Source organism: Plectropomus leopardus, chromosome 15 (assembly GCF_008729295.1).
Source record: "Plectropomus leopardus isolate mb chromosome 15, YSFRI_Pleo_2.0, whole genome shotgun sequence".
Taxonomy (NCBI): Eukaryota; Metazoa; Chordata; class Actinopteri; order Perciformes; family Serranidae; genus Plectropomus; species Plectropomus leopardus.
The window spans coordinates 24,556,970-24,626,918 of NC_056477.1; the positions used below are offsets into that span (position 1 = coordinate 24,556,970).

At 40.1% G+C, this 69,949-nt stretch overlaps 2 protein-coding genes across 2 annotated transcripts in view; one reads left to right on the plus strand and one right to left on the minus strand.

Annotated features, from left to right (window-relative positions):
- LOC121954784 (regulator of microtubule dynamics protein 2) overlaps positions 1-23,175 on the minus strand; it is a 38,682-nt gene extending 15,507 nt beyond the window's left edge. The window contains exons 1-4 of the mRNA XM_042502483.1: positions 22,724-23,175; positions 10,811-10,988; positions 10,599-10,701; positions 7,689-7,749 (exon numbers count right to left, since the gene is read on the minus strand). Coding sequence (XP_042358417.1) covers positions 7,689-7,749; positions 10,599-10,701; positions 10,811-10,988; positions 22,724-23,169 — 788 coding nt within the window. The 5' untranslated portion in view covers positions 23,170-23,175. The remainder of the gene's footprint in view (positions 1-7,688; positions 7,750-10,598; positions 10,702-10,810; positions 10,989-22,723) is intronic.
- Positions 23,176-53,185: 30,010 nt separating this feature from the next.
- cdc42ep3 (CDC42 effector protein (Rho GTPase binding) 3) lies at positions 53,186-60,151 on the plus strand. The gene is made up of 2 exons (XM_042502233.1): positions 53,186-53,770; positions 58,319-60,151. Exon 2 carries the CDS (start codon positions 58,541-58,543, stop codon positions 59,612-59,614), a length of 1,074 nt encoding a protein of 357 aa, XP_042358167.1. The 5' UTR covers positions 53,186-53,770; positions 58,319-58,540; the 3' UTR covers positions 59,615-60,151.
- Positions 60,152-69,949: the final 9,798 nt, after the last annotated feature.

The following is a 69,949-nucleotide window of genomic DNA, read 5'->3' on the forward strand; positions in this document are numbered from 1 at the left end:
CAGCATACCAGAAGGGTATAGTAATCACAATTGAGACTGAGCATTACTCAGGTAAGGGGTGTGGGGTGAGATTGCTCAACATCCAGGCTACCACAAGATGGATTTATATTTCCCTCTGATCGGCTAGTTCAAGCATTATTCAGCAAATAACCATGCTGGCAGTGTTTACTGAGAAGTATGTGGAGCCCAGTGTGCCAGTGACAGAGCTGCTTATAATTGGCCCACCTGGACTTTCCCCTGCGGAGTCTTGCTGATAATGTCAAAGTTCACCCTCCGCCTGTGTTTCTGTCTTCCAACGAAAAAAACTTAAATCAAAGAGCATGAACTATGCCGGAGGTGGAGGTCGGAGTGTGTGTTGTTTTTGGTCTTACGCAACATATCCATTGTCATTATGTAAACTGCACCAGGCCCTCAGTGGAGGGGCGGGGAGAAGTAAGGGGAGTGAGCGTATAAGGAGACGGGATGTGAAGGTGTAGAGAGGTGTGTCGAGCCTCAGGGGCCAATCTGCTGTTGTTTATCCTTTCCTTTCTTCACTGAGTTGAAATACTATCTTTCCCCTGACTGTCTAAGGCAAGAAAAGGGAAATATCAAGCAGAGGAGGAAAGGTGGGCGGTGGCAAAACATGACAGGGATGAGAGGAGGACAGAACACTTAATTGCGCAAGGTTAGTGTGAGTTTTTTTACTGTGGCTCAGTGAAATCCCCCACTCTGCTGGTCAAAAACAAAAGGGCCTAAGTGTCAGCTGCTTGGTGGAAACAGCAGATTGATTTCAGCCTTCAAATCCAAACATAGAGACCTCATTCAAGGCAGGGAGGGCCAGGCAGGACTCCAGGCTAAAACTTGTACAGAAACAGGGGCAGGAACTCGAGGAATTCAAGGACAACCTGTGTGAGACAATGTGTGAAGTGTGCTGATAAACTTAGCCCATGACACAAGGAGCTGATAGTGTTTTCTTTGCATGGGAGGTGAGATTTGTGGCTGTGTGTCAAATGTTCTCGCAGCGATGAACCAGTGAAAGTTTACACACACACTGGGTCTCCACAGCTACTGGGAATGGAGCACAATGCTGCCACGGTGACACTAATGATGACCGTGGAAAACACAGGCACGTGTTTGAAATTAAAGTTTTCTTTGTAGAGGTCAAAGTGACCCCATCCCAACCCCTCACCCCCCCCCTCCTCTGGCTGGCACTGCCATAGGCTCCCTGCTTAATCCGCGGGCCTTTGTACCATCAGAGAGGCCCTTTAGCCAGGGATTTACATGGGCTGAATTCACACGGTCGGATCATTGAAAACGCACCTATAAACAAAGCCGGCGATACAAGAATGCAATCACATCTCACAGCCGTCAGCGCGCAGAGATTATACAAATAGGCTTCACACTTACTGTCACGAAAGCACCCTGTGTAACCCAATGCAAGCGCACGGTACATTCACTCACACACATTCAACTCATCTTACACTCAGGGTTCCCACACATTTTCATAGACAAATTTAATACATTTTCCATGACTTTTCAAGGACCTTAATTACATTTCAGGAAAGAATGTGCTTCACTGTGTCTTTGGCACTTGCTGGCCTGGATACAGTACTTTTCTACACACATAAACGCAGGAGAGTCTCGCCTCCCATAACAAACGCTGCCACACTATGTCACATATATTGCATATTTTGACTTTGTGTTTTTTGCTCTGTTTTCCATCTGTAATTTATGTGGCTGCTTGTCTTGGCCAGGACACTCTTTAAAAAGAGATTTTTCATCTCAGAGTTTTTTTCTGGTTAAATGAAGCCTTAATAAATATTATGATAAAGATAAACTTAACCTGTCTTAAAGGGGAAGGCTCCTTTCAATGATTCATTTTGTTTTCCATACAAAGTTTTAATGTTTGAACGAGCTCCATGGGACGTTTAGTGTTAAAAGTGGCATTAATGTGAGACAGTATACAAGCTAACGGCGCTAATGACCGGTTGTAAATGTGCAAGAACATTTTTGGCTGACACTAGATATCAAACAAAAGTCAGAGATTGCATTGTATTAAGTTGCTGTGAGCTGCCAATTCACTACTTTAAAGCAGCTTCTCTATTGTTGTCTATGCACTGCCTGCATGTTCGCAGCTCCAAAGAGTAGCGTCTAAGTCAAGAGCAATCACTCCGCAGCAAAATTTAAGGCCCAAAGCGCCTCAAGAAGTACACTACACAGCCCACTGACAGGCAAAAACAAACAAACAATAAAAATGACTGCTTGATTTGAAGCTAACTCAGCAAACTGAGGGACTGATGATATGACTCACCCACTTTCAGGGGGCAGCCCTATTAAATTCCATAACCTTCCAAGTATTTTCCATGACTGTGGGATTTCTGTACACTGTATCTTTTTTGTGGTCCACACATCAGCTCTCTTTTATGAAGTATATTACTAGAAAGCTCTATGGCAGTCACAACGGCTACATTGCTGGAGTGCTTTTGAAGAATGAAACCTGAGAGGAGAGAGGTGGAGGTGTGTAGAGGTGTGATATGCACAGAGAATTACTTTAAAAAATTTTGAGGTGACACTGTGGAGACGTATGCAGATGCTGATAGTATCTCAATGGTGCTCTTTGACTGCCTCAAAAAAAACTTCAAAAGACTCCTCATCCACCTCTCCTGGGAAAAGTACAGAGATTTGGTGCATGACAGAGTGGGAAAGTATGTGTAATCTCTTGTGAAGTGATGACTGTTATACGGACATCACATTCATTCATCACTTGAGCTCTACAAACGGCTGATGTGCAGGCTCAGAAAGGATGCTGCATGTTTCTGACTGCGTGAGGTTCACAAATGTCTTGTACTTGTAGCTGCACATCAACGCTTTTTCAGAGGTAAAAGCTTTGGGTTATTCAGCATAATCCCTGATTCTATGATCGCAGTCTGAGGTCTTTCGCTGTCGGCATTGACTTGGTGCTATACAAATAAAAAAACTCACAGTGTGAGCTTCATGGTTTTTTCAGTTAACCCTTTAAAACCTGAGCAAATTGGCTCGATTAAAAAAATGAAGGCAATGAGCAACCAAAAAAAAATTACCTATAAATTAGTAAGAAACCCAAAACAAAACATAAAATAGAAACAAACAAGAGAATGAAAAAAGAATTTTAAACACATAATTATAATATTTATAGCTAATGTTTTTGGATTTTTTATAAAAAATAATTTTATAAATTCAATAATTTCTTGCAATTTACAGGACATTTCTTGTGAAGTTGCCAACTGCCTTTTCCCACATGTCCAGAAAATTTGCTCAGGGTTCAAAGGTTAAATATTTATGAACGCTGTCTGTATTCAGCACATGAAAACTGTTGATCCTGGTTTCAAAGGGTTAAATTATATGCTGTCAACTAACAAATTAATGGCCAACTAATTTAATAATCGATTAATCAGTTTCAGTAATTTTTTAAGAAGGTCAAAGTCAAAATGATCTGATTCCCGTTTCTAAAACGTGATTATTGTTTGGTTTCTTTTCTCTGTTACAGTAAACTGAATATATTTGGATTGTGAACAAAACAAGACATTTGAGGACATAATCTTGGGCTTTGGATAACACTTTGTGACATTTTATAAACCAAACAGCGAATCAATACCACAAAACAGAACAAAAAAACCCCACCGATTAATTAATGACCAAAATAATAATTTGTTGCACACCTATCAACGTATACAGCAGGTCATGAAGAAAGTATGTCAAAGGACCAGAAGGCCAAGCTGCACGTGCTCCTCACCAAACAGGATGGTCAACTTCAAAGCTTATTTCACTGGCTCACAATGAATTAGGCGATACTAATGAGCCAAAGTATGCACCGCTTATTTTCCATACGATTTTCTAAAAGAGAGGCTGCCTTACTCTACCCTTTTACGCAGAGTAAGTGAAGGAAGGACGAGCAATGTTAGTCCCCCTAAGACATATTTGCTCAAAATTCAAACATATTTGGGAGATACAAAGCCCTTAGACGGTACACAGCTAGAGTTATACCTTTCTCACAGAGACACAGTGTACTAGCATCTGTTCTGTTCTCAGATACAACAGAGCAGGTTTGTTGAGACTGTCCTCCTCACTCTACCTGTTAGCTGTCACTCACACATCCAACTTTGCATGAAGTGGCTATGATTTAAACTGTATCTCCTCAAATAAAAATGCCTTACATGAATATCCACAAATTAAATACAGATAAAATCATTTTAATATTAATTTGGAGGGAGTTTGATTTGTTCCAAACTTGCAGGCAGTAAACAGTAATTAAACGCTAATTGGAGATGTGTAAAACAGGTTTAACACAACAAGGTTTGTGTGTCGTCAAACTTAAAAACAGTTTCAGTTAAAATTTTGGTGAGCATCCAGTAACACCTGCCATGCCAGGATATTAGCCAGCTTTGTGGTAGCGTGCTTTGAAGACTAATAATGACTCAGCAGGTCTTGGTTTGGTCACAGTTACACAAAATAAGCTCAACAAAATTGGTCAATCGTGTAAAATTAACATATTAATACAGTTTTGTTACAGTGTACCCAACAACAGCCCCCTTCATGCAGGGACAAATGAGGACGCCATCTTTTATTTTCCCATCAAGCTGGTGGTTGGAGAAGATAGAAAGTCTTTTCTGTAACTTACAGTACACAGTGTACTGTAGTTCTACTGCTACTACTTTTTTTTTTTTTTTAATGTTCATTGACTTCAGCATTACATTAATGACATATTTTGTTTTGCCAATTATTTGTGCATGAATTTTCCACAGATTTTTTTTTAAAAAAGCTGTAAAAGTTAAAAATAATTTGTAGATCTTTCACATTAAAAAAAGCATTAATTTGACCCCATACCAACACTTAAATTGAATTGAATAAGGCTAGACAGCAATGGAAAGGTTCAAAAAGCCATTCATTCACTGAGGCTACTTAAATAAGTCTCTATAAGTAGTTTCAGTGGCAGAGCAGGAACTGACTGGCAGAGCTTCTAAACATTTGCCAAACTGTGACAAGCTGGGCTGCATTCAGGAAAACAGGTGACAACTTTTCTCACGGCATCGGTACACTAAGTAAACAGTTACCTCAGACATAAACTTTCTTGCAACACTGCCTGGCACCGTCCCCAGTCCCTGCCTCCTCCCTTCTCAAAGTGCGGCTTTACCTACTTTGCCCTGTCCATTCAATTTAGACAGCATTTCTGCTCGGTTTAAGAATCTTACAAATTCCATTAGTGGATATAGGATTAAGCATTAAGCTTTTTTAAAGCTGTTGCTCTTAATTAACTAAACAAACACGGCCTTCTATTTCACTTGACGTCTCGAGTGCTGCGGTATGTGCATGAGCTAATGCTAATTATTCCCTAACGAACAGAGCAAACAGGGCTGCTGGCTCCAGCAGGCGGCTTGGGTCTGTTTTCCATTAGAAAACTTCACACGCGTGTACACAGAAAGAAACCACATGATCTCAATTACACAGGACAGGGAATGTAATTAATGGTAACAAATACGTACACTGGGGAAACTATTAGTATCATATAAACAAGCAAACATAGCACAGCGTTTACTGTATGGACTTCATATATGCACCATATTGAACTCAAGGTAAACAAAGCTAAATAAAAAGGGCTTTGTAACATTTTATTTGCATCTAAGGCGCACTTTGCTGTTGTTTTCAAACCCCAGCAATTGCAAGCTGATCTCAGAGCTGCATCTGGTGCAATCTTCATCTCTCTATCCCAGCCATGGATTCCATGTATGATCGGCAGTCAAGTTTTGACATGAGCAGTGTTTCAGATGAGGAATGCACCACTTGGGCCTGCACAAATACACATGGGACTCATGCCATCAGGCCCACTCTGCACAACTAATTAAAAGCAAGGGGATTTTTCCTTGAGTCAGAGCAACCGGGGGGGTATACACGGTCCTCCTGATGTCCTTTGTGTGAGAATCACCTACAGCTGCGAAATTCCCCTTTACCTCATGTTATCCTGAGGACCACTCAGAGAGAAAATTATAAGCCACTTTTAAATGTCCACTAGCATCAGACTGATGCAACAAAAATTTATTTTAAAGCCTTCAGAGATAACTTTTTGTTTAAACATTTCATTCTGGAATTAATGTTAATTGCACAGCCTAATGGCTTTAAAACATTGAGAAATACTACTTTAAAATTGGTTTGCAATTAGCCTAGCTTTAACCATGCAATTCTAGCTGCCTCCGATCTCCTGGGCAAAATGAAGGATTGATTTACGGCACAAATGGAAGTGCTTCAGCCACTGCGCAACAAAAGCAGGGAGAGAACTGTGTGGTTTGTTTTCCCAGATCCAGCGCTAGCTATCTGCAGGAGGAGTAATTTTGCGGGGGAACAAGTGATTTTGCAGTCGTTATTACAGCAGGAGCAGAAAAGGCCGAGGGCAGAGCAAGTAAAGGAACTGCTGAAATTCTGCATAGCAAAAGAGAAAGAGCCCTGTTAATGGAGCCTACAAAAGAAGCAAAGACAAAGAGCTACTGAAACCGCAGTAAAATGAGGGTGAATCTTGAAAGGGTTTTTGTACAATGGAGGAAGCTACAGGATTTGAGAGGGTTCAGAACTGGTGTTGAGTTGGTTTTTTTTGTAACGTTACAGTGAACATGTTTTTCCTTCCGTCTTCAGTGTTGATGATGTTGTTTGGTCTCGATCGCTCGTCTGTGCATAGTTACTAAGCACTGAAGAAAATGGAGAGCGATCAACCCGGTCTTTGCGACAGTGGCCGCAACAGTAATACCACTTGGAGTTGATAGGTGGGGGTGGAATTGAAAAGCTGAAAACTTCTCGCTTTCCATTATTTTTAATTTTTTTTTTTTAAAGAAATGTCTGTGGGACAATCAACCACAGCAACAGAATACAGTACATGAAATGCAATGCCACAATGCCTTAGCGTCAATTGTATTACCAGCATTAGCCCAAGCACTGTTTATGGACAGCTGTATATATGTGCAGCTCATGCTGTGAGGCAACTGTCAACATACAGGGACAGCAATTGTAATAACACACTATCACATTATTTCAATGAAACTGCCTATCTGAGCACCATTAACCCCGGCAGTGTTTACATTCTTCAACTGGATGCGATGCTATTAGATGGATGAGGGGGTGCTCTGCAGGAAGGATATGTTTGGGGCTAAGCTACTATTAAAATGCATGTCTGCAAAGCACGCTGCTGGAAATCTAACTCTTGACAAAATATGCACTTTTCTTTGCATTTCTCAACCTGTTTTGGTCTGAAGAGTAAACTCACATAATTCATATGTAAGTCACTCCCCTGTGGGTTTTCTGGGATGTTCCTCTGGGTTCATTCAAGTTACATTTGCTAAACTGCCCCAAGAAATGCCTGAGCAAACATCCACTCAAATGCTGAGGAACAGCTGCTCCGGGCTGACATGTCACTCAAAACCACAGCCCCCCGACACCTCTCATCTGGGGAAAGTACCTGTGCTTTCATTCTGTCTCATAGAATTTACTGAAACAGTTAAACCGGATTAGTATCCAACCATAGATGATTCGCATGACAAAGCTCAATGACAGCAAGTCACATGCCATCAAACTGCAGCTTCCAAATATCTTTGATTGATTTGCTTTTGAAATGACAGCTTTGAAGATTTCAAGCCAAATGATGATGAATGTTGATGACATGTGGAAGGAAGGAAACAACTCAAACATACCACTGATGACTTTCAGCACATGTGGGGTTCAGGCTGACTGCCTCCTCACCAACTTTCTTCCCTAGGAGGAAAGAAAAGATGGATACTGATGCTTTACTTGAACACACAAGGACGTTCTCACAGCAAAAAAAAAAAAGAGAGAGAGCTTGGATTAGTAGAGTCAAGGGGTGTGTTGACTGAGAAAACACAACAGGATATAGATAAATCAGGAAACATTACCGGGCACCAGATTAAAGCAATAAAAACACAAGTGATATGTAATGCAATCCAAGAAGAGAGCTCAGTTTTAAATCCTTCATCACTCAGTGGAAAGTGTCTCATTCCAGTCACTCTATTAATATCTCAATGAATGTTAAATATGATGCTCTGTGACTTTGATTATCCACGTCTCTAATGTCAAACGCTTTGACATAGGTGTCTTTGCAGGAAGCACCTGGTTGCCTCTAATTAGAGGCACACTGATGAGGAAGGATTACGGAGAAACAGGTCAATCCAGTCTGAACTTCAGAAGAATCACAAAACAGGCTCTGTTTGAGATTTTAAAAAAAGCATCATGGTCTACCGGGCAAAGTCTTAGAGTGAGAACACAAGATGAGCATGGAAAGTCCTTGTGCCCTGCTTTCCAAGAGTCTGTGTGTGATCAGCGTGACAATTTTTTTGTCATCATGACGATGACTTTAAGACTATGATGTGTCCTCTTTGTTGCGTGTATAACCTTTTTATGTGGAATACACATTCTGCATAGCAACTTCATGCCTACAGGTCAGGGTGCAATGGATTAACAATGTATATTAGCTCATTGTATATTTCATGTTGTGAGATGGATCCTAAAAAATCTTGGTCAAGTTTGAGCCATGTCTGATTAACGTTTAAAAAACTGTAGGGCTACAATGTTAATTTAACAACTCAAGGCCTAGACCTAACAAGCTTACATAAGAGAACTTGTAGCGAAGGCCAGCTGTTGTGTCACCTCACATTGCCTGTGTCTCGTCCAAGAGGTAGCACTTGCACACAATGCAAAGACTACAGTGAACGGCGACCTTGCATGTACGTTCTGCACATGCATGACAGGAAATAACTCTGTGCCAGCAGGTAGCAGTATTCCGTATTCGTCATTCAAAAAGGGAAACTAGAAGACTTAGGGGACAGAACAACAGGATTTTCGACACTAGTTAGCCTGTTAGCACATTAACAACACAACCCTAAGGTAAAACAACAAATCATATTTACAGTGTGCCATAAAAAACCCAATTGGGAAACATTTCTGCTATTTTTTAAAAAATTTTATTTAATATGTAGGGTTGGGGCGATGCATTGAAGTAATCGATAACGTAAATACGTCTATTCACGTAACGTGCGTCGATGCGTCGCACCGTTTCACACAGCGTGCGCCATGAGAGCGTGAGCAGCGCTGATCATGTTGTTTTTTGTTTGGGCGCTCATATTATCAGTTAGAGCGTGCACCATGGATCTATTATAATTATTGCATACTGCTCGCCTGAGCAGCACTTGTCAGGCGCATCTCAGCTGCGTGTCAGCTGCAGCACATCTAAAGAAACGGCGCCTCAACTTCCTTGCTTCCCTTTCAAAACAAAAGCTATCTGTCTGTGTGTCTGTGGCCATAATGCCATCAGTTGCTGATACAATGCATTTTATTTTGAAACATTTGCAGGATGGGGTCAGCTGTGCAGGCGCTTGTATAACTTCATAAATGAGTGGAATATGTGCTTATAAATATGAAAATACAGCACTCATATCAGCAGGTAGCGATATGCCTTAAGGCCCAGTTAAGACTGGAGTATTTTGATGCAGAAAGAATGTACTAGTTATAATTATTTCTGTTAGAGAAAAGTTATAGTGTTATTCAAATTGCACTCATTTTACTGAAAGGTGTTTTGTTTGACTGTTAGATTTGATGTTTGTTACTGTAACAGAGACTGTTTTGTTACTGCTCCTGAAAGTGACTTCAATTTTACATTGTTTTATTTATTTTGCTTTTGGATTGCTAAATGTAATAATGCTCTTGCATTAATTTTATTTTGGAGAGACTTTATATCAGAATGTAAAACACAAATTACCAGTTAAGACTCGGCTATTTTTTGTTGGGGAAAAATGCTCTGCAGCGTTTTAAAATGCTATTTTCGGTAAATTTGTTGTCATATTAATCGGTTAATAAAAAAAAAAAAAAAGAAATAGTTAGATCAATAAAAAAAATTAGCGATAGATTAATCAATTAATTGAAAAAATAATCGACAGATCAATCAATAAAAAAATAATCATTAGGTGCAGCCCTACTTATATAACAAGTTTGTTTTGATCTCACACCCTCTTGACTTTAGTCATTTGGTTGCTTTCCTCAATTCAGTTTCTGCCGATTCAATGTGCTGAATCAGCTGAAAAAGGCCTTGAGGGAGGAAGGGGTGAAGCAAAACGGGTAAGGCATTTTAAAAAAATTAGCACTAGGGAGAGACTTGTCTTTGAAATTTTGGCTCAGGTGAGGGACACTTTAAATGTTAGTGTTTTGTATTTCTTCTTAATTAAAAAAAGTCACTCTCCAGCCCATGGCTCATAGCATCAGTCACGGGTGAGATTTTGGTCAAACACTTCTGAAAACAGAATTCTGATGATGCCCATGTTTTTTTTTGTTTTCTTTCGTTATTGAGGGTCTAATTCTGCTGTCAGTGGAATCTAGGAACTTTTCATAGTGTTTCTCTAATGACTGCCAATGTTCATCTTTGACTGCCGACCATGGCACAGTGAAGAGGAAGAAGCATTTAAAGGCCCAATCTTCAATTAGTAGTGCTCTTTCCACCACAACAGTCAAACATTTTGCTTAATTATATAGCCGTCTTAACCGGTGTGGTAATGATGTGCAAGCACCACAATGGAGTACAAGTTACAATAGATTACCTGTTTCTGCATGATTCTTCTTCTCCTCCATTGTGGCGCTGATGTCATGAACATCACAGTAAGCTCGGATTAGCCGCCAAAGAAATGTTGAGTTCTGGCCAAACTACAGAAGTACATCAAAGTGTTAAGACATACAGCTCTTTAATAAGCTACTGGAATACTAACAACTATCGATTTAATGTATGCAGGAGTCAACAACCAATTAAACACACCTCCTCTCTCTGCTGCAAAAGGAGGTTGAGACTTTCCCTTTTGTCAGATTCAGCACCCTGATGCAGACTGTCAATCCTCTGGAGGAGGACACACAGCTTATCTGCAGGAAGTTCTTCATCCCTCTGCTCTGCATCACTTAGATCTTCTTCATCTGAATCTGTCAGTGCGGTCATATACCTGAAAGCACAAGGAGCACAATGTGTCGGTTGATGAAAAAGTATACCTTCAGTTTGCTGTCAGTATGTGCAATTAATCTTTACTGATGTGGATTAAAAAGGTGAGCTGAATACCTAGGTGGCTCCAACCACCAGGCCAGACTGTCTGCATCCTGCCGTCAGCGGGATGTGCATAATGGCCTCAGGAAGCATCGATAAACAGCTGTAATTTTGCCAGTTTCCCTGAATCACAAGACGATGGCTTTTGTCCCAGTAACTGGATATAAAACCATCTTCAACTTGTGAGGTGGAATGAAAACACCTCAGTTTAGAAGTTTTTTCAGATCAATCAAAATCCTGTCTTAACGAGCATTTTTTTTTTTTTTTTACAAGCCGTTTTTTTTCTGCCAGGTGCTGATTAGAAAGGATCAATCTTCACTGCCTGTTTACACACAAAAACGGCACTGGGTTTGTTTACATAAGTGGGTCACTTAATTGTTTATAAATACTAGCTGTTAAGAAACTCTTGACGTCTTAACGTGGATACCCAAAGGCTTTTCCACGAACACAGGGAGACTTGTTTGTCGGGGTGAGGCACGCAACACTCGCATTAGATGTTTTATAGTGCCCTCTCAACTACTGTAAGTATGCACAAACACCCTGAGCTAACACTTCAGAAGCAGCAGTAAAAAATAGCTACATTAATAGTAAAGGTAAAAAATGAAAGACACAGACAAGGGTGAAAATATGAAAAGCCTCTATTAAGCGTTGGCAGCGGCTGCATGTGCGTCATTGGTGGTTAAGGGAATATTTTGGGATGTGAGCCATGGTTCATGAGGGATGTGTCAGAGCGGGCAACAGACAGAAACACCATGGACCCAACAGGTGCCTCGTGCCGGAGGCTGCTTCCTGACTCAACCCCACAACACACACCTTCAAACCTGAGTGCTGTGATTACAGGACTAACATCAGGGCATTTGAGCTAAAGAGATTTTCTTTAGTCAAGAAAGGAACTGTCAAGAATAACGCACCGTGGCTGACAAAGTTAACAACACCAAATGAAGCTGCAGTGGTGCGCTGACATGAAGCACTTCTGATCTATTTTACAAATCACAATGTTATGTTGTTTGTTGCAATTTACTGTCAAGCAGTTCTGCAGCTGTAGTCAATATTTCTATATAAACAATGAATCACACAAATACGTGTATATCTTGGTTTTGGAGCCAGCGTCAAGTGGCCATTAGAGGAACTGCAGGTTTTGGCACTTGCGCAATGGCTTCATTTTTTTAAGCCCCAGAGGTTGCCACTTGAATAGACCTACAGCCAATCAGAGCTGCTAATCACCTGTTGCTGCCAGCACCACTGAAGTAATGTCTACTTTCTGCCAGTTTAGCTCAAGCAAACACACCACAAAGTGATCTTATCTCAGTGTTTCCTCTAGGATTTTTTTCAGCAGCGGAGGTAGGCTCTCCGGGGAGCCGTGGCGGCATAAACAAATGACACTTGACTGCAGATTTTAGTTTTATGCCCAGCATAATGCCCCTTTTTATTGAATGGTTGGCATGAAAATCGCTTTTTAAAGGCTGAATGTAAAAATACATCATGGCGTGTATATCGCTTAATGCTATCAATTAGTTTACTCACGTTAGCAACACTGAGTTGAGTTGGCACCGGGCCCAATTAACTTAAGCTATGTAACCTTAGCTGGCCATCAATATTTTGCGAATGTTTATTTAACTAATAAAATCTATTATAAGTTTTCTTAAGCTAATAAGTCTACCTTTTCTCCGGTAAGTTGCACGCTATTTTCAAGCCGACACTCCTCTGACTCTCCGACCTGATGCCTGGATGCGAGTAGCTAATTAACGTCGGCACCAGTTAGTTCTGTTGGGGGGTGGGAGGGGGCGGTGGTATCTACCCCAAAGAGTAGATACGGAGCAAGATAGTTATCTGCCTCAGCACTCGCGACACCCAACGCAGTGCAGGACTGTGCTGTGATGCGGCGGTGGTGTATTTGCAATTTTAAAAAAAAAACCCAAACCAACCAAAAAAAAAACGACATTTGAAGGAGCGGCGGGTAGGATTTAGGAGTGGCGGCCCGCCACTCCTAAATGAGTGTAGAGGAAACACTGTATCTTATCCCTTCTCCTCATATTTTGCCGCTAAGGGAAGAAACCCCACAGCAGTAGCTAACATCCGACACAGAGCCTTTGACCTCACTCCATCACCGAAACAGCTCAACTATGTCGTTAAACCTGTTAATAATCGATGGGTAAAGTTAGCCATGTGATGCCAAAAATTAGCCCTGTCACTGTGGGTGTGGATGTGTGTGTGTGTGTGTGCATGAGAGTGAGAGAGACTTTGTCTGAGGTGCAGAGCTCCAGTCCCTCAGTAGTAGCCTTGTGATGAACAGAGAGAGAGGGATTGCAAAACAATATGCTTTCCTCAGCTCTACAAAGAAATTCAATTTTATGAGATTTCACGTGTTTTAAATAGACAAATTTGCAGTGAAGTTTGGGTGATTGATCAAAACTGCAAGATTAACTGGTTGGATCGCAACAATTCATTAGGGACTAATTAATGTCTGAATGAGACTGTAGCCTGCAGTTTAAATATTTTGAGACATCTAGTGATATAAAGTGAGAGCTCTGTGACCCATGATTGTACTTGTGTTATGTCTAGTAGCTTAATAGGAACTGGAGAATCACTGAGAAACTAGACTTTACAGTATCTTTTTTTTAATCTCAATCTGTGTTGATACTGTCATTTTGAAATAGTGTGCAAAAGCCATCCTACAATCCCTCTCTCTGTACCAAACCCTGAGTAAACCCTCAAACCTGCAGGCAAGGCTCAAACCATTTCTTGGCCAATACACCCCAGCTTAAAAAATCTGAATGGGTGTGCTTTTGTGTTTACTCTGACTGTTGTGGTCGTACTTTGTTGTCTGACCGCACCATATTATACAGCAATGCCTTGCATTGAAAAGACTAGCTTTAAACTACAGCAAGGTAGTGGCATTATTGAACTTGTGTCATTCATTCACTCCCTAATTCATTCATCCCTTTGTCCTTTTATTCATTCAGCAGTCCGTTTTCCCTCCCTCCCTGCAGTTATTTACTCAGTGGAGCTGGAGAGACAGGCAGCAGAGTAGTGAGTGATCAGCGCATTCCTGTCACGCCATTCCACGGCTCATGAATCACTTGAGTTAAAAGAAAAAGAAGCTAAGGATCTATTTGTATTACTGTGTGTGTTTATGTAATGTATATATGTTTGCGCAGGAACCATTATAGTCCTTGCAATATAACTAGCAGTGCATAGCTCTGAAAGAACAAGTCTAAATATTTCATTTGCATTTCAACACTGTCTAAGTACATAATATACCAGCAGGCCCTCACACATGACAAGAAATGCTATCGTTTTCTGCAGGCACATTCAGTCTATGAGTGCAGACAAAATTTGTTCTAATGTGCAAAACTGAAAAAAAATGAAAACTACAATTTAGCAACTTTTGGTTTGTGATACACACAGAGAGGATTATAGGAAAATGACAAACAGCATTGAAGCACATAAAAGAGAGAGAAAGGGCAACAACTTTTTGAGCTGATACTCATACTGCAGATATTGGTTGTTGTCTTTGACAACTGAAAGGCATACTATGCAGGACTTTTCTAAACTAGAATGACCACCTTGTGGTTGTATGCCTCCACAAACCAGTCAAGTTGGCGTTACAGTTTACATTCATGCCTGTCCACACTCATGTAGTCATGACAGCAGAGTCATATACGGATGTTGCTGCAAAAAAGCTACATATTCTAAAACACGGATGCTTCACATACATCTTCAATCGGTTGCACATAAGAACTATATGAGCAAACTCTCAAGATGGGCAGCAAAAATTTGTGTCAACAATTCAGTACCTGATCAAATGTTGCTCCTTCTGTCATCTGACATCTAGTCCCTTTCTAGCTAGAGGTCACAATGCAGTTGATCTTTGAACTTTTGGGTATAAAAAGTCATCACTTCATTATTTTAACCTGCTACATATTTGTGAGAGATTTTGTCATAAATGAATTCTCAATTATATGGTCAGAAATGCAGTTTGTGAGGTCACAGTGACCTTTGACTGCCACATTTTAATCAGTTCATCATAAAGTTTAGATCGAAGTTTGTGCCATATTTAAAGAAATTAGTATGTTGCGGTGTACATACAAGCAGCATAGGCAGGAGGTGTCAAGTTTGAATGTTGTATTTACAGTCACCAAATCCTGCATGGTAAACCATTAAGTTTGTAGTATTGAAGGGAGTAATCCAAATGTCCAATTTGTTATCTACAGTAATTTTCAATCTGACTTATTTACTTAATCATTAATATAATAGATGCGCCTATAGACACACATCCTAGAATAAGACAAACTAGAGGAATTGCAGCATTGATGATTAAAAGAAACATCTGAATAATGAGCAAAACTCATCAAACCAGGCCAGTAGCAGAATCAGCAAATCTGTTACTTGTATAAAACAGAGCCCAACTTTTTTTTCATATTCCACTTAGTATTCAGTGGCAAGAAACAGTATAATAGATTTACCCATGCTGTGTCCAACCTTGTAACACTCTGCACACTGTGTTAAGTTTAAGACCTTCATTTTCTACAGGCTGTGTTCTCACTAGAGGAGCTCAGCCATTCATTATACAGACCCCAAGGGGCATTGAAGGGATCTCTCAATAGAGCTTAGCAATGGTAGTCTCCGCGGTTACAAAGTTCAAAACAAACCCGAGTTACCATCCCAACATCAGCAGGCCTTGGAACATGCAGCTCAGCTTATTCAGTGTGTGTAGCTGTGGTGACAGGACCAATGAAAGCCTGCTCTACAACAGTGGCTGACTGACTGGAGACAGTCCAGTTACTTATTCTCTATCCCCCCCAAAGGCTGGGCAGGGACTGACTCCTTAGATGTTGACTCCCAATTCCCCATTGATCAGCCGCTGAACCACCCAGCAGACAACATCGCTGGGTTTCTATGTATTCCCTTCTCTGTTGTGGTAATACACGCAGAAAAGAAGTGGGCGAAAAATAACCTGTCATTCATTTACCATGACACATGATGACACAAGTCAATAATGAATGCAATAATTCACCTTGCAGGCTCATGCCATTACACTTGCTTTAATTCTATTGGGTGACCATAAATAGAACTTCTGTTACGATGTTGAAACACTTTGTTCCTAAAATAACACGAGGTAGAAACAAAGGGTTTGTACACAACTGCATACACGTGACATCTGGCTTGTAGTTTTGCCAAAAGGCAAACAGGCAAGAAAAACACCTGAGCAGGAGGTAGAATGACTCCTACTGGTACAGAGAAAGAATTTAAAGAAACAGAAAAGTTATATGAAATATGCTGGTGAGAGTAATGTAAAAGGAAAGTTTACTCCTCTAATAGCAATGATGGCCGTGTCACGATAGCCAAGCACCAAAGGATGCTCAATAGTTTACATTAATCATGCCTCAGTGAACTTGGGAGTGGACCAAAGCAAAGCAGTTGTGGACTGGCAGACCAAAACAATGAAAAAAATTACAATACCAGTCCCAGTACCAGTAACCTTTAAAGTGGTTTGATCTGGCAGGTGGTCTGGGATCAGACCCTGACAGAAGAAGGATCTAGGCCTAATGCAGGTTATCGCTTCACAGAGGACATTTGGATATCACTCAGTCCTGGGTAATTTTGGTCAACACCTGAAAGGTGTATTTCACAGATATAAAGAGGTTCCTCACATAAAACTAGGCTCACTCTGCAGTGGAAAGATCCAAATACGTTTGAAATTGGTGCTACATGACCAGAGATAACAGAGCAAATGGATGCTTTTGATCAAGAGGGAGAAAACCTACAACTACCAGAATGCATCACACTGTACCAGATGCTCCTGCTGACTTGTGCCATAATGTGGACTGGTTCCCAGTGAAACAATGGTGGCTGGCAATCTTGTATCACAGTTGAACGGTTCGCTAAAACAACAGTTTTACAATTCAGCAACAGAATCTTGGTTTATATTTCATCAATGCTGCTTAGTTGTAACATTTGATCTCGTTTTTTTTTTGTTTTGCCTCCATTTTCACTGAGCAAAAAGCACTATGGCGCTATGACACCCACTTCTTGTTCACAATCTCTCGCTACCACAGCTAAACAGGGCATTTTAATCTGTTTCTGGAAACATTTTAGGAGATGAAGAAGCAGTCCAGTAACATTATCTTTTATATTCGATCAGATTTCTGTCCGAGTTGAGAGAAAGAACAAGGGGAGCGGTCACTGTCTTGATCATCTGTGTGCTCTTTGTCCGCTTAGTTGGCGGCACAGGTGGCGGGTTAAAACGAAAATGTAGACATACAGCCTGTAGTTTGAGCAATTCCTCCATATTAGGTAAATCACGTCTTTTGGAGGAGTTTCACCACAGGGGAGAATATGTTATTATATTTATATATATAATACTGGTTGGATGGAGGGGGATTAACAACAGTTCATCTACACATTCTACCCACATTGATTTGATTCAAAGTTGGTTGGAAATCAGCAAAATATCCCTTTAAAGGTATCGAGTACAAATACCCGGTCCTTGCTGATAGATGCTAAAACCCTCCATAGATCTGAAAGAAACTGCAGGGTCAGATGATAATTCTCTGTGGGTTCATCACTTAGAGTGCCTAATTTCACAAACAGGTAGTCATGTGATTCATTGTCAATATAATTAAAGATTGATCAAGATCAGCATTTCATTTCAAGGGGCCTTATGCAATCAAGGTAGTCAAATCATAGAAAACTCAACAGATAAAGGTCAGAGACCAGCCAGGGTGACTGAAGACACTCAGACAGATGAATGAGTCTGCTCTGCTCTGTGCGCACAGTATACATTGTACACGCTTGTTTGTTTGACTAAAAGCTTTTTACTGAAGCATGAATCTGAGGATATACATGTGAATGTCTCGGATATGAACAGCTGCGGAGCAACATGAACAATGACGTCACAGGGAAGTCAGACTAAAGCTTTTAATCACAAAGCAGACAATGAGCTCCCTTTTCTCTTTCTAAACATTTCTGTGTGTGTTGATCAGGCTTGCCCGTCACTAAACAAAACTCCTGCTTCAAAAGTGCTTAAATCAACAACTATCCAATGTCATAAATGCTATTTTTTTGGAAAAGGAAAAAAGAAGTGGTAATGTCCTTGAGCTACAGCGACGTGATGTGAATAAACTGAGTGGGAACTGTTCAAGGAATTACAAGTTCCTACAAGACACTTTGAAATGAGGCCTCTGACAGCTTGGCACACAGACAGGGTGATTGATGGGTCTCCTTACCTGCAGAGAGGTAGCTCTGAGGAAGCTGTTGTGACACATGAGGAGTGAACGGAATAAACAGCTGGAACTTTCAACCTTTTGGTGGGTGGGTCTGCATGTTCCCCTTTTTTTGATCGACACCACAGTGCTCTGTAATTTTGACATTATGTCACACTAATAGTTCTGAGTATTTCTTTAGAGGAAATATGCAGCCTTATTCTGACTAAGGTCGGGACAACATTGTCTTATCAGACAGTTTGGCAACACTGGTCAAGCTTGAAATATCTCTGCAAACGTACATGACAAAGTTGATTTATAAAAATAATAATTTTTGTAATTTTGTAAATCAATCAACTTCAAATATGCAGGAAGAAAAAAACCCAAACAAATGTTAGAAAACCATTAAGATAATCAAAGTTATTAACTGCAGAAGTGTATAAACACAAGCCTTTGCCTATTCATGATGTTCATCTATCATGCTCTGCAGCAGAGCTTGCTATAAGCCCCGTTCATACTTGCACAATGCCCCCTGTTGGAAATCTGCTGCCCCACTAAAGCTGTTTTTTTTTTTCAGTTCAATAAATTCAGTTGATATACAATTCTAGACTTGTTTTTCTCTAATTTATTCAATATGTTGCTGATTGCTATTGGAGCACACAGTTTTTTAGGGGACAAAATGTGAAACTGAGATGTTTGCAAACTCACATTTAGCACCATGCAATAAAAGCACTAATCTTGCTAATCTTAAATGTATTCTCAAGGCTTTAGATTTCAACAAACATGCAACATCTGTTACCCAACTCTTAGCATCACGGCTCTTATGGGGATATTGTGTGGAACTGTTATGCTCCAAACACTTCCAAGCCAGTCAATCAGACATGAAGAGCCCTTTAAATGGATGTGAGGATTAGGGGTGTAACTGGCTCCTCTGGGGGGGAACGCTACACATTCCCTGAGGGGCTGGAATTTCTTCACTACACCATTCCCAGTTACCCTCACACCCTTTGCTCATACAAATAACAGAGCGGCAGGAAAGGCTCTTTAATTATGGGAGGTGTGTGCGTGATGTGATTTCGTTTTAAGCATAATAACCCAGGGTGTAATTAACAGCATTTGAAGCGGCCGACGACTGTCACTCAAAACCTGTGAACCACATCTGCTAGAGGGCAGTCTTACACTTGCAGCTGCTTCTCTAGCCAATGAGGAACACGATGGTAACATCAGTAGAAGGCTAGCCTGAAATGTTTATTCATCATGAAAGAAGACTCATATGATATGGTGTTATTACCTGTTTGAGGGCTGTCTGTCTATGATGCTGACAAACATGCATGACCCAGGCACTTTGTTACACATTTTGCCAAGAAAATAATGCTGAAAAAAGTTTATGTGCATCTGGTTGCGTGTGAATTATCTCAAGTATCTTAAAAATGTCATTAGCTTCTTTCCTGGTTAAAACATAAATAAGAACACACAAAAAAATAAAATAAATACAATACGTGACCCAACCTTCGCCTGGTATGTTATTCTTAGAGGACACAGACAGTAAAAGACAACACTGATTAATTATCCAGGGTGCACTGGATGTTCAGTTGGCCTACTTTATGTTGTTGTAGTTGTAAAAATTTGCTCCGAGGCAACTGATTAATCATTGCGAGGACAGTAACAGAGGTGGGGAGAAGCCGCGCAGCTCTGATCTAAGGCTCACTGCACACCTAAAAACTTGCCGGCTAGTAAAAGCAGCTGCACTCAGTGTTATTTTTTCTCATACTCTACTTCCTACACAGAGTAAGTCAAAGTCAATCCATGTTAAGTTAATGTCCATCATGTCCTGCAAAGATCACCCTGTGCTACAACATCTTAAGTCAGCATTCTCTGATCTGTTACAATTCCTGATTCGTGCATTTAAAATATATTTAGTCCATAAATGTCCAAAAAAAACTCAAGTCTGCATGACTGCTGAAAACATTAAAGCCTTGGCTTAATCGTCATAATTTAACTGCTGATGTTTGTTTTTATTAGATTTAAAATAATAGTCCATTCAAAAGAAACACATCTGTTGTTTATGTTATCTGAGGCTGGCAAAAGTTCAAGGCATTTGGCTGAGGTTGGAGGTGGATGACTGAGCATGCGGTGCTTGATTAGTCTGCCGTTCTCTGCAGCACCTGAGGCGAATGTACATACTGTCAGAACTATAATTGAGCGCACATAAAATGTGCAGCGTTAAATTGGCAAAATAGGAGGAGCATGAGATTACTGACGCACACACTGTTGTTAAAGTGGAAATAAACCTGAGATTTAATTAACAGCTTGCCACTTGTTCAGATATTTATCTGTTGCTTATCCATCTTCTGTCTACTGAAATTATTTACATGAAGAATTGACAAAAGCCTGGTGACATTTTGTGACTGCAACCGATAATAACAAGAAATTTTGCTTCCAATATATTGGCCAGTATAAACATAGGAAAATGCTTACAGCTATTCAGAGACCCTCTACGCCTACATCTGCTCATCTGTTATACTGTGCAATCTCATGAGCAGCAAAGTATTGTAAACAGTGAAGTCTGCTGGACAAACTATGTAATGATGACACTGATTCTATATCATTTCAAGCACTGTATCTGCATGATGACATGAAAAGTTTATTTATTTATTTAGAATCCAGATCTCTCTATGAAACTCAATATATGTGATGGGACTATGCAATTCAATCATATATGATGAGACTTGATTAAAGCAGAAATGTTAATCAGTTGCGTATTTCACACTTGATCAAACATCTCAATCACCCTCAGTAACGAACTTATTTCTCCCTGATCACAGCTGGGTATAAATTAAGTTTTAGTTAGAGAAAGTCTGACTCTAACATTCATTAAACTACCACAATCATTCAACTTCCTTTTGTTTAGAGGTTATGTAACTTTTTACACGTATTAATCTTTTTTTTTTTTTTTTTTTATCGCCAATGGGTGAACACACTGCACCTCACCTTAAAATTGAGACCTTCCCCGACTTTTTCAGTTACATATAACATTCTGTAAAATAATTTCTTTGCAAAGGACTCGGGAAATTTTCCATGAAAATCCAAGGTTATTCTCAAACCGATTATCAAATTAGCTGGCCATTCGTTTTATGTTGACAACTAATCGATAAATTGCTGCAGCGCTTCTAGACATTACTTTCTTTTCTGTATCCTACTTTATACATGTTAAATTGTTACTCATGATAACAACCAATTTAATTTCAAATTCTTGTGATGGACAGCCATCGCAGTTATATACGACCTGCTGATATTGTACAAGTGCAGCACAGTAGCACTAGATTAGGTATAATGGCAACAATCAAAGAGTCTCGTGAACCCTTGGGAACAACAGAAACTTTTTTGCCAAACATCTTTTCTGTATGAAACAGACTACAAGCACAGACATTCAAAAAGTTGTGTTTGAAGAGTCATAATTTGAACCAGTTGGAGATATGAAATCTTAATTAAATCTGTATCTGGCACATTAAAATAACAGTAACCTATTGACTCTGGCACGTTATTTTTCACAAACAACTTTCTCTAAATACTGGAGATCCTAATTCAGAAATACTAAGCTGATAACCTAAATTATTGACATGATTATGAAGTGAATGAAAGTTTGACACTGTCATCATGTGATCAGCTAGATTGATTATATTAAAGACCACAAATATTCTGCTTGTGTTGTAAAAACATTACAAAAACATTGGTCCACTCGTGATTGCACAGTGAGTGTTGTGGTTCAGACCAGTGGGCCCAAAAATATTATCAGACATAGAACGACCCTTATACAGATGCATTATGGATTCGAGCAATAGAGTGTGGTTGAAGATTGGAACAAAATGTATATTCATGCATTTAATAATGTGTGATTAATAAACAGATGAATGGCACATGTGATGAAGACACCGTACTTTGAGCACAGGGTGTTCTGGTAAATTAATAATTGTCATGAGAGCAACGCTCCAAACTACTGGCTGTGATCAAAGGTCCAAGTCGGCCACGTGAAATTAAAATTTGGTTTACAAGTGAGCCAGGGACAACGTGTGAGTTCAGTTTAAAAATTGTTGACATTTTCTGTATCCTTTTAACTTAAATGCAGCAGGTGGGTTCAAGTAAAGCATTTAAAATATAGGTGTGTGTGTGTGTGTGTGTGTGTGTGTGTGTGTGTATGTATGTTTGTCATTGTGAGGGGCTGAGGAAAAATGCATCTCAGTATTACTTCTGTGGCTTGCACATTACTGCCTTAGAATCGGTTTTAGCCAAAGTGAGGTTGGATAATTGGATAATTTTGAAGAACTGGATGTGAGCACAGTGAAGTAAATCCTATGTTAGGACGTGTTTTTGAGAAATGTACAATAATCGATTATAAAACTGGATTAGTGAATCCACCTTGTAGAGTACTCACCCTCCTTCACTTTCGGCTTCCTCTGAGCTCCGACCCCCGGCTCTGGCCGCAGCGATGGTGACCGCGGCCCTTTTCCTTCGTGTTGGTGTGGTCCTGTGAAGAGGGCTGGCTCTACGTGCCTCATCCCGTCCCCTCAGCTCCTCCCTGACCTGGTCCTGCAGTGTCGGCAGAGCATTCTTCAATGACTTCATCTCATCCTTGAGCTCGGACACACACTGGATCAGGGCCTCAAGACGCTCCAGCACCTCAGCCTGACCCCGAGGCAGACCTGGACCGTCCACCAACATGAGGCCGGGCCCTCGTTCATTACTGCGATCCAGGTAGTACCCCGGACACGAGGCTCTTCGTCTTGACCTAAAGCCCTGGTAACAAACCACAGCCAAACTGATGCCAGCGACGCCAGCCAAGGCTCCCAGAACCAGCACCTTACTGTCTGCCTGGGCCATCCTGCGGGCCTGCAGAGGATGGACAAATATAACAAGTTTAAAGCTACTAAATTCATACATATTTTGCTTAAACTGCATGATGTAAATATGAAAAATGTGGGGCTTTCAAATGTGATCAATTCATCCAAAGAGTAATTTGGCAAATTATTAAAAATCCTGTAGCTCTAAATCTCTTAAATCCTTAAAATGTCAGAAAAGAGTTAAAATTATCAACAGATTTTCCAGAGCATTCCTTCAACAGCGCTCAATTCAAAAATATATCAGTATACGACAACAAAACAATAAAAAGTAGCAGAGCCTCACATTCGAGAAGTCAAAACAAGCAAATATTTGGTGTAAACGACCAAAAATTGATTTATTACCAAAATTGTTGTCTAATAATCTATCAGTCAACTAAGTGACTAATTTTGTCTGTTAAAAAAATCAATTTCTCTTTCTTCAGTACATGAGTAGAGTCCACTGGTTTTTGATTCAGTTTGAAACCAAGTGACACTAATATTTAACTCTGTATTAACTGATCAGCAGTTCTCTGGAATTAAAATTTAGTTTGTACATAAGCCATTGTGTGCTCATGTTAACAACTGTTAATATTTTGTATTAGGTATTAAAGTTCTGTGGTCATGTTTCATTAAGAGCTTTAACTGTTAGTAGCGGCACGTGTTCATCAGATGATACTAGTATAATATTAACACTGACACAATTACAAAATGTAACTCATAGTTAGCAGACACCGAGGTGAATATAAATATTGGAGAACTAAACACTAGAGAAGTGTGCATGTGTTAGGGTTTAAACCAGGTTCATTTGTAGTGACAAAAACGGTTGTAAAAAGATGTTTGTCACATGGAGTGACCTTCTACTTTTAACACAACAGCACACTGAAAATCTCAATGGTTGACAGGAGCAGTGTCTACGGGTGAGAGCTAACTAACTAACTAACCAAAAAAAAAAAAAAGACTAACCAAATGTAAAGAACAAAAAAGGAAACATTAATCATTCAGTGAGTCAGTACAGTGGCCTTTTAACTGAACTCTACCTCTTTCCTGCTTCCGGTGTAATCCCTGTTCTTTAAGCAAACGCTATAATTGAGGAAGGCTAACGCTATAAATCACAGATAAGAGAGCGACTAACTGTCTGGGGACCAACACACAACAACAACAATCACGGCTGACCAACTAGCAGAGATAATTGGATCAACACACTAATCACACAGCGAGCGTGTTAGCCTAAACTCAGAGTAACAGCAGCTCTAAAGCCTGAACACACTGACAAACTCAATGTCTGACGGGGTCTCAAGCATACGTCATCCTTATTAACTTCATATTGTCGTTATTAGACTTAATTATATTAACCAGCTGTCAATGACAGAGTCTCACTGCTAGCTAAAAGTCCTCAACCGTGGTGCTAACAGTAAAAACACAGTTCCTAGCCAAGGTTAAACGGTAAGAACGCATTCAAATGTTCACTTTTAACAATATATTATAACAACAACCCGTTAAATAAACATGTTTTGTCTAAATAACAACTTAATAAATAAAAGTAGAGGTCTTACTGCACAGGTAAGGACAGGAGTCACTTCTGTTGATTTGACAGCTCGGCGGTGTAACTGCTAAAATATACCGTGTGCGCTAAGGCGGACAGCAAAACGTTCCGGGCTTCAGCTGCGACAGTGAAAATGACTTACGTCTTATTTGTGAATTTGACACAAAATAAATCCTCTGTAAAAATCAATTTGTCATTATTTTTTGCAAGAGCTGATCCGAGTAGACGTCCTATCTCTTTTTTTTTTTTTTATAAAGGTGCTTTCTGTGTGGAGTTTGTATTCTTCCTCTGGGTGCCTCCTCTCTGAATTCAATCTGATGCATTTCAAGTGAAAAGGAATCTAACTTACCATTAGCCTGCCTGTAGATCTTCATCAGATTTTTTATTTATCTATAATTCCTATTTTGACATTTCAAATTTTGTAACAGAATTATTACATTTATTAAGCAATATTTTCAGGTCCTTTCCTTGTTTTTTTGTTTGTTTTTTAATGTCTTTTTTTCCCCCCAATGTTTTTTTAACTGATTTTTTTCATATAATTTTTTCTTGTAGTTTTTAAAAATATATTTTATTTTTACAATTTTCTTGGTAATTTTGGGGTCATTTCTTCTTTCATTGCTAATTGCCTTCCTCCCATGTTTTTGAAAGAAATCAAGCCAATTTGCTCAGGTTTCACAGGGTTAAACTGGCCAGATGGAGGCTGTCAGTCTGCAGTCTTGACCTGCATTTGCTTTGAGGGAAGACACTCCACTTTCACTAAGTTATTGCAAAATGCAAAATATGTTTGATTTAGACATCATTTCTTCAAATATTTTTAAAAAAAATACCATAATTTACCTTGATGATGTTACAACATCAGTTTTCCTCCTCAATGCAAAAATAATATGCAGTAATAAAGCACATTACTGTAGATTTCAGGGTTTGTTTATCACTGGTTCTTAATAACATTATCTGATATTTATTGGCTTTATGTTTAATTTTTACATTTTAATCATAATATTGTGGCTCTATTGCTACACTTTACCCCCTCGACCTTTTGCCTTAGAAATGTATTCCATTTAAATAGTTTCCTCCATCAACCATATCACCACAGCATAAATAATAAGCAAAGTTCGATACAAGAGCTTCAACGGGGTTGTGTTATAAAATGCCAGCTTTATAGGTTATAATAGCCATGTTCAAAGGGACTCAACATTTATTAATGAATTATTTTAGGAGTTTGTTTTCAAGTAGATTGATCTAATTTTTCTGTGAATACTTTTTTCTATAATGATTATTAAAACGCCATGAAGTTTCATATTGTAAACCATAAATTAATGAAATGCTGCTCCAAATAATTATTCCGTAATAAGATGTTCAAATAAAAAGACCTACCTCTGTGATTTCCTCCTCTCACGAGTGTGTCTGTGCAGCGATCTTGGGCAGAGTGTGCACCAGGATTTAAAAAGTTACTAAACACACATATTATCTCATCAACCTTGGACCAGGTCAGCGAACATGAAGCTGTCCCTACTGGGTTTGATTCAAGTGTTACAAATGTCAATTCCTTTGGAAGTGAGTTAGAATGATTTACTATTAACAGACTTCCTGTATTTCAAGTTATACATCTGTGAAACACCATTTCAGATGCAACACCCTAACCTTTGTCTATATTTATAATTAAAAAAAAATATAGATATATTTTTTACAGATCTTTCCCAATTCTTTGCATATTTTTTTTGCCAGTTGCTTGTTTATTTTCTTTTTCTCATTTAACCCTTGAAAACCTGGATTGACATCAGTGTTCGTTTGCTCCATAAAGACACCTTTCACAAACATTAAACCCTGAGCAAACTGGTTTGATTTCTCTATCGAAACGTGGGTGAAAAAAGAATGAGCAACTTGGCAGGTAATATCCCAAATATGGTAAGAAATGTGTGGTTTTATGAAATTATTTTTATAAAAGGCAAAGGAAAAATGTCTAGAAAACTATTTAAAAAATCCTCTTTAAAAATCACCAAAATCTTTCCTTTTTTTGAGACATCTTTGCTGATTTTTTAAGAAAACAATCAGTGTTTTTTTTAGCGATTTGTTTTTTCTTAAAAAATTTTGGGTGATTTTTTTTTTTTAAAAAAAAAGTTTTTTTAACATCATTTTTAGTGACTTTTTTTGCTCATTTAAAGAATCTGGGTCACCATTTTTTTAAGGAAAACAAAAGTTTTTTTTCTGACAAATTTAAATTAAAAGAAGCTATTACATTTATCATAGTTTGGTATTTAAAATGATGTTGCAAAATTATCAGTTTTAAGAACTTTCTTTAGGTCATTTTTTTTTTTAAATTTTCAGATAATTTTCTTCAAGTTTATTAACTGTCATTCCATCAATATCTGCGAGAACACATACAGTGGAACAAAATAACGTACATCTGCACCAGTGTGCAAAATAAATTAAAATAAGTAAAAACAAATGAAATCTGAGATAATAAAAAGACAATGAGCAGCGGTAGAGACAAGGGAAATGGATAATAAAGTGCGATACAATCAAGTCCCTGATTTCAAAAGTTAAAATGCTTGGTAAAAACTCCTAAAAAAAAAGGGTAAAATATTAATGTTTGTGCAGGTTAAAAAGAGTTCAGCAGTCGTTTGGCCTGAGGGAAGAAGCTGTTGCACATTCTGCCTGTCTTAGAAATTAATTCTCGTATCTTGTTTGACAAATTTCCAAATGTTGCGGTCATTTCTTCTTACGTTGCTCATTGACTTTGTCCCATGTTTTTTTTTTTTTTTTTAAAGAAATCCACCAGTTTTGCTTAGGTTTGAAAGGGTTAATCTGGTTTATCTACACACAGGGACGAGTTCATGATGAACAGTACGAAAAAACAAACAAACAAACAATGCACTTGATGGCCGTATATTTACAGTACTTCATTAAGTTACATCAGTGGGATCATTATGCTTATTTGAGTTGGCAGTGGCATGTGAACTCTCTAAATAGATATTCCTTTCAGCCTATAGAGAGGTAGAGAGCCATACTTGCTTGGGTACAGAGATAACAGGGAGTTCCCTTGCATAACATGATGTAAGGATTGCTACGTGCAGTTTCTTCCCTGCTCTCTGAACACAGTATTGTTCCTTAGCCCACAGCCTGCATTCAGCCTGCACAGGGAACAAAAAGCCCACCTGAAACCTGGAGGCATGGCGGTGCAAAAAGAAAAAAAAAAAAAAAAAGCTTGCCTAGCGGATTGGGTTGGCCCCTGCAGACGTGGATATGTCGATAAGACAGGCGCATCCAGCCATGGCCTTGCTCCCATCGGGTCAAAGCCAGAAGATAAGCAGATATTGTCAACACTGTCATTTTATCCACCCACCACACATCTGCTCACACACATCTCCTACCACGGGGGGACAAACAAAAGCTGCCTCAGATTTGCCTTTGTGCACAGAAACAAGCCCATTACAGTTGTCAAACAATGCATAGAAGAATCAGGGTGAAATAAGGCATCACTATCAGGACTCTGCTGACAGATCACAGCGTGTGAAGCCCAATTGTTCCCTGTCAGTATTCTGCTCGTGTGCATGAGACATCTACCTCAGTGGGAGGAAAGCTAACTTCTGTAACAGTTGCATGCCGTGTTTACAGATACTTTAAAGACTCATTCAACCGTAGAGATGTGGCAGGCGTTGTGTAACAGAAGGCATAATAGCGCTCAGGTATATAGCGTTCATGGGGAATTGGGGAAGTCCAACTCATTGGCCTACACTTGCTTTACTGATGTCTATCTCAGCAGCGAGCATTCACTGTTTTTATCCTTAGGCCTACCAAGCGACTCAAGTAGCTACTGTATTAGGGAGTGTCTCCAAGGAAACGAAAACTGTAACAAAACATGAAATTATGAAAAGCCCTTGACAGGAACAGTTAGTACTGAAAGATCTTAACTGATGAGACTGCTGCATATGAACTCTGCCTTTAAGCAATTTCCATTCAAACTCTATGTCAACCTTCTGGCACTGCATTGATGATTCAGCGTCTTGTCCCTTTATTTTATGTTGAGAATGTTTTTTTTTTTTTTTAAATGTACAAGTCTGGGTACAGAGATGAATGTTCAGTCCACTGATGGTATAGCACAAAAGAGAACCCTTTGAAACCTGAGCAAATTGGCTGGATTTCTTTAAAAATTATGAGAGAAAGAAGGCAATGAGCAACTTGAGAAGACAGCCAAAAACTTAGGAAGAAATGTATTTTTAAAAAATTAAAAGAGAATTACCTGAAAATAAGCAACCAAAAAAAGTAAAAACAAAACAAAAAAAAACAAACAAACATGAAAATTACCTTGAGAAAATGCTTTTAAAAAAGCTAATTTTCAAATCATTTGCTTGTCAACTTTTAGGAAATTAAGTATTTAATGCTGAACATTTCCTGGGGGAGGACCCCCATCTTCCTGGCTTCACATGTTCCTGCCCCTATAATAATAATAATAATAATAATAATAACAAATGCATTTTCATAGGTGCTTTTCAAAGCACTCAAGGACACCGTACAAGAACAGTTAAAAATAAGCAGCGATGTTTTTATGGATCATAAATGAAAACTAATCAGTAATTAGTTAACAAAATAACTAAACAAAAATCATACTTATTAAAACTAGGTATAAAATCACTGTCACAAATGCTGAACCACAACCTATGGCCTTGCCTGTAGGGATCATACTGTAGCCTGTTTTGTCATTATACGGCAGCCATCTCTCTCAATACTGGACTGATTTCAAAAGTTGTTTTTCCCATAAATCACTTACTCACAAAAATGTTAGGAAAAGGGCCAAGGTAAAAAATTTCTTTAGTTTGAATAGCAGGAATAGTCAGGAAATTAAATGTACATCTTGTATGGCACACAGAAATCTCCTTCTTATATAAAAACTGGCTTTACTCAAAGTCTGGGTCTGTTGCTGGAAAGGCAACTGATATCCTGAAACGAGTCTGCTGGCAGGTCAACTTGGATCTTAACTCCTGATCGTAGGCTAAAATTTCTGGCTTCAAATCTCAACTGTGGAGCCAAATTGTTGTTACGCACATCTAGCACATCAGTGTATCATAATATTCCAGACAGAAGAAGATCTATATATTGCATTTCTTATACAATTTGTTTGTGAATGTAGCAACTCCAGATCACCAGTGTATTTTACCTATGTCTACAACCAGCACAGCATCAGTTTTTTTCCACACAAATTGTATAATTAGAAATGACATTTGTTTTATGTTGTTTCAACTGTGTTTGAAAGAGCCTTAACATTTTAGCTCCAAATCGGTTTAATGGATTGTAATAATGGCTTTCAACCCAGACAACCTGGCACTGCATGTACCTGCATTCACATATGCTCTCTCACTGTGCCTCTGCAGCTACTCAGGTAACAGAGGTGGTGTGTTACCATTGTTAATTCATTGTTAACTCAAGTTATCTTGAGACATGCCAGGTTTCCACAGTTTGCTTTCGGTGTTCCACTTCTGAATACTGTCCTTCCAGAAAAAGAGGCTAAGCAAGAAGTGGGTCGTGGGAATACAATTCGTTTGCACGTAGACAATGTGCTGTCTCTCTCTGTAACACACACAAACACACACACACACACACACCTCACCTCACCTACCTTATTAAAATCCAGTTTCCCCTGTCTGACAGTCAGTGCATCCTGCTGTGACAGACACAAAGAGTGATACTGAAAATCCTGGAACAAGAATTGTCACAATAAATCATTCATCAGTTAGATTATAACATTCAAATGTTTGCAGCTCAGACTTAAAACATTGTTTTCTTAAAGCTGGAACATGCACAGATGAGATGTTAGATTAGTTAAGGACAAGGCTGTGCACTGTAATATGTTTGTTGTACCTTTGCCATGGTCATGATCGACATCAAGTTTGTGTAAAGGTCAAGTGGCTCTGTGACACTGAGTTACAATAATATTGCAATGTTTTTTTTTTGCAAAAGAATGATTAATAATACTTGCTGTTTCATACCATAATTTGCTGAGTGTTCTTGGCTGGTTAGACCACTTCTGGGGTGCGGGGTCCACACCCATGTGTCCAACTCATTATGTTTGACAGGCTGTTGTTTTAAAGCCTCTACTGATTATATATCTGATATCACAAACATCTGGAAAAACCCAATAGTGGAATGTAACTAAGTACATTTACTCAGTTAGTGGTACTTGTACATAACTTGAGTGGGCTTTCTTCCGTTTGACATAGACTGTTTAAAAATACTGGATGTAGCCAATGTGATACAATCCATTGGTCGGTGGACTCCTGTTTTGAAGCCTTGAGTCTGGCATTTTGGCAGTCACCATTTTGGGATTTTTTCGCACAAGAGGTGACCATATTTAGACAAGAGGGTGCTGTGGTGGAGCAAGGGTTGGATCCGATTTACAGACTGCCTCACAGACAACTAGCCATTGTGGCCATGCCCTTAATTTTGCGTAACGTTAAGAATTAATACAATTTAAATTAATTTAAGTTATATAATAATTCAATCCCTGTATATTTTTAATGAATGCTGCAATTAGCTACAGAGACTAGGCTGTTTATTTCTGCTGTAAAGTTGGGCATCTTAACATGGAGGTCTATGAGGATGTCCTCACTTTTGGGGCCAGTCTCAAGTGGCCATCAGATGAACTGCAGTTTTTAGCACTTCCACATTGCCTTAATTTCTGAGCCTCGGAGGCAAATTTGTGTTTCCTTAAATAGTGAAAGCATGACTCACCCTACTCTTCCTCTGACTGGCTAGTATTCGTTGCCTTCATTGGTTGCGTTGGTTAGGCTTGGACAAGAGGAGTGAGACTGGTCAGGATTAGGCTGTCAGTCAGAAGCAGAGTAAGGCAGAGTAGGGCAGGTTATGCTTTCACTATATACTTTTTACTCCACTACGTTTATTTAAAATTTATTGACAATGTATGGTTATAGTAATATTTTTTACATGACAATAATTTGATGTGCTGATGACATGATGCACTACTAGCTCACTAATCTCCCCTGAAGTAAACAAATTATCTAAAACTGGTTCCACTTTGACAAACTACAACATTAAAATGCTACATGTAATTGTTGGTGATAAAGAGGGAATAATATGTTATTCTATGATAATAAAACACTTTGAAAGGAGACATTCTGCATAAAGAATTATTTTACTTTTGATACTTTAACTGCATTTTGCTCATTACAGTTTTCACTTTTACTTAAGTAGTATTCTGAATTCAGGACTTTTAGTTGTTATGGATTTATATATATATATATGTTACTTTTACATAAGTAACAGATCTGAGTACTTCTCCCACCACTGGAAAACCCACACAGATATATGTGTACGCAGCACATGTACTGTATATGTGCAAGTGCATAACTGGATTTTCCTGAAAGATTCTTGATATTAACTTTCAACATTATCGTAAATAACAAAATATTTTTTTTACATTTTGTAGTATTGACAATTTGTGCATTTTTGTGAGATTTTTACATAATATAATAATATACTGTATAATACTGTATATATAAATGTGAAGATTGAAATTAAAAAAGAGAACAAGCACGGGATTTGAGCAAACTCTAGGAAATAAAAACTAGGAATGTGGCGCACCAGTTTGTAGAGTACAGCATGTTATGTGCTCTGGCTTTACATAAACTGCAACCTACAGCAGCTAAAAAAGTGATTAAGGTTATGACAAAATGTTTTTCTTCCCTAAGATAAGATGAACGCTGGGAAAATCTAAGGCAGGCAGATTACATCAGAGACCTCTGCGTGACTCCTGACTTTGTGGTGTAATGATTTCTTCCTTCCTCTCTGTCCTCCTCTGCAGTGTCTCAGGGACACAATCAGTCATGCCATCAGACATTGTGCATTCCTCCGAGAGCAGATATACATCACTTACACAACAAATGTGGATGATTTTTTTGAGAGATACCTGTCTCCCACAGTAAAAATTAAAGTTTTTTTCCTTTTTTTAAAAAAAAAAAAAAAAGTGGGAGTCGATGGTAAGAGCATAGGGTTTACTAACAAAACATTCAAAAATAACACAAAACACATTCCAGCCCTTGAACTTTGCTCAGCCCTCCCTGTCCTCTCCCTCTAACAAGTAAACACAGCTTATTACACCGATCTCTTCTAAGAGACATACGAACTTTAGCAGCAACATTTAGTTTAACAATTAACTGTTGGTATTTACAAGTGTCCTGTAAAGGCATCAAAGTTGAAAGAATACATGTCAATGTAATAACTTCTCTTATTGAAACTCTTCAGCATAGTAACAAAGTCACAGTTGCAAAGCAGATTGTGGCCAGCAGGTGGCGCCCTAAGAATTAGTATTAAGATCCTCCTGATGAGATGAAGTGATGGTGAAGAGCACAGGTAAGACATCCAACAGAAAACAGGATACACTACAAGCAGATATGTTGCTCTCTGTCATCCTCAGGCATGTTCTGTGAATTTTTCCTATCCTGAGTTGCCTGACACACAACAGCTCTTTGTGGTTCAGGTTGGAATAAGCCCGAGATCAAGATAATCTGCTTTTAAACACAGTCTGTGCTCCAGACACATTACCCAGACTGCATCTATCTGTGCATGTGAAGATGAGGACAGCCCGAGTCATGTCTATCTGTGTAGTTACATTATGTCTACTCTCCTCAGGTAGACCATATCATCGTAATTAGACATTTTCAAACGCCAAACAAGACTCCACATAAGTCCAAAACATCAGTGCGTATATATTTAGAAACACGCGTAACCTGTAGATGTAACTGATATAACGACTTAAAATAAGTTACCACAAATCTAAAGGCGGAAACTTAGAGCTTTAACATTTTAAATAAAACTCCCTCAGACAATAACAAAACAAGTAACCTAAGAGTTTACTGCCATGCTGTATGAGAGTTCACCATAGACTGTATATAATAAAAATGGATGACATGTCTCCACTTTCTCTAACTGTACAGAAATTAAGCAAAGATATTGTGGATATCGGGCACTGCTATCTTGCTCTGGTGAGATCATTTTGAGCCAGAGTCTGTGTGATAGTGATGGAAGGCGGAGCTGTATCGTGCACGCTTAAGTGCAGGTGAATGGGCCTGACTCAATCATGAGCACACCTATGGACACACGGTTGTCAATCATGATGTCACACCCCCTTTTTGTGGCATTGAATAAGTAATTAAAACCAAACTTAGCTTACTTGTCTTTATTTATCTGATGTGCACTTCAATGCTTTAGTGTGTTCGATGTTGTGCTTTCAGCTAACTGCAGCTAACATCATCATGCTAACATGGTCACAATGACAGTGCTAGCAGGAAGGATGTTCCCCATAATATCCATCTCAGTTAAGCGTGTTAGCATACAGTGTATCCTCATATAAAAGTCTGCATGATATCTTACAAAAATGTATGTATGGTTTGTATTTGTACAAAAAAACAGAGCCCTTACTGGTTGGTTAGGTTTGGGAAAAGATTCAGAATTAGGCGTCGTTATGCACCTAGCGTAAAGTTATGTACTAAGTGTAAAGTAACATAGGTTAAGGAAAAGAAACGTGGTTGGTTATTTTCATGATATGTAGGCTACTTAATGTAAAGTTACATAAATAACATGACGTGATGATGTACCTTAACTCAGAGTTCATTTGGTTTCACATGGGACACAAACACTTGTCTCCTGGGGGAAATTCCTGTGTTTGTTTTAACTATCCACCACCCCAACCTGCTGAGTTTCATTCTTACTTACTTTTTTTTTTTTCCAGAAGATTGGTCATGTGATCGCAGCCTTCAAAAATAAGTGGGTTATATAAAAATAACTGGCTCACAATTTTGTGGATTGTATAGAAATTCTGGAGCAAGCCTCATCAGAGCAGCCTGTAGAATGCTAACATTTGCTAATTAGCTTTAAACATAAAGTCCAGCTGAGTGGGATCACATTGTTTTTAAAATTATAACATCATATTAGTGCTAGAGTAACAACATTTAATATTGTTTAATTATTGTTTGATATAGTATTCAATATTTGTTGAGGTATTTCAGTCTGAAACAAAGGTGAACCAACAGGCCAACACTGCCATCCATAGAGCCATGTGTTGCTGATAAAAGTCTTTGTCTAGGTGCTCTCAAAAAGTGTTGCTGTTACACCTTATAACCAGGATGCATGACATGAAACACAGTGAGACAGTAAGTAATTCAGTGTCTGACTCTGTAGCCTCAGGAGACACTATTGTAAGACATCCATCGGCTTCAAAGAGCGACTGAATTTTATGGTTCTTTCTTCATTTTCTTTTGATCAATGTTTAATGATTTCTCTAAGGAGGAACGGTGCGTGCCTGGCAAATAAAACTAAATTCACAAGTGAAAGGAAGAATACCACAAAGAGCGTGTATGGCCAACTCTTTTTGTGCCATAAGATGTTACAGAATTGATCCCCTTTAATGCTGTCTGTCATCAGTCAGGTGTAAGATAACCTCCATTCTAAAGGGAAGCTCAGTACTTAAGTTCAGATGGTGATTTATTGTTGAATTGGCTTTGAGCAGAGATAGTTTGCCTCTTCAGAGCAGACAAAAGTGAAGTTATTAAGAGGAGGAAAGCTGCTGAGGGGCTGTGACACCAAGTTACAGACAGTTCAGTGGGAGGTTGAGAAGATGGTTTATTATCCATGACACAATGAATAGCATCCAGCACAGGCCTGTATTGTCTGAGGCCAGTGAGGCCTTACAGGGGAGCTGAGGAAATCTTTATGTTATTTCTAAAACCTGACATTATAAAAGTTAGAAGAACACATGGGGGTGTTTTTGCAGTTATGGGAGTTACATTCTGATTCAAAAGAAAAAAATCCCCTTTTAGACATTACTGAACTTGACATCTTGAGATCAATCACATATTGCCACATCAGTAAGCAGTTTACCATCATGTTAAGCCATTGTGTGACGCTTTAAAACAAAGGATATAAACAAGATGAGAGAAAAGGCAGCGTTAAGGCCACCAAGAGTTGCAATAGCCCCACCGCAGCACCACCAATAAATTACCAGAAGTTTGACTTACAAAATCCCGTCTGATCTCTTTTATTTGGCTGCTGTGTCTCCCATTCTCCAGCTGATTCTTTCCACTGGAGTCATAGGCTGGGAAAGTTCATGTCGCTCACCAGATGTATCTATAAAATGTATTATTTCATCAACAATGACCTAGTTGAGAGGTACCAAAAACTAGTGAAAATGAGAACATAAACATTGGCAGAGAAAGATTTAGAACAGCCAAGAGAGACCACCTGTGACCTACAACAGCGATTTCTCTGGTGTTATTCACTTCTTGCATTGCTGATTGTGATATTAGCCAGAGGCAGGACTGAAGATACTACAACCAGCATAAAGAGCTTAATTCATAGCTGGTTTTGAAATTTTTGATCACTGTGTTGCTTACTTGTAGAGATGTGAGTTGTGTAATTGTGTAATCACTTGATGCCCACCAGTCCCTTTCCTAAAGAGACTGTTGTAAAATGATGCTCCACTTTTGATAACTCACTAATAATAACATCTGATTTTCTCATTGTTTTTGGAAAAGTGAGCACATCACAAACCAAAATGTCATTTTTGTTATCTGCCTGAAAGTTCAACATCTTCAACAACAGACGTAGTTAAAAAAGCATAAAGGTTCACTCAGGGTGTGTTGGAAATGGATGGGTCCAACAAACAACGGACTTTGACCCTGAAGTTCGAGACCAGACTGCTATAAGAAGAGGGATAGATAATCTGGCTAAACTACTGATCTGATTGCAACCTGTTTGATTCTATTCCTGCTCTTATTTTAATGCCCCATTTGACTTTGTTTTGGCAATGTCATCCTCTTCTCATATCTCAACACTTACTTTGATGAGTATAATGTTATCTGACAAACAAAAGCTGCAAAACGGGACCCAAGCTATAATCAACCAGATTTATCATTTAAGCATGCTGGTGATACTATGGCCAACGTATTGTAATCTGCAGTGGCATGTCTTTGTTTTGGTGATGCCGCAGCCCCATAAATCCACTCAAAAACCATATGATGGCAAGTGATAATAAAAACCGGGACAAGCAGTCAACAATGCGTCTCCTCCCCTCCTCGCCTGAAGCTTCAATTTCTCATGTTTTTCTCTCTCAGGCTTTATTTGTGTGGTTGCTGAGTGAAAGCCACCACAGTGGCAGAGAGGCCCAGAATAGCCGAGGGTGGGGAAGGCCAGCGGACTTGCATGTGGGCTGTTGAGCTGTGTGCTCTGTAGTACCTCTAAACCATCCGCTGGCCTGTGGAATGGAGGCTGCTTCCTCATGCATGCCAGTGGTCAAAGCCCGGCCTACACACCCTCAACTATTTCTGTCCTCTTCTCCTACTCTTTTTCATTTTCTCTCCCTCGTTCTCTCCTTCCTTCTCCCTTTTTTTCCTATACAGCTGTCCTTTAGAGTTATACAATATTTGGAAATGTGGAGGAGGCATACAGGGAGATGAAAGGTAGGAGGGAAATTGAGTTTACAGAAGTATTTCACTGCTCGAAATACTGCCTTTTAATAAATCTAGGATGTCTATGCAGCAGAAAGACAGAAATACTGTTAAAATTGGTGTAACATGATCAAAGAAAACAGAGAAAAAGGGATGCTTTTGCTCAGGAGGGAGAAAACCTACAGCTACCCGAATATACTACCCTGCACCAGACCAATAAATGCTCCTGCTGGTGGGTGATGTAACACATCCCCATCTATTTGAAACAATGGCGGCCAGCTGATAATAAATTTCATCTTACAGTTAAACAGCAAGCTAATCTGATTCTGAAAACATTTCAGGCAAGAAATATGCAACTCTATCACAGAATCTTGGTTTATATTTGATCAGCGCTGCTGCTTTTAATGTTTGATTTCTGAGTCATTTTCATTGTACAGGAAACAGTATGGTGCCCACTTTCTGTTTGCAAACTCTAGCTACAGGGCACTAAAATGTATTTCTAAAAACATTTGAGGTGATAAATACGCAACTCAGTCACAGGATTTTTGTTTTTTTTTAATCAGCGCTGCTTAGCTTTACTGTTTGATCTCAGGTTTTTCCATTTTTTTAAAGGCTTGTCTTCATTGTGCAGGAAACAGTATGACACCCACTTCCTGTTCAAAAACTTTCACTATTGCAGCTAAACAGGGCACTAAAATGTGTTTGTAAAAACATTTCAGGTACTATAAGAAATAGGCAGTTCAGTAACATGGTCTCTTTTTATATTCTATGTACCATTTTATCTAATTTTGGTCAGAATTGGGAAAGAGAGAAGGGTGGGTCAACTTGCATATTCAAATTTACAGTATATGCCTTTTTCCCCCCGTTAAAGGGTATTTTGGGGGGGAGTTTTTCATTAGACGATGTGATGGTCTAAGGGCTGAGAGATGTCGTATGCTGTAAAGCACTCTGAGGAAAACTGAGTTTTGTGATAATGGGCTTTATAAATAAAACTGAATTCAATTGAATTTATTTGAACTGGTAGTGGCATGGGTGGCAGGCAATATGAAAATTATGAAGTAAAGCCTATATGGTTTGAGCAACAGCCCCAAGAGCCAGTGATTCTCTGCCAGATGATGTGCTTTGCATCAATTTGCATCATTCTTTTTGTTCGTTAGATAGAGGGAATTTTACCACATTCGATTTACACGTACTATCCACATTGCTTTGATACAAAGTTGGTTGAAAATTGGCGAAGTATCCCTTTAAGAGGGGAAATACCTTGATTCACTTCACCCTCTCCACTAATTTCCATTTGATCATACAGCACCAAAAATATATAAATACATCATGATATATATATTTTGTTCTACTCCTCTATTCCAACTATTGCAATTCTATAGTTTAGTATGACATAAAAAACTTTTTGGTACATGTATTTGACTTATTTATTCCACATAGAGTGTTTTCAGCCATGCACATCTTATTTTTGGCTGGTTTTCTGTAATATAATACTGGTGACACGAGAATATTTATCTGTTTTTCCCCCTTGTCGTAAAAATTCTCTGTTGGAAGGAAATGCTAAAATGTAAAAGGAAGAAATAACATATGCGACGAGTTAAACGCGCAATGCTATTTCTGGATTTCAAAAAAATGTAAGCAGTTCGGGAGAAAGGATAAACACACCCAGTGGAGTTGTTAATCACAGCATCAGTCATCAGAGTGAAATGAAATGCACTTTTAACACCAACATTCCTCGGGCGTTACTGCTGCTGATCACACAATTATGTGGAGCTCATTGAGTCTAATTCAATGACTAATGGATGTTTAGCTACCTCCAGGCAGGGCTGTGTAATCGGAGAGAATGTGAAACATTCCTTTTGTTTGGTATCTGAATGTGTCGGTGAACTGCACCACTGGGAAATATAAATTCAAAACAATGTAATGACGGGCTGTTGGGGAATTCTACAGCCGTACAGAGAACGGTATTGTTTTAGGGAGGCCTTAAGTTAATGTTTGTTACTCTCCAGCCATCTTTGCTGACTTAAATATGTAGTATTCAGCTGCACAAAGGACCATACGAGTGAAATATCGTCTGTTTGTCCAGATGCATTCCCGGCACCTGGTGAAGCACAAACACACAGACACTCACTGTAGAAGAATGCATCTGCTGAACACAACTGCTGCTATAATATTTTCCACTCAAATAGTCACACTCCCTCTTTTTCTCTCACACTCACACTTACTGTACTTTAGTGGCCTGGAAATATGCCAGCTTGGCCTACTGTATTTCTCTACTTTATGGTTTAGTGACCTAAATTGTCCACATTGTCAAACCCACCACATTTCAGCTTAGATGTAAAGAGATCCCCTATCCAGACATCCCCCATAATGCATCCCAGTCTTGTCTTCACGTCTCAGCTCAGACACTTCTGTCTGTATCAGTGGCTGAAGGCTCTGATTGACGGCTAGCCTTGGCTCCACAGAGTAAGAGATAAGCAGGCCCAGATGGGGTAGGTCAGATGTGTCTGCCCACATGATTTAGCCTCGAGTCTGGGACAGTGGAAGGGACCAGCACAGAGCTTATGCCCCCCACCCACCATGTCAAATATATACCACATGGGAGAGGTATAGATCACTGTTTGATCTGCCCTGTGGAGGAATCGGGATATCCAGACAGCGTGTTGCTGGTGCTTCTCTGTCCTCAGCCTCTGTGTGACCTGGCGACCACGGGCAGAGAGAGGTTGGGATTGTTTACTCGGTAGTAAACTGTGATGGATAAAATATATGGCTGCACATTATGCCACAGAGGAAAGCAGACGGGTTGATCTTGGACGTCAGTCTCATCATTTTGTAGTCGGGCGCTCCTTCTCTGACCCTGCTGACTGTTGAGGTGAAGAGGTTGCATTGTGCAGAAGAAAAATAGAGTAGGTTTAAAAAGATGAATGGCTGAAGATGAATGATGGCTCAGTAATAGTAGCAGATGTTATCATGTAAGAGTAAGTGTTTCTGTCTGACCTGAATGAGTGGAAGTCTTTTAATGATCATTTGTTATTTTGTAGTTAACTACGGATAACAAGTCAGTGTCAGTGTTACTACGTATACAAAAGATTTGATTCTTAACAGCTCTCTTTGAAATGTAGAATATTATTTTTAAGTGCCTACGTATTTCACATACTAAATCCTTTTAACTTCCTAACTAATAACTTCACACAAAAAGTTAAATATATTGCAGAAGCCTTAGAAATAAGCCACATTAGAGCTAATGGTGTTTATCATTTCAATCCAGTTTTAATAGCTCTGTAATAGATCAGAAACATTTTCTCCTCCACTATCTTTCATCTCAACTGAAGCTTAAAGAGTTTATGCCTCACAGCAGTAATATTCAACCTAAGGCTTGTGGGCCATATATGGTGCCAGGTGGTCCACCTACTATTTTCTAAATCACAGTAAAAAGTCACACTGGGATTTGAATGCAAAAGTGGCCCCAGGGTAAAACAAGTTGAGTACACCGGCCTTACAGTATGTGTTGTATTTAAATATTGTTTTAGTCTGTGAGTTGCTCAACTTCTCACTGAAGGTGAAGTCAAGCAGAAGGAAAATTACCTGGTGTCAAAATTTAGTAGAGACATTATTAACTATTTGAACTAAGAGTCTATGCTAGCAGCTCTGTGATTTGGCGAGCTACTACTTTAGCACAGCGGTGCTTTGGACTAAACATACTCAGAATGACAATGCTAATATCTTGATGTTTAGCGGCAGGCCTATGTTTACTGTGTTGACCATTTCAGTTTGGTGTGTTAGCATGCTAATATATGCCTGTTCACTTTAAACAAGTAAATACAGCTCATGCTGATGGGAAATGACTCAAGTTTTACTACTATTTGCAAAGGTTTTGGACAAATTTAACATTTGACCTGACGATGGACCTAGATGAATGGTCAATGGATATCCATTGACATCCATACAGCCCACAGCATGTTGGTAGCGTGGCCAAAAAAGGAGAATTTTGTCAGATATGAAAGTTCAACAAAGGATAGATTGTTTGGAATAGGAAAAAAAAGTCAGTGTAATAATAAATCAGGGGAAAGGTGCTTTAATTAACTCTGGAGAAACAGAGTGACTGTTGAGTCTCAACCCTGGATTGTGATATCGGTGCTTTTGACTGGTAGGTGGAAAGAACCACCACCAACCTAAAGTGTCGGTATTTGACAACCTGGGAATGAGACTCAAAAATCCAAAATCTTTCTCCAGAGTTCCTTACAGCAATTTTAACAGATTAAAATATTGTTAGAAGCTTTTCAGTGCAATGCTCCCTCTAACTACTAAACCTGAATGCGTCGGTCCACATTATGAAAAATAATGGTTGAGAAAAAGTGCCAATATAAAACCATGCTGCTTAATTACAGCAACATAAGAGTTGCATCCATCACAACCCACCTATATGAGGGTATTCTTTAGGATCTGAGGGCTCAGCACCTCCCAGGACTTTCATCAACTCAACCTTTAATCCAGAATATTGAATGCTTACAGGCAACATCAGATAATAACCACTGCTGAATGATGCTGAAACTACTAATTTGTAAACTGGAAAGGTCTTTGAAAGACTCATTTGTTAGTTAATTATGATTTGGCTTCCAATCAGCATCCTCTTTGATGGTCGCTATGTTGATGCCACACACGGTTTGTGTCCAGGCCATCAGATGCCCTTCCTTTCACATGATCAGCTCTTTTGTGGCCTCTCTGTGCCTCTGCCTTTTGCACACGCTCAGTTTCACCGCACACGCTCGGTGTCTCAGTACTTCTGTACACGCTCGCTGGCTCTGAATACAATAAAGCCTGAGGTATCCCTGGTATTTGTCTAGCCCCCGCAGCAGCTCCCTCTGCCTCTGACACATACTGGAGTTTCTGAGGAACAGGCCATTATTACAAGCCTCCGCACACTCCTTTCTGGGCTAATTTCTATGTTTGAGTTGAAAAAGTGTAGAGTGTGATACTGTGTGTGGCATGTTTTGATGTTACATAAAGCGAGGGGTCATTTTGTGAAGGTGAAGAGAGGCGGAGAGGAATTTCAGGGTCAGCAGACTTCATTTAGTTAGACAGAGTAACTGAGAATGTGTCGAGTTAAAATACTTTTAGTGTTCCTCTCTCCTGTCGACAGGTTTGGACAGGTCCCCACTGTGTTACCACTGTCAGCTTTTAAACAACACGGTCAGCTTTTCTTAACAGTGACAGCAAGGTTGCTGAGAAGTTGCTTAACGCAACTTTTTTTCTGGGAGAAAACATTTTACAAATATTGTCATCACTCTGTGTTTTTACTCCTTTGATACATCACTCCATCACTCCTTTTTTAAGGCCAGGCCACAAGCCAAAACACATATTTATCTGCTATCCTTTAAAAAAATACTGTTTGGATTCGTCATAATTTTTTGCTTTTTCTCAAACAAACATGGACTTTCGACCAGGAGAATGCTATTTGCTATGTCCTGTGTGAAATCAAAAGTCAACATAGTTCAGAGTTTATGCAACTATGCAAGTACTTTATGTAGGCACTTTACATAACTATGCAAACTATGCAAGTTTATGTAACTTATGCCCCGTACATAGTTTTTTTTACCCAGAACCAAAAACTTTTCTAAAACTTTAACAAGCATTGTAGTTCTCTACTAAACCTAAACAAACTGTGACTACTCTGCAACAAAACTGTAACTTTTTCTGTTTGAATTTGCATTGACATTGTTTTCATATTGCCAGCCTGTGATTTTAACATGTTTTTTTCCCACAACTATGTAGTGCATAGTTTGTTTTAGCACCTGTGGTGCACTGTGAAGGTGCACATAAATGGTAAGATTAGTTGCAGCTTCGCTCAGAGGTTGTAAAAAGGATGTAATAAGCCACAAGAGGCTGAGGTTGACAGTGATTTTAGAACAGCTAAGGGGCATTGTTAAGCACAACATGAGGCCTAAAACCTCCTTAATGTAAACCACAGCCTGTTCTGGATTATTGCTTTTATAAAATGGTTATTATTACAAGTACGTACCCACAAAAATAAAATAAACACACAGCAATAAAAATGCTGCAATTAATTATTAACAGTGAATAATCATTCATCTGCCAAGCAATGTAATTCTTCAGCAATATTTAGCATAATGGTTGCCAAGCAACACGCAGACGCAGTGGAAAGTGTGGGCAAGTACACCCCTATGGGCTTTAATAGTTAGCAGTTACAATATAACCATGCATATATGTATTTACCATCAGCAGCTATTGTGCTCATTTTGCTTGACTTACTGTTTCTTGACCTTTTATTTGTTAACTAACCATAGATGGTTGGTGTAGCTTGGGCGGCAACCAGGACAGGTATTTCTCTTATGCTATGTGGGTTCCCTTACTGCTCAAACATAAATCAACAACAACAATAAAAGTACATTAATAGGATGAGAGCAATGCATAATTGTGATCACTTTCATTGTGGTGGATGATAAATGATTCAGACTTGAGTTGGCAGCTCCCCTTTTTAGCTCTGCATCCTGTATGAAAATAGGTGACTAATTGGTGCAGTGATACTAATGCTGTTATGCGATCACAGCAATGTGTTTATAGAGTATTTTACAACAGCTTAAAACACAGCTCAACTGATCATTATCAAAGACTGAAACTGTCTGTTTTATAATACATGTTTAAGACAGATGTCATGTCCTTTTTGGCTCTATCTCAACACTTTCATCAATTTCCTTTCCAGTCGCATCAGATATTTTTTAGCCAAAACCTTTAATACACTACCAGCCCAGTCTTAAGTCTTAACATCAGATTACATGGAGGTGGGTACAAAATATGTTAAAATTACATGGTGGCAACACAAAAACATTTCAAAGCCAATGCAAATCTTTTGTCGTTGTGGTTACACAAATTAAGTATAAAGAGCAAGAAGTGCAGTGTAAGGCGGGTGGGAGGGAATGGATCACGCAAACATGGACATGGAAACAAGGTTGCTGTTTGTGCCCCACGTGAAACCAAAAGTTAATGCAGCGGCATAAGTTTACAGACTTACTTTACTTAGGTACTTTATTTTATGTAAAGTATGCAATTTTACATCACATACGTCCTGTACGTATCTTTTCCTAAAGTTATTCAAGTATTGTCTAATCCTAACCAAACTGTGACTGTTCAAATAGACTTGGCATTGTTTTCATCTTGCCAGCATGGCCTTTTGCCCATCAACAAGTAATGCACTGTTTAGACAATATGTCCATTTCACATGTTTGTGTGAGACACTTTTTCAGGACTGCAGACAGACACAGTTTGCAACTGGCTAGAGAGCATAGAATAAAATTCCACCATTTAAGTAGCAAATAATTCATTGGTGGAGACCAAAGCAAAGCGACAAGGAGAGTTTATATTGGACCTATCTTAATGCTAATATTAATTTGGAGTTGTGTATCTTGTGTAACGAGACAGTATATTGCTAATGCAATAGCCATACTAACTTAGCAGGGTAAACAAAAAGATAAATTCACCAAGCTTTAAAATATCTACATACAGTATGATTTAAAAAATAAAAAAAACGTAATTTAGATTTTAAGATTATTTATGCTAAGCTAATGCTTACAAAACTAAACCAGCATTGTTGAATTATGCTTCCCAGCTTTTAAAAAGCTTATGCTTCCAAGCTTTTCCCAGCTGCCCAGCTTTTAAAAAGAACTGCTTCTGATCCCATAGAGGTTCATTAACTAAGCAAAGCTAATCTTATTATTTAACGCATTAAAACGAAATGCAGGAACATGAATCCATGAGTCTATGTGACTCTGGTTAATAAGTTAAATGGTACCATTTCCTTGAAATCTAAATGTGAAATAAAGAATATATTGTTAAAAGCTGGTGGCACATTGCCAACTGTCACAGGGCTTTATCCAATATCTTGCGGAGGAAAAAGAAAAGCTAAAAACAGATTAATTGGGTCCATTTAAGAGAATTAGGAGTTCACGCTGAGATACATTCACTGTTTAAAAGAATGAAAGTCTCAAATTAAATCTGTTGAGATAAAAAAAAAAAAGTTGAGCAGATGGTGTCTGGGTATCTTTAAAAGTCCTGGCTCAAATCTTCCCGGGCCTCTCTGCCTTTCCGTGCTCAGCGCTGTTTTGGAACCAATCATATGCTTCACCGTGGGATGCGTGCCATAAACAGAGCTGCCACTAAAATGAGCAATAATGCCCGAGAAATCCTCAAGAATGCGTTTCTTATTTCAAATTACACAATTAAGCAATTTTATAAGAAGTATGAACGCAATCAACTTAATCAAAGTGTTTCTAAGTCGGCAGCTGGAAACCTCCAAAGCGTCTAATGAACTGAGTCTTTGGAGATAATCTCACCAGATGTTACAAAGCACTCTGCTGTTGCTGGAAATAAAACCACACATACTTCTATCAAAAGCTGATGAATAGTGGCCAACACACATTCATTCTGATAATGTACAGTGCTGTGAAACACTCCCAGAGATCATAAATACTCATTATTATTATTGGCATTATCAGCTCTGTTAAATTAAATCAAAGGCATAACTTTCTGCCAGTGATTTGGGACTTTTTTCTTCTTTTCTCCCGAAGTTTCCAGTGGCAGCAAAGTGCAATATTTTTGAAAGGATACAACAAAAGTTAAAACGTCAGCTACAAACAGCAGCTTTTTTTCCCTATTTCGTTGGAATGTTATTTACTGACCAAGCAGATAAGACTTTCATAAACCAAAGCGCAGTGACACATGGGCTCCCAGAGGATACCTAAGTAGGCATGGAGAAAAACAGGAAGCAATTATTCGATCAGATTGGTGGTAACTGGACAACGGTTCCAGTTCAGAGGTTATTCCCCTCCCAAAGTTGTCATGCAGCGACCATGTAACATACTCCAGGTTCAAAAATAGAACTGAGCAACTATTCACTCAGTATCTCACTTGTATCTCTCAAGGAATGCTGAACATTTCCCTCCTCCTCATGTGACCACAGCAGAAAAATTAAATGTCTGGGATGTTGCCCTATAATTGCATCCAAACATCAGTTTATTCACTTTATTTTCTCACGTGAAAAATAATTATATAAGCATTGCTGTGTACATTCTCCAAATTCCAACATGCTGGTGCATGTTCTCAGAGCATTTCTAATGAGGAACAGACTTTGCCAGGGGCCGAAGAATAAATCAATGATGTGCTAAGGACACGGTAAAGACAGAACATAGCGTCCTTCAAGCTATCGAAAGATCTCCACCAGCACAACATGAAACATCCATGACCAGTGTTGGCCCTAATGCTGTCCTCCAGGGCAGTGATGTGAGCACAGCTCAGGTTCAGGCCTCCAGCTGGCCTCAGTTTGACTCTAGCTGGTATCCTGCTCCGCTCACCCCTCATGATATGGGCGAGGGCAGCCTGCCAATTCTCATGGACATAATAGCACTTTTGGTTGTGGATGGAGCAGGATGTAAGCTGGTGGAAATGGACAACCACAAGCTGATTGCAAGAGGGTGGCCTGTGGCACAGCTACTGGAATTCCAGTGGGAAGACTCTCTCCTCACCAAGTGATGTATCACTTGCTCTCTTTCCAAGGATGTGAGCCAGACATCGACACACTGGCGTGGATGTGGTCAGATAGTCTAATTGTAGTAGAGAGAGTTAGTCTCTTCAAGGTTAAGGGAAAATCCCGCTCGGATACTCTTACACTATCATCAATCTGAGATGTTAAATGCATTCCAGGAGTTGTTTTGCGATGAAGTGTTACATTATGTTACATGTATTTGTACATTTTTTCCACAAAGTTTGTGCTGTTTTCCATTTCCACGAGAACATGCCTCAATTTACTGCAATCAGTTGTGGTAAACATGGACGTCACGTTGGTGTAGAGAGCCATTGCAGTAATGATAGCAAACAATATTAGTAATGAGTGAGCTTTGGCAAGTTTTTCCCATTGACAAAATGAAAGAGTTGTGCCCATTAAATCAAATGTAGTATGACTGCAGCTGCACTGCATTCTGCTTTTTTTTTTTGAGGCTGTCAGTATCTGTATCTTGTTTGTGATGATTTCTTGCTCTCTGACTGTTTTGCAGTAATGATTTTTTTTGGCTGCTGAACAGTGAAACAAGCTGTGACCATAACACTGACCTTTTAAAAATGCCATGGCCAATGTGTTAGCAATTTTAATCAAGTACACACATAGCAACATTAGCATCAATTTGGGGTCATGTTTCTGGCTGCCTGATGAATAAAAGTCCAATATTTACTCTCCTTTTAGCTCTGTTTTGGTCTCCACCAATGTTCGTGGAAGATCTGGCTCTTTAGCTAATGCACTGAAAATCTATGTTTAACTGCTAGTGACTAACTTTTTAGTGTACCATCTGCTGCTGAGCAGATAATGGTCATTGGTTTATCCGAGTTTGATTGACTGCTGCATTTGGAATTGGGGTTGATGAGAGCGGTAGGTCTAATGATCCATTCAGATGGAATCAAGTAGATGGAAGAAAGCAGACAAAATCTTCAAGACGGCACATTATGAAACATACATGGCAATATGATGTGGTGGTGATGTTGTATGTTAACAAAAATGGAATAAAATAAATTGAATGAAACTATTTTATGTAATAATTCTACATTGCCAATGTTCTCTCTTCTTATGAAAGAGTTATGAAACATCTGGTTGTAAATTCCATTTCAGGGGATGTCGAAAAGTTCAAATACTTTAACTTTGGACGCTAGTGCCATCCAACTCTTACTGTTGCCAGTATTTTTGCCAGCCTCGCCTACTTGTAGCCCCCAAGACTGCGAGGGAAAGGGAAAGTGGCCTATGTAGCAGATCAGCATGTCTGTGTCTGACTATAATTGTTGATTTTAAAGAAGGCCTGAAGACCAAAATGTCAGACAGCCAGAGTGAGTGACACTTGTTCCCTACTTAGTTTACTGCCAGTAATCACCACCTCACTTCAAGTGTGCGTTTCTTTTCTGTTTTGTATATTAGATAGATAGATAGATAGATAGATAGATACTTAATTGATCTCAAAACTGAGAAATTGGGGAATATTGCATGCTATTGTCTTTATGTCATCTACATTTGGCCACTTATTCATAAAACGTAGCTTTTTTGTTATCATTCTGAAGAGTTTTAGGGTGAATGTTACCTTTAATGTTCTAAATCTCACTGGAAATGAATGCACTGTCTTGTTTTTCTTTCTAAAGGCCGCTCACCAAAAAGATTAATGGCACTTACAATGAATAAAAAGTGTCATATTGCTCACAGTAACTATGCTGTAAGTTGCAATGATAATACACACCAGCAGTTTAAATCTTAACCTCTTGCTGTCCTTACTTTTGAACTCCACCTTTCACCTCACGCTAAGTTTGTTTAGTTGCTAAAATAGGCACAGAAGCCGAGGTGCTACCTCTGGTGTGTGTGGTCTGCAGTAATTCACTATGGTGCATCGCCCGCACACACACACAAAAAAACATTTTGGGATACAGCCACAGAGCAAAGACGGTGTTTAGACTACCCACAATCCCCTCCTCCCCCCTCCACTCGGCTGCACATCTCCTGCACTCAGAAGGTTGGCCAGTGCCCTCAGGATCGGGTCCCTCCCTGTGTGCTGCCTGCAGGGCTGAGAACATTGTGAAATGTTTACTGCCAGAAAATAAACGAGGATGCAGTGAATAAGCACAATCCAGAGAAAAACTTTAATAAGAATGGAAATAGAGCATATATAGACGAAGCTGTCAATATGTGGCGTCAAGTCTCCAACAATGTATGTTGAATGTGTGATGAACATTTTGTTCATGTTGTTTAAATCTGTGAAAGCTGTTGATAAATGCCATTGAAACTCCCTCTAGAGTCATAGGGAGGAAAGATGTTGTTACAGCTACATATGTCTTTATTATTTTTTGGAGTTTTTTTCTTTTGGAATCAGTTAGGCTGCCCTCTTCAATGCCTGCCTCAGATTCAATGATGAAAATGAGAGTACACAAGATGACAATTCTCTGTGTCCACGCTTGGCCCTGAAAATTGTGTTTCCCTTCATACCTGCATTTATTAATGCAGTCACAATATATGTTTTCCACATGACAGATGGATTCCAGTAAATAAAGTCTGGGCAAATATCCAGCGCACTATCGCCAGTTTCAAATGGCTGCACTAAAGCTGGCAGCAGAAGCAGCAACCTCTTTAAAAGACAATCAACAGCAGTGCTTTGTGTTTCAATTCCTCACCTCCCTCACTCAGCCTCCTTTAGAAGGGAAGTGATAATGATGTAGCTTACTTCATAATGGGTGTGAACACATTCATTGCAGTATCTGGGGGAGGAAGGGTGGAGTCAGCTGATGTGTTAACTGTGTGAGGTGTTAACGTAAGATTAGAACTAAATCTGTAAAACAGAAGTGATCATCCGCACTTATTGTAGGCGTTGTGTTGTCATGAGTTGCAACAGAAAGTGGTGAGCTGCTTCTTTAAATTCTGTTTTTCTCAGTTGATTTATTTTGCCAAACAAGGACAGGCTTGTTTACCTGACCTGAGATCAGTGCATGGTGTGTCTGTTGGAGAAAAGTAACCTCAGTGGAACAGTTTAGACAGGACGCCTCAGACGGCACAGCAAACTCACTTAGAAAGCTCCCCTTGTGTAACGGCAAAGACACGTGCCAAAGCAGACCAAGGCAAATTAGCCTTGAACTGGAATGAAAAAATGAGTCTAATTCCTCCAATAACACAACCCAAAACACAAGTTGTGATGGAAAAACAAAAATAAAATGACATGCATATTCCTGGCAAACAGGCTTTGTTAAACAGAATACACCATACAGTGTACGTTTAGGCTGTCATCTCAACTTTGGTAAAAGAATATCTGAGTATAGCTCGGGGAAAAAAAAAACACACCCAAAAACACTGTACAAGTGCTCATTAAGAAACTGAAAAGAAAAAAACAAAACAATAACAACACCAAAAACTGTTAGAGCCAATAATATAGCCTTGGATGGGTGTCAAGTTTTGCTAACACTTTCTATTAAATGAAAATAATTAAAGCTTATATCAGCTGTAAGTCATGGCATTATAGGTGGCATTTCTTAAGACTGAGCATTAACACATTAATCATAATCATTAGTCAAAGTTTGCTCGGCTGGTTATTCTCCGTCATCATATGTGGCTTTATTTATTTATTTATTTTTAGCTTTTTTCCATGGATTACTAAAAAGTGAAATGCAGCTGACCACGAATTACCCTTGGGCAAACTGGTTTGATTTTTTTTTTCATTGAAGTGCAAGGTGTGTCTTTTGATTTGTCTTTAAAAGTATCTATTTATCAGCAAACATGGGAAGAAGGCAATGAGCAAATTAAGAAGAAATTACCCAGAAATTAGCAAGAAATTAGTAAATACAAGGAAATTACTCAATAAAAAACGAACCAAAGCGATGAAAAAAAAACCAGAAAAAAAGGAACAAAAAGACTGAAAAAATAATGATAATACCTGGAAAAAAACATTATAATAATTCTATTAACTATGCAATTATTAATTATTAACTGTCCTATGCTTGTATTTCTGAATGGGTTCTTTAAAAGGCTTTTCTAATGGAGCATACTTTGGCATAACAGTAAGAAAAGCACAGGTGTTAATAATCATACCATGGCTGGATTCCATTTTGCTGATTCAGTTTCCAGGTCCTGGTATTGTGCACACTGGCCCACTGCTGATGACTAACTGGGACACTTGGATGGAGCACAGCCGTCATTAATGTTATTAGTGACACCTGTGCTTTTCCTACCATGACAAGTCAAAATGTCTCCTGTGAAAATGGGATATTGTTCTTTAGAAAATTTTGTTAACAGACTGCTGCTGGAGCATTCACAGGTATATTGAGTAAGGTGCATTATCCTTATAAAAAAGCAAATTAAATGATTTATTGACCATTATGAAGTAATTATTTACAAATTATACCCATTATGCCTAATTTATATCACTTACTGCATTTCCCATCTCACAACTACAAAGTAAATTATCTTTCGGTTGGGAAATACACAGTTTCCTTTTCTAGCAGTAGCTCTGGAGTTTCCAAGGTTTGCCTTCATTGAATGAGAAGACAGTGTTGTGCGTTCTACTTTCAGATCATGTGTGAGCCACATGGATGACATCACCCTCAAGGCAACTCCACAACACAGTGCTAAAAGGCCTTCATTCACAACTGCTGTTTAACTGGTGCTAAATAACGCCTGTGTAAGTTAAATAGAGGGTGTCTGAGCAACGCAAGCCGCTCACAAACACACACATTCATTTCAGCTCTGGACTTTGAAAAGCATTATATATGGCTTGCTATTACAGTGTTGCACTCATCACATGTAATATAACAATAAAGGGGAACTGATTAAGGGAAGTGAGCGACACCCAAATACAGCAGGAGGGAGAGGCAAGAATCTGTTGTGTTTGCAGAAGCATGAGCTGCTTTTTATGCTGGACAAGGCAGGATTGTTGCTATGACTGCTTGTGAGGACATGCAGTCAACCCTTCTCTTAAAGAGAGAGTTCAAATTTTGCATGGGGTTGTACGGAAGACTTATCCATGGACAGCATGTCACATACAACAGATGTAGGCATGCCCTTACATGGAAGCTTAGCAATGTACTGCTGTAGAGGGGTCGGCAACAAAACATTATATTTTAATCACTCCCCCCACCCCCTCACCCCCCAAAATCCCATCAATTTAAGCGCTGTATTTAGAATTTTTTTAAATATATTTTACGTTAATGTCAGACAGCAATTTTTGACAGTAAAATTAGTAGCTTTTTTATCGCTTTCTTCAAATCCAGGCTCAATTTATAAAAACAGGGATTTAACATCACTGAAAACAGGAGCTGCTGGTGTACTGCTACTTTGGTCGCTTGTTTTGTTTGTGTTATTTTGTGACTTTGGCCTTGAAAAGGGTTAGTTTGGATTCCCCAAAGCCACACAATAACACAAAATAATTAACTGATCGAAGCAGTGATAGACCAGCAGCTCCTGTGCTCAGCGAGCCAAAATTACTGTTTTTGTCAATGGAGTCTGGTGCTTAAGAGCATACATGGGGAACTGAGGACAATAGAGGCTTCCCTGTCGGATCAGGCTGTCTGACAGAAAGGTAAAATGGTAAAAATTCTCTAGTGTACACTTAGACTATCATGGATTTTTTTCGATGGGACTTTTTTTGGGTGGCTAAGATATGCTTTGCTAATGCTGCCATCCACAGCAGTAGATTGACATCTACTGAATGTAATATACTGATTATGCATAAGTACCTCATACACCCCCACTTTTAAAAAATCCAAACTATCCTTTCAACCACACACACACACACACACACACACACACACACACACACACACATACACACACACTGATTGAGACACAAGCACCCCTCCCCCCACATTTATCTCCTTTGCCCTTTTGTAATTTACTGTACAAGCACACACCTCTCTGCTTTCCCCAGCCTCTTTGGGGGGAAACACAGAAAGGTGTGACATCACCTCTGAGCTGCAGTGGTTACCAGGGTGATGGGATTTTTTTTTTTTTTTGATCTCTACAAGAATAGGACCAAAAAAAAAATGGGAAGCACAGGCGAGGTTTGCCATGTCCTTGACTTTAGGGCATCAGGTTAAAACCTTTACACGCTCTGTCCCTGTCTTTGCATTTACAGTCATTCTATAGAGAAAAGATTCCCACTGAGGAAGTCTATTTTTGCTGCAGGACTACTCGTGTACTGTCCGTTGGAAATGTCCCCAACATGTGCTGCAGTGCTGCAGTATTCTGCAGTAATCAGTCCATTCGCACAGTGTCGCCTCAGCCTGCTGCAGCAGGCACAAAATGATTCAAATTGAACAGAATATGAAGTGATTGCGCAGAGTTATAGTTTGTAAAAACAATGCAAGGGTGTGGGTGTGCATGATAGATAAGGACAGAGACAGGGAGGGTTAAGTCAAGTGTCTGCCAGCTGCATTAACAGAACAGCTCTTATCAGATGTGAGCAGTCGCGGAGTCAGACAGGATGAAGCAGAATAGCAAAAGAGGAAAAGAGTGAACGCATAACTCAGTGCGCAAATCATGAGGGACTGTTTTAGAGAGGGGAGACAGCCAGACATCCCACGAGGCATGTGCCTTTCTCCGCAAGACCGGAGCTTGTGATCACTCATCACCGCAGCTCCACCAAGGCACAGGAAGCAAGGAGGATCCTCAAAACACCACAGAGCTGCCTAAAAAAAATATGTGAAAAGAGGACAGACATGCACAGGTGCTGTTAGAGGGAGAGAAGAGAGCCAGAGCAGAGAGAGACAGAGGCAGAGAGAGAGAGAGAGAGAGGAAGGAAGGGGGGTTGTGAGGGGAGGTGTAGGAGGAGACTTGACGTGCTTCAGAAGGGAATAGGAGCCGGAGAGCAATTCCAAAACAGCTGTCCGGCAGACGTCCCAGTCGACAGAAGTGCAAGCCCCGAGGCAGAGACAGGAGGCAAGGCAGTGTCAACAAGCCACAGGAGCAGAACAGCAGCCACTGAACACACACATACAGACACACACATCAACCTGAGGCTGCAGCAGTCAGGAGAGCACCGGCAATACCTGGGAAGGATCAGGATCTCACCCATCGATTGTCTGAGGTGAGTGAGAGCGGGAGCATGTTGCATTTCACACTCTCCTGGTACAAGAATCGGCATTAGTAGATGGGATAATGTTGCAGTATACCTGCTGTCATGTCTGCGTTTTAGTTTTTGGTTTTGGATATTGCTCAGTGACATGGCAAAAGCATGCATGCTAAAATAAGCTTGTACAGGAGCGTTTGTCCGGCATGTAACACAAAAGCTGAACTGTTGGAAGCAACTTGATATCCTGCCCGCTTTCCAAGAGACATTTTTAGTCCCGGCTACACGCTTAAGGCATGTTCTTCTGAAATGCAGAGCTGGCTTTGCCTCTATCTCTCGAGGGAAAGAGTTTTTTTTTTTATATACTGGGAGGAAAGGACTTTTTCTTTTCTGCCAGTATATGTTGACATTCCCTTCATGTTTCGTTAGCTTTGGTTCGGCTTCCTGCTCATCTCTGCCAAGGATAACTCTGGCATGTGCCGGCCATGCTCGCTGGTGGCACAAGGGGAGCGAGAAAGAAAGACAGAACAAACACTCCACCCTGCCATTCGCCCTCGTCCCAGCACTGCCACCAGGCCCCTGAGAGTAAGGCCTTTGCCTATAATTGAGGTTTTTTTTATGCAACAAACAGCTTGGTCTATTTTGTAAGGCTACCATTACCCTCTGTGGTATGTGCTTTTTATAACAGCCCCAAAGAGAGGGTCTTTCTGCTATTCAAAGGCGTGACAGATGTCAAGGCCACGGCTACATGTTAGTGTTTGGAGACTTCAAACTTGCATGAAGTTGCTTTGTAGACACAGTGGGAGGAACACAAGTTTGTCTCCCACAGGCTGATGATGTTATACTAACCACAAGTACAACACAAGAGCAGGATAGCGTGCTATTTTTCAGCAGCACTGATGGGTCATGTCAGCACAGTAATCCCATCACGGGAGGAATATTTATGGGATGCATGGTGTCTATTTTAAAGAATGGGGAAGTCATATACAGGTCATATTTTGAGCAGCTGCTCTCCTGAGCCTCTCTCTCCCTCAACACCGCATTTGGAGGAGTTCGGCTAACTGTAAAGCATCATCAAACTGCGGCATTTATTTAGACTACAGTAGAGTGACACTGAGTCTAAGAATACACTGACCTAGTAATGCCACACGTGACTCTTAGGTGACCAGAAATATCCAGACAAATCACGAGCCGTTTGTTTAATTACCAGATACCAACCCTGCATTTATCTGCCCTCACACTCCAACTTTCATCACCTCGCTCCCTTTGCTGACCCCTCACTAATGATCGACCCTCCGAGCACGAGCTGATGAAGCAAAGCTCCATTTTTAAAGAGTTCTGGAGCGGCTCCAGATCACTTCATGCCCAGACAGATAGCTGTTGCTGACCCAATGACACACTGGCTTTATCCTGCGGTGCCCATTATGACTGGATGCTCAGGCGAGCAATTTCGAAAAGGAAGGTGCCATCAGATCCTCACTTCCCTAGAGGTGTAAATGAAACCCACGACCGCATTCTGCGGCGGCGCCAGGCTCGAGCTAGCCAACACGTGCCACGCCGCTTCTTTTTGGACTGGTTCCAAAATGAGGGTGCAAATCTGGCCTTGGCTTTGAGATAGACCAGAATACACCTGCTTGACTATCAACATCCTGCAGAGACACAAATGTATTCACTGGGTCAGCAGACACTGGGGTCTATCCTGAGACAGCCTGAGCTGTAATTGATTAATCTCCTCTGGGGTCAAGACAAGCTAGAAAACTAACATTGCTATGACTCTTAGGATTCCCGACATACGCTCGAATCAATACTAATTCACCCATGCTCTCATTAAATTAACCCTCTGATTCCTAAAAGACCAACATGAGGAGATTGTTTCCCTCATAATTTGCTGTTGGCCTCTGGAATTCCAGTCATGTTTGCCATATAAGCCAAACTGGGCCACCAGCAGGATGGCTGACATGAAGGTCAAACCTCCAGGCTTTCATCGTACCAGCTGACTTCTCATGGGCCACAAGTGTTGACCTTGTAGGATGCACAGCAGATGTCCTCCTGTGAGATTTGCAAGAGTTCTGCTGGAGGATTTTGTATAACTTCTATCCATACTATTGATTTCAACCAGCATTATCATCTGTAATAATGCATGGGCTGTGCATTTTCTCAAGAGCAAAAGGTCCACACAGACTGGACAGATGTTATAATGACATCAGGAAGGACCAATAATCAATAGGTGCATTGATAGGGAGTGTTTGGGACAGCAGTGCTGCTTCTATTCTGGGGAACAGTCGTGCAAAAGTTAATACAGATATAGATATCTGCACTCTGAGCCCACAGGAAGCAGCTTTTGGCTTGGTGGTGCATTTGTTTCTCTTCCTATCCAAGCCCAATATTCCCACTGCAGTGAGCATCAGCTGTCAAGGTCAGAAAGGATTGAGGAGCAGCAGTGAAGGGAAAGAGAGACTACAAAAGAAAAAACAAGTGGGTGGAAGAGAAATGGAAGAAGAAAACGCTTGAGCTAAATAAGAGGGATTTTGCTGAACCCCCCCTCCCTCCCTTCATCAAACACTGCAGCACTCCTCTTCACTCCCCTCCTTCCCGGTCCCTTTCTCTCCCTCACTGTTAACAAACAAACACGCTCTCATTCGCGCACATGGCGTGCATTCAAAAACGCAATCTCTCCAGCACCTCGCGCAAACACTTACACTCACGCCAGCACTCGAAGGACCCTCGGAGAGAGCGGTGTTGCTATTCAACACACTCACACATGTTTTGCATCCCTCCGTGTTTGTCATGGCTATATATAGCCCCAGAGTGCTTGTTGGGTGACAGGTTTATTTGTGTTGTAATGACTTCCCCTGAAGTGAGAAGATTTCACCTTGTACTTCACATCCTAAAACTGTAACACAGATTCTGCGCTTCATCAGAGAGGACCTTTTTACAGAGATCGTGCTAGAGCAGTGGTTCCCAACTGGTGGGTCGTGGTCCAAAAGTGGGTTGTGGGTCTGTTCTGAATGGACTGCAAGTGACTTGAGAATCTGTCAATTTTGTAAAAAAAAAAAAACAAACAAAAAAAAAAAACATCTTCATTTTGAAGTACAGTGAATTTACAGTGAAGTGTAATTTTATGTGGTGGCCGAACTTGGTGTTTCCCTACTCAGAGAGTAAGGAGCTCCTGAATCTCATTGTTTCCCTCATTTATGGACATTTATGGCTACTTTTAGCTACTAGCTGCTTTTTTAAATCTCCTGCAGTGGGTCACACACAATTTTGGTGCTGTTACTACCTCAAATGGGGGGATTATAGGCGAGACATTTCTGTCCCCCCATTTCGTGATCACGCCTTATATACAGAACTGCAAGGCGACATAACGGTGTGATATTCCTGCCCTGAGCAAGCAGTGTAAAAGGAGCTACAGGTTGGAAACACAAGAATCCATGTTGAAAGAAGATGTCAGTGCAATGGTTTCCAGCCTGCTATTTGGATTTAAATACGTAGCAAGTGTCTGTCTCTCTGGCTCCGCACTAATGTGCCTGCTGAATAAACATAGCCTACTTAAAGTGTCTCTGATAAGGCTGATGCAGTGCATTTTCATGGGGTCGGTTGCAGCAGGAATGTGGATGTTTTCTTGATGAGACCTTTTTTTGGGTCGTACTTGACCGCCCAGGCACTTTTGTGCGGTGGTGCACTCTGTCAGACGGTCACTGCTGACAGACCTCTCATAAGTAAATATGTCTATAAATGGGCAAGCTCTCTACTCACTGCTGCTCTCTCCCACCCCCCCATCACACACACACATACACACTGTCAACTCCCTTCCTCCACGGAGTGTTTTTCCCCTTTTCTCCTTGGTTGCTAAGTCATTTCAAACGGTCAAACTGATTCTCTCTTCTTTTTACCGAGTTCATCAGACACTAAGCCGGCTGCCAACTTGGGGTTGGATTTGTAATGGAAAAGCTCTGAGAATACGGCATGCAATCAGGCACCTTTTATCAAATCCAATACCCCCTTAACAATGTTTACCCATCCTGATGTATTGTGCTACCTCACAGCCCTCATTATACTCTCTGCCCATCAAATTCACAATCTGCATCACCTTCTTTCTTAAGATCCACTTGCTCTGTAAGCCCTCTTTATCTTTTTCACACAATCCCCCGAAACCCCCTTAACTCCCTTCCCCCCATCTACTCCATCTCTTTCGATCTCTGTGCGTGTCTGCGCGGTAGCACCTAAAACAGGCTGCCCCACTCTGATCCTACTAAAGTCCCGCTTTGCTTCTCCTCTCCCAATCTGCGGTCCAGCTGTTCCACATTAGCACATCCAGAATTGCGGAGGCCAAAGGAGGCTCATGTGTGGAAATGTGAATAGAGCGGCAAAACGCCTCATCCTCCTCTGCTGCGGCCTCTGAGCTCGCCAGATGCAAGATGAGGATAAGATTTTTTTCCTGCAGGATCCAGAGGATGTTTGTGGGACATTCTTGAAGGCAGGACAGAAACCTTCAGGAAATGTGTCAGTGTTGAGTTCATGTTTTAAATAAATGCTGACATATTTTTTATTTGTCTCTGATTTCAGGAAGCCATTTGACCTTTCTGCACTGGCAGACATCACCAGTCCTGCTTGGAATCCCACCTCTCGATCGATGCCTCAATTGCTGAAATTATTTTTGGAGTCCTGTCTGACCGGTGTGTTACTGAGAATGTAACAGGAGCTTCTCCTGGGGGGAACTGTAACGTCCAGAACTCGTAGAGCATTTCCGACTTTGCTATATCTGAGATCTCTTCCGTGGTTACAGCCATGCCTGCAAAAGCACCCATATACCTGAAACCCAACAACAGTAAGAAGGGAAAGAAATGTCGCCTGCGAGATATATTGTCCCCAGACATGATCAGTCCACCACTTGGGGACTTTCGCCACACTATCCACATTGGCAAAGGCGGGGAGAGAGATGCCTTCGGAGACATGTCTTTCCTCCAGGGGAAGTATGAACTCCTACCAGGGAAGGGGGAAGTCCACCCTCAGTATGGCATCCAAAGTGAGTTTTTGAGAGCTAACAGCACTGGGGATGCTTCCTTTGCCGAGACACCATCTCCGGTGCTCAAGAACGCCATCTCACTCCCAACTATTGGTGGCTGTCAGGCGCTTACTCTTCCCCTGATCTCCTCCACTGTATTTACCATGCCCCCAGAGCCGCTGGAGGACATCATGGGGTCTACAGCTCCTATGAAATCTGACAACACAGAGGAGGTAGAGATCTTGCAGATGGATGCCTTGTTGCGCTCCATGGACGTCTTCAGCAGCGAGCCTTCGTCTCCATCTTCAGATATCCAGTCGAAGCCTGATGTCCTCTTGGATCTGCTGGAAAACAAAGATAAGTCCACCTCAAAGGCGGTGGCCAAAGCTAACAAAATAAACAAGAGCGAATCCAGGTTTGACAAGCCATCGTCCTGTTATATCAACGGTCACAGTCCCTTCAAAGCCAACGGGAGCCTGAACAGTAACGTGAGCAGTGACAGCTTCGACAGCTTTAGCGGTAAAGGGGACTTCCAGAACAAGATGTGCAATGGCAGCAGGAGTCTCAACGGCAACGGAAACTGCAATAGTTATGGACACTTTAACGATGATGTAGCCCTGGGCTTCAAGCAGGAGCTGTCAAAGTGCAATGGAGAGTGGGTGGATAGGGACAGTGGGGTGGAGGAGGGTCGCATCTGTGATTTTGAGTTTGAGTTTACCAAGGAGAAGAGCACGTCGCAGGAGTCCCTCGCCCAGATCACTGGGTCGTTCCTCTCCCTTGAACTTGATCTGGGCCCGTCCATCTTGGACGAAGTTCTCAACATAATGGATAAACCCGCAGTGAAGAGCAGGCCTTGAGCTGCGCTGAGGCCCCAAAAGGAGAAAGGGAATTATTAAACTATAGCCATGAGGAGAGAGAGACTCTAAAAGCAATCAAAATGGTGTCTGGATATATCATTGAGATGAAAATGAGCTACAATAGACAGAGCTGCTTATGTTTTTATTGTCAAAACATGTAACTATTCTAGCTTCTATGGAGTGTTGAATTCTTCTTCTTTTGTTTTGTTTTGCCATGCCGGCCGCATGTTTAAGATGCATGTACTATTGAGTTACAGCTAAAACACAGCCATCGTGCCTTTGATTTGACATTACTGTAAAAATGCTAAATGATAGATATGTGTTCCTATGTTGACTTTCACCGTATTTACACAATAACTTTGAGGTCCTTTGCTTTTTTTTTTTTTACACAGCCTTGCATTTTGTGACTTTAAGTGTGTTTAACAAAGCATTTTTTGTTTGTCACATGTTTCATAATTCGCCAAATTTCAAACAACACAACACTATGCATATTTGTGTTTTTAAAAACTGTAACACAAATAAATTCATTTTCTCCTATTCTGGCTAATTTTTGGCAGGTAATGTGCGCATAAACCAGAACAGAGTGTTATGGGGTAAGCAGTAATGTGGAAAAGGCAAATATTGTAGAGTTTAATTGTAGAGCTTCACACAGTGCTCTCTCTCTCTCTCTCTCTCTCTCTCTCTCTGTTTATCAAACCAAATATGAGACATGAATTGCACTAAAATTAGGAATGTTTGTCAGGAAGGAATTGCAATTTGCTCAATTGGTTCATATGGGATGTTTGCCTGATGAAGTAAATTAAAACTGCCTAACCCAGCTTTAACAAAAAATAAATACAATAAAAGATTAAACAAAATAACTCAAGAGAGACTGAAAATCAGAATAACACAGAAAACAGAAGGAGCACAAAAGGGAAAAGGCAAACAAGAAAGGGAAAGAAAGAGATACAGTTTGACAGAAAGAAGGATAGAATGGATTTATTTTCTCGCCTCTGACATTCCTTACATTCTGCGTCCCTGCCCTGCAGTAGGAGCACCGGTGGGCCTTCATCTGCCCAACCAGGCGCCTGCTCCATTTGTTTGCGTGTGGACGGGACAGGCAGAGGAGGGGGCTTAGAAATTCCCTACATTCCAGCTGTAGAGCACAAGTGTCCAGGACCAGACATAAATCAGCTGTTTCAAGTGAGCAGAGAAGGCTCGCTATTGGCAGTCAGAATGTATGGTGAGATGAGGTTGTAAAACACACGCTTACAATCCAAAAGCAAACTTTGTTCAGTGCCGAACGAGTTTCTTCTGTCTAGTTACAATAAGGATATGTTGACCCAGCAGTGTTGAAACAGCAGCCGTGATTATATGCAGCCTCTTGAACTCAACCACCCCTCATCAGTGGCCTCCTCACCCTCATCCCCTGTCCCTATAGGCCCCTCATTGTAGACACATGAAGGGTAAGTCATAACAAGACCTTATGGCAGGCTTCCCCCGAGCACCCACGTGCCACTGCGTCACGCTTGTTTAGAGAAAACGCCATCACTTTGCCTCCAACACATATGTTCTTGTGTTAGCAAGCTAATTTTATATGCAAATAATTATCTGGGTTTGGTTACACTTCTGTCATTTAGCAAGCCAATGTGGCGAACCTCCTCGAATCCCTCAGAGGCCTCAGAATGTCCGTAAACAACCTCCACCGGGCCTGCCGTGGCGTCTGAAGTCGTTGCTAAACCAGATGTTAGAGGAGACATGAAGAAAAGCTGTGTCATGGCAGATGCTCCTCCAACCATTGGAAAATCCCAGCATTAGTGCTAAAGGGTTTGCATATGCTGAGCTTGAAGTAACAACCCCAGAGTATGAGTAATGAAAACCTTTGCTGTTAAGGTAATTACTATGCTTCTACCTGCAATAGTACATCATTGACTTGATGACAGCCTTCATTTTGACAGGCATGGACCCCAAGCAAACTCCCTTTAGTTTAAGAAAGAGCTTGTGACCACAGCACTGTAGCGTGTTGTGTAACATGTTTAAAAGTATTTCTGTGGAAATGCCAAAGCTCTCAGACACAAAATACCAGGAAATACCAGTGTTTTTATGAAATCCAACACAAATACTCAACATATGTTACACCCTGAACTATGCCTCAATGTTTTCTGACTGTGAGTTTAGCCCTCTACATGACATACAGGGTGAAGACTTGTCTAGTGTAAGTCTCTGCATCTTTATTTGAATTGCACAACTTTTACAGTGTGTTGGCTACCAGCAGACACAGGGTGTCTTGTCCTGTTTCTGGCTTTAGTCTCCTCTAGAGGCTTGAGGGCAGACGAGAAAACACCAGAGACGGAAGGTAGAAATAGTTATAGTAGACTGTTTCTCATTGCCTCAGGTTCAAGGTGGAAGTTTGACCCGAAGAGACCTTGACTCCAACTGCCTCCGATATCTCATGTAAACTCCACAAACATGCTGTACAGCAACACAATCAGGCAACTCATTGTGACACCCACAGACTCACAAGCAGAACAATAATCCATTTGTTTTCCTGGCCACTCACATCTTAGCTTAGCTTTGTGTTTTTCACTTTGCTTGAATCTCTCTGAAGATACATGGGCTGAAAAAACATATATGTCTTTGATTTTGCTGAGATGTTTTTGGTGTAGCCAAACTTGTGTTACTGAAAACAACCAAATTGGTGACGTTAGCAAAGAGAGGGAGGTGACACGGGTGTTGCCTCTACCTGCTGCCTTCTAATTTACAAACCAGTTGCTTTCTTGACAAAAACAAGAAAGGCCTAATTGCTAAATTCTGTCTCTGACTTTGATGCGGTGGTTTAGGAGGATGGTAAAAAAATATGAGGAGAAAAAAAAAGAACATGCACAACACTTTAAAGATCCAGTGTTTAGGATTTAGGAGAAATATTGGGTGAAATAGAATATACATATGTTTTCTTTGGTGTACAATCACGTGAAAATAAAAATCTTTCTGTTTGCGTCACCTTAGAATGAGCAGTTTATATCTACATAGGGAGCAGGTCCTCTTCAATGAAGTCCGCCATGATTCTACAGTAGCCCGGAACAGACAAACCAGACACTGGCTCTAGAAAGGGTCATTCACATTTTCATGTAAGCCTGCATAAGTAGCAGCCCTTCTGTGGGAGTCCAAAAGCATAAGAAAAACACTGATTTTTTGCGTGAAACTTCTTTATTCAGTGTTTTTCCCAGTTTAAATCACTGGGTTTATTTGTTTCAGAGAGGAAGAGACTTTTGTGGATACTTCAGCTCCCGATAAAAACCTCCTGAACATCAGGATGTTAAGTTATCAGAGAAAAAAGGTGAGCAGACATTAGCAGATTCTGGGCTAGTGGCACATCTGTGATGAGCTTAACAGTATCAGGAAAACACTGATGTGTGATGTGAAATTGCTTTATTCAATGTTTTCACTGTTTTTAATCACCTGGTACATTTGTTTTGAAGAGGAAGAGACCTCTGTTGATAATTGATCTCCCAGTAAAAACCTCCTGAACAATCAATAATGAAGGGACTCTAACCAGGAGATCACGCTTGGCTCACAGGAGAAGTTTTAGTTTGTTGCAATCTGAGATCCTCACTGCTAGATGCCTTTAAAACACATCCTTTATGGTTAGCATAAACCAGAAGATGCTAACATGCATCTTTATGCTAACCATGGTATAATCATACTGTGAGGCTAATTCTATCATATTAAATATAAATGATCAAGACGAAAAGGCAAACAAAGGCCTTTCGTAAAATTTGCTGACATTACAAGGTAAATTATTCAAGAATATTATAAATGTTCCTCCAGCAGATCGGTGATCTGGGGGATCCGGCTCCTCAGTTTCCTGGGCTAAGGTGAAGCTGTCAGTTCACAGATGAATAAGCTTTGGCCCAGAGGCCAAAGAAAGCACAGCTCAGACCCAGCAAAATTTTCCACCCAACCTCCACTACAGCGCTGCATAATGTGCACACTGTCTTTCACATAGAGGTGTCGGTGAAGCAGCCCCTAGTAGCCGGACTTGAGCTGTGTCAGGCCGATGAGAGGGGAAATTTTAATAAGACGTTTCCCCATGTGCAGCAGGATAAAGCTCCTCTTGTCTTCACATGCTGTAACTGTTGTACGGCACAAAATGAGCCCAAACACAGATACAGTACTCTCCATCGAGCTAACAGACCAAGCAGGAGGAAATATCTGAGGTGTGAGCACAGCTCTTCTTAGAAATATTATTGTTAAATATTTCTCTTGCTTGCTAGAGAGATATCTTTCACCATTGATACATACTGTACGTGCTCCAAAATTGAACGCCATGACTCTGATAATGGGGGGCCGCAGTAGTAAAAAGTTTCTTGGTAACATTTACTTTGGGATGCTGAGCATGAAGCTTGGAATCAAGTGTTCTGCAGATCTGCTGATTTAGCAGCGCAGGGCTGCAGCTTTCTTTCAAAAGACAACAGGAGGGAGCAGAGAGAGCTTATTCCCAGGGGTGAAGAAAAAGAGGCTGAGCAGAGGTTGATGCAGTGCAGATACCAGCGAGCTCACATGTAGTTTGGTCTGGCAGGCAATGGCTACCTCAGGTTTGCTGCACTGTTGACTGCTGTTTGGCTGACAGTTACCATAGTGAGTTAAGTTTGTATCTCAGCACGTGAGGGCTGAGCTGAAAGGAGGGCAGAGAGAGGAAGAGTTAAAGTGAGCAGAGTCACCTCGGAGGCACCAGCATACCTCTGTGACAAAACCCAGGCCCAGTTAATCGTGGTGCCACGCTATGTAGAGCAAAACAAGAGCTACTGTGTGCTTAATCGCACACTGCATTCATCTCTAATGTGCATTATTATTTTGTGGCTATTTGCACCTGGTAGTAATCAGCTCAATGCTTGGTTCTGAATAGTACTTTTCAAAAAGTGCTCAAATACATGTAACTACAGTTATCACCTGTAATTCATAAAGTTATTTTTTAACATTAAATGCTGATTATTTAAAATTGTTTTACTTTATAAATTGTCTAAATTTTGCATTACAGTCAGACAGGTTTTGTGCTCATTTGTCTGAAACACTTTACATAACATAACCTATAACAAGTGAAACTTTGAATTCACAATTAATCATTCATTCATCGTTACTTTGTCTGGTGTGACCAATAACTAATGGTGACAACAACCTGGTCTTTATCACAAGATGTCAAATGTTGATGGTTGGTCAGTGACCCATGGTGTCACATACCAATGCATTGAAGCACCCTTTAGTGGTGGTATGAGATGCATCGCATGGCAGCATTGTTTGACACTGAGCAATTGCTGTAGAAGAAACAATGAGAAAGTCTACACAGGGCAGGTGGAAGGACAGTTATGCTTGTAGGCTACATGTAGCATTCTATGCTCATGGCCTATGTGATGTGGCGTATGTGACATATGTCATGTAGCATAACATTATGTCAGGAACCAACACCAAAACCATAAAACTAACCATGTGCTAAAACTAACCACATGTTTTTGTTCCCTAAACCCCTGAGGAAATAAACCTAAATGTGTTAGCTATTTTGTAAGCAAACTATTATCAACCCTGTCTCTAGAAAGTGTGTTTATATACAGTCTGTTCTCATTCCAAACACGTAAGACACCGCCGCTTTGACAGTGCTTTTGGTTTAAGATCAACGCCAAAATCCACTTTTCATGTCCACATGAAACGCCACTGGACAGTGTCAGGTGAGAACACGACCAGACAAAACTGGTCGCAGTGTTATTATATGCCGGTGGACAACTGGACAGCATCTACCATATAATTTGAGAATGCAGCTGAATGGAACTGGTCGCATCAGCATGAAACCTGGAAGAATGACGGCAGGTTCGAATGCCAGTAATGACATAAGAGCAGAAGGGAGGGGGTGGTAGATGGGTCCAACAAATCCTGGACTTTCATGCACAAGTCCAGTGTTCATTTCCTGTCTGAATGTGATGGGTTTTTTTTACACCTTACCATGTGTCTCCTTCCTCTAATCCTAACCATCTGTGACGTTGTTGCCTAATTTTAACCATTCATGCCTGCATGTGCGTTTTTTGACATTAGACCATAATATGTAGATACGGAAGTCCACTGCAAAGCTGCAATATGCGACAACTTGTGATGAGAATGTGTTGTTATATATTGCTGTTGGCAACTGTGCTAGTTTTTCTTTAATCTACTCTCTCTTAATGCCTTTATTTAGCACTAATTGGGCCACAAGTTTTTTCTAACATGTGTGTGTAATGTGTGTTAAATGGCCTAATTAAAGAAACACTAAAACCATTTAAGCTCTTATTAAAAATTAACTGCATATAAAGGAAAATGCAAAGCTAAATGATGTAGCTATTTCAATTGAGCTGTTTCAATTAAGATTTGTCTTTATTTCACCACAAACTCCTACACACTGGGGACTTTGTGTCAAAATTGTTTCATAATGCTGAGTCATGCAAATCAGCCGTTTATCAGGCGCTACAGTGTACAGCATTTTCCAAGATAAACACCAGATAATGTACATTACTGTATTACTTTCAGCCTGCAGTCATTGACATTCACTGTCCTCCTGTCAGCATTATGAATAATACTGCACGGGTGCTCTGAGACATGGGGCTTAGCACAAACTCTGTGCTTTCCATTTTAATCGGCTTAATTTACAACAACCCCCACACTGCAAACAATTCATGAATTATTCATATTTATTCACATTTATTCCTGCTTGGGAAGAGCGGGACTGTGACTGAGCCCAGTCGGATGGGACAGTAATGTATGCTCTCTGTCTCTGAACTCTCCTTCTAAGGCAACACCAGGGAATGAAACCAAACTCAGTGATCATGTGAGTCTTTCTAAGATCACCACTGTCTATATTTTGTCTCTTTTTAAATGGCATGCCCCCCAGCAGGGCAGCAACTGCCCAGTCGGGTCCTCTGCTTTGGCCAGCAACCTATATTCAACCATAGGAGGTATTTATATATTTGCTCTTTGCTGTATTTCCTCCAGACAACCCTCTGAGAATTCCTTCAATGCTATGCAGAGGGAAGGGTGTGGGAGGGGAACGGGTTTAGGGGGTATCGCCTCTTATAGATGTGGGTGACATCACTTACCATCTTTTCCTCTAGCAGGTCAACAACATCTCTGTCACTCTAATGAGATGACTGGACTCAGTCACCTTCAGGGATCAGATAATGAGGCGAGGTCATTGAGTTGTCCTGGGAGTGGCATTTATTGGCGAATACACGCTGCTCCTAAGAATAGTTTAGAGAATGTATAATTAATTTCATTAAAATGTCATTAAATGCAAAAATAAATCTGTAGCATGTGTTATCATTTTACTATATAAAAGTACAGTCTGTTTATAAGCCTTGTCTGTTTAAAGATCTCATCTTTAATTGAGCCACGATTTAAACTGGAGATTTAGACTGATCTAAATGGGTCCCAGAGACTGCATCGGTTCGGGAAAACATGGACACCTGCAACAAATTCATGTTTTTATAGTAAGTCTCTAAGCTTTACAAGCATTTGCAGAGGACACCACAGCATCATCCGCAAAGAGAAATGCCTTGCTCCTCTTTGCTTATTAAAATAATGCACAGAAGCTCAAAAAAGCTTAATGCTCCTTACATTTTATTACATCTTCTTGTTACAATTTGAGAAATGCACAATGCTTGTAACTAGTTGATTTGATCTGTTATTGCCCTAAAAGGAAACAACAATAAAAAGTACGATTTAAAAAAAAAGCTTAATGCAAGCTTGTTTAAACAGGTGAAGTAAGTATTAGCGTGGACTACAGCAAATAGCGAAAAGTTGTGTTCATTCATTGTGAGGACAAAAATAGGAGTGCGCATGCTTGCAAAGACTTCTATTAAGCAAAAATCAACTGGACATAAATGGCAATAAAAGCTATCATAACTACAAGATTCACAACACAAATATACAACACAACACAAATAAAATATTTCCTATGGCTGTCAAATAATTATTATTTTAATCCCGATTAATTGCAGAATTTCAATAGTAATTTGGGATTAACTGAATATTAAAATCCTTGTTTAAAATTCCATTGTTTTGCATTTCGAATCAGTTTTAAAGTTTGTTTACCTTTTTTAATTCTATGCCACAATGCTACAGTAATGTGATTTTGAAATGAATTAGAGGTAAATAGGACTGAGGTGTCCAATCAGTGTCAATGTGCTGTGCAGTTACTCCACATAATGATGCCCGGTTAATATGAGAGCATTTTCATTTTTCAGGAGTTCCAGTTTAGTTGCTCTGTCTCTTCGTACAGATCCCGACGTGTGAGAATGTTGCTCTCTGACAACATGCCAACCTGAGTACGTCCCTTAGACCAGAGTCTTTCACGATACTAACTGATCTGCAGACAGTGGACACCCATTTAGCAAGCACTGCTAACTTCTTCGGTTTAGTTTCATCCACTGGTGATTTGTGGCAATTTGCACACTCCAAAAAAGTGCTTTGCCATCTTTGGCAATGTGGTTCCCCGTTGACATCAAGCTCATTAGCTGCACCTGTGGCCTCAGCTTGTAAGTGGTAGGCTGTTTGGCTCAAGGTACATTAAACTTTTGACTATATTTTAAGTTAAATGAGTAATTTAAAAGTGCAGTGGTGTCCTTATAGCAACATGTGATTTACACAATTAAAAAAAAACTGCAATATGCATGCACTTTAATCCCAATTAACACATTAACACTAACAGCCCTAAAAATAATAGATAAAAAGGTCAGAAAGGCCCTCTTTTGTCAAACAGTTGGTAAGCTTTAGAAGTGTTGAGCAGATGTTTTAACTTGGGACAGAGCCAGGTTAGCCATTTCCTCCTGTCTCCTGTCTTTATGCTAAACTAAGCTAGCCAGCAGCTTGCTTTAGCTTCATATTTGGCGTACACACATGAAAGTGGTATCAATCTTCTCATCTTCCTCAAAAGAGAAGAAGCATATCATCCAAAATGTTGAATCATTGCCTTACATTTTTGAGCTGCTCCACGGACAATGAACAGGACACTGTTGATTCATGGGTTGTTACACCCTGATGAGCATTATTTAGTACTTTTAGCTCTCAGAAGGCCTTTGTAAAGCTTTCAACTCTCAAAAAGCAAATCTTCCCACATTGCTAGAAAATTACTTTGGCTCTAGAAAGTTAGCTGCCTGTTTATTTTCAGTGGAGTTGCCTCTGGTCTCTTGATAACATGCTGAATTCCAGACGGTCTTATATCTACAAGAGGGATGACTCAATATTGAACCATCTAAGACCATCCAGGGAGGCTAACTTTTTGCTCATATTTTATTATCAAGTGTGTATGTTAAGGATATAATGTGAGCTCTACCTGCAGGGATTATACAGCCATAGAAAATAAAGTGAAAGTAGCGAGCTTTCAGGTCAGAGGACTACATTCCTGCCTCCAGCCTTCAGGATTCTGCCTTTTAAGGTAAGACCCCACTCTGTTTCTCCTTATCCCCATGCAGGCCTGATCCCTCTGGGCTCACTGGGTGCCCCAGAGTCTCCTTTTTATAAGTTGTCACCAACCAGTCATGCGATCACATCTGCAGGAAATTTCCGAGCAGGTTCCTCTCTTACGACCGTAAAAAGAGACAGCAGCTGGTGGCCATTCGTTTTACGCTTTGTTTGGTGGAGCTTTTACACTTCAGGTTTGCACAGTTGAATTACGGCCTGGCAGTAAAGCGGAACAACACACAGCATGGAGAGAGCGCAAAACACAAGATCTCCAAACTTCCAATTTTAGAAATATAGTAATATGAAGAGTTATGAATGTGCGTTGATGGTAGTCTCACAGTGCTGTGACCTCTGTCTTGCTCTCAAGAGCTGCATTGTGCTTCCACCTGAAACATGTCTGCAAAATTCATCTCATTTCCATTTGACACCCCAGGGAGCAAAGCAATATAACAGCTTCAGTCTCTTTCACTGGATTGTCAATCATGTGTGAGGGCCGAGGAGCTCTGGCTCTCCTCATAACCTGCATCAATATTAAGAATTTCTTGGACCGAGGCCCGGTATGCTTCAAGATCAACATTATATGACTACCAAGAGTTAAACAATACAATGGAATCCAATGTCTGGGTTTGGACATCACCAAAGATGACTCAATAACTCAAAGGAGAATGTCACATTGTCTTCAAATACTTCCCTGTAAAAATATACCTTTAAATCTCTTCATCATAGGCCAGTGTTTGAAAGTGTTCAATGCTTCACTGAGCTGACAGAAGAGAAACAGTAAATGGATTGAGCCCTCCACAGGCAAGTTGTGCCATAACACTGAAGAACACACTATGCAGAATATTATTTTTCCATGTTTCCAGTTACTTCAGGTTTCCT

Coding starts and splice junctions, on each gene's coding strand:
- cdc42ep3 (XM_042502233.1), top strand. CDS start 58,541: ATGCCTGCAAAAGCACCCATATACCTGAAACCCAACAACAGTAAGAAG.